At 40.3% G+C, this 72,089-nt stretch overlaps 1 protein-coding gene across 1 annotated transcript; it reads right to left on the reverse strand.

The window, feature by feature from the left end:
* Nucleotides 1–16,023: 16,023 nt before the first annotated feature.
* Nucleotides 16,024–18,639, reverse strand: LOC110627678 (transcription factor HHO5). The gene is made up of 5 exons (XM_021774021.2): nt 17,995–18,639; nt 17,662–17,879; nt 17,205–17,565; nt 16,730–16,806; nt 16,024–16,633 (listed from the first exon to the last, which is right to left on the reverse strand). The coding sequence occupies exons 1-5, from the start codon at nt 18,191–18,193 to the stop codon at nt 16,409–16,411; spliced, it is 1,080 nt and encodes a 359-aa protein (XP_021629713.1). The 5' UTR covers nt 18,194–18,639; the 3' UTR covers nt 16,024–16,408.
* Between the last annotated feature and the right edge of the window lie 53,450 nt (nt 18,640–72,089).

The following is a 72,089-nucleotide window of genomic DNA, read 5'->3' on the forward strand; positions in this document are numbered from 1 at the left end:
GCTGATACCCTAAGGACTCGGACACAAGCGATCCAGGCGCAGTCCAAAGGGAAGATTGAGTTTGAAGAAGAAGAGTCGGTAGACGATACTCCAAAGGACGTCAACTATAAGCTAGTACGGGCTATCCAAAGTTGCCAAAAGGAGCAAGAGGAGGACTATGACTTGGACGATGCCTCGTCCCTATTAGAAAAAATTCTAGCAGAAACTTTTTCGACTAAATTCAAGCTTTCTAGCTTTGATAAATATGATGGGACAATAGATCCTAAGAGTCACTTAGCGATCTTTAGGACGACCATGCAACTTCAAAATGTCAACAATTTTGTACTATGTCGAGTGTTTTCATCAACACTCACAGGTTTGACTCAGAAATGATACCAACATCTGAACCTAGGTTTGTTTCAAACATTTTATGCAATTTGCTATGCTATTTAAATTCAGGTTTACCACTTGTATACCTCCTAAGAAGCTCTCCTCTATCCTGCGAAGATCCGCCAAGGAGAGAGTGAGTCTTTAAGGAGCTTTATCTCACGATTTATTGTAGAAACAATACAAGTTGAGGAATTAAATCAGGAGATAGCTTGTAAAGCACTAAAGAAAGGGACATGCAATGTTAAATTCATGGATTCCCTAATCAAGAATTCAGCCGCTACATACCAACATTTAATGGACAAAGCCCAAAAATACATCAGGTTGGATGAGCATTGAGAGAGGACAAAAAAGCAAAACGAAAAGCCAGAAAGGTGGGGATATGAAAGAGATCACATAACTTATTCAGTCTCCCAAAAGAGTGATGACTAAAGTAAATATATGAATTATACTCTATTGAATGACTCACGAACACGTATTTCAATATAGATCAAAAGAAATAATAAGTTAGGTGGTCTTCAAAACTCAATCTCGAGAAAGCCGATAAATGAGACAGGACCAAGTACTGCCGCTTTCATGAAAACCACGAACATATAATGGAGGAATGCCGACAATGCAAGACAAAATCGAAAGGTTAATAAGGGATGACACTCTTTGGAAGATTGCCATAAGGAGTAGAGAATAAAGGAGGCCCGAACCCGAGGTAATAACTCCCAAAACTCTCCCCGACAATGAGCCCATAGGGTTATATATGTAATTGCAGCAGGACCCAATGATGGCAAGGGTAAAAACAAGCGCATCGCATAAGACATCTTGTCATTTGAACAAGAACCTTGGGCTAAACAGGAGGTGAGGTTCGGACCTACAGAAAAGTCGACATGATTTTTTTCAAAATGACCCGCTAATCGTTAACATTCATCTAAACAGGTATGAAGCGAGGCGAGTCTCGATGGACATATTAGTTCCATTAATATCCTCACCTTAAATATTTTTAATAAGCCCCCTATCCGTTAGTGGGATTAGGGGATAAGATCATGGCAATGCTAGGCACCATCAACCTCCCTCTTGTGTTGGGTGATGAAAAGCACAAGTGGGAGCTGTATGCAGAGTTTGCGGTGGTAGATATCCTACTTGCATACAACGTGATACTTGGTCGCACAGTTTTAAACTATCACAATATAGTTATTAACATGGATGCTATGTGCCTTAAGTTGCTAGCTCTATGAGGAATCAGCTGTAGTCTAAGACCATCAAAAGTCGACATAAGAATGTTACAGGCATTCCACCAAAACCCTTAGGAAAGCAACAATGCCTACCGAATCGTTAGAAAAGCTAGATTTTCACATAAAGCCAGAACCAGCAGACTCGGTAGAAGAGGTCTAGTTAGGTAAGGATCAGAAGGTATGGCTCGGTACTGTGTTAATCTGTGAAATCAAGAATCATTTAATAGAGTTACTAAAATGCAGAGTAACCACTTTCGTTTGGTCTCTAAAAGATGTAACAGGGATGGATCCATCTCTTATCACCCATAAGTTGTCTATCGATAAAACAATAAAGCCAGTACAACAAAAGAAAAGAATGTTTGCACCGAAAAGACAACAGGTGATCAAAAAGGAGGTTCATAAGTTGTTAAGTGTAGGATTAATAAGGGAGGTCTAGTACCCTACATGGCTCGCCAACATAGTACTAGTGAAGAAGGCCAACGGGAAATGGAGGATGTGCATGGATTTTACTAACCTAAATAAAGCATGTCCAAAGGACCATTACCCACTGCCATCTATTTACAGGTTAGTGGATTTGACGTCGGGTCATGCAGTGGTTTCTATTCTTTATGTTATTTCAGGTTACCACTAGATTATGATGGACACCGAAGATACAGAAAAAATAGCATTCATTACGGATGAAGGAGTGTTCACTACAAAGTGATGCCATTCGGACTAAAAAATACAAGGGCGACTTACCAAAGGCTAATGTTAGGCATCTTTGAAGACATGGTGGGTTCAACAGTCGAAGTGTACGTGGATAATATGATGGTAAAAAGTCAATCCTTGGAAGATCATCCAAAGGACATCCGAAAAGTTGTTGACATACTAGACAAGGCAGGTATGAAACTAAACCTTGAAAAGTGTACCTTCAGAATAAAAGCTGGAAAGTTTTTGGGTATAAAGTTTTAGAAAGAGACATAGAAGCAAATCTATAAAAAATAAGTGCTATCTAAAATATGGAGGCATCTAAAACCATTGATGAGGTATAGAGGTTCAATGGGCGAGTCAGCTCTTGGCCGGTTCATATCATGCTCGGCCAAAAAGTGTCTCTCGTTCTTTAAAGCCTTAAAAAGCAAAAATAAATTTGTTTAGGGGGAAGAGTGTAGAAGCATTTGAAAGTTTGAAAATCTTTTTGTCATCTCCTCTTTTGCTAAGCTCGCCCTTCGAAAGTGAGATTTTATTTTTGAACTTGTCTGTGGCGTAAAAAACGGTAAGCTCGATGCTCGTTCGAGAAGACAAGGGGAAGCAAAGCGCAGTCTATTATGCCAGCCAAGTCTTGAAGGGGGCAGAACTGAACTATCCTTCTCTTGAAAAGTTGGCGTTAGCAGTCCTAATGTCGGCCATAAAGTTGTGACCATACCTCTAATCACATACCATAGAGATGAGGATGGACTATCCTTTACAAAAAGTTTTACATAGACCAGAGCTTCCTAAACGATTGTCCATTTGGGCAGTCACATTATCAGCCTTTGGTATTAGGTATATCCCAAGGAAGGCTATGAATGCCCAAGCAGTAGCCGATTTTATTGCAAAAATGACTCTGCCACTATAACCTTCAGAATTTCCTAAATCAACTATTGAAGAATGGAAGGTTTGGGCAGATGGAGCTTGCGGAGTGAGGGGATCTGGAATAGAAATCCTTTTGTAGAGTCAAACTGGGATAAAGCTTCGCTATGCAACAAAACTTGCCTTCAATGCTACTAACAATATAGCCGATTACGAGGCTGTAATAATGGCCTTAAAAATCATCAATGAAATAGGTATACATAAATCTATTATTTTTAGTGACTCACAATTGGTTGTTAATCAGTACCACAGATAGTTCAAGGTCCAAGAATCGAACCTTGTCAAGTACAAGGAAAAAGTTCGCTCTTTAATAGAGAGGATCAAAGACAGGTAAGGCAGCTGCGAGCTCCACCAGGTGGCTAGAAGGAATAACGAAGAGGCTGATTTTCTGGCCAAAATGGCGGTGGCAGGAGAATAAAATTTAACTCAACCATTCCAATTTGAAGAGCTACACACTCTTGCAACTAGGAAGAGTTTTTCCCCATAGAGGAAGGAGAATCTTGGATGACGCCCATGTATAAGGTTTTGACACAGAATGATCTGTTGGACGATGAATTACCAGCTAAATAGGTAATAAGAAAATTCTCTAAATATGCACTAATTGATAGATGGTTGCATAGGAGGTCCTCAACTCGACCAGAGAGAGCTGCAAGTAGCAATTAGAAGCCCTTGGCCTTTCTTTCAATGGGGACAGACATCCTTGGCCTATTCCTAAAGGCAGTTGGGTCAAGAAAGTTTGTGATTGTGGCAGTGGATCATTTCAATAAGTGGGTCGAGGCTGAGACAGCTCAATCTATTATCACCCAACAAGCGATCTCTTTCGTCAATAAGAACATCTTCACTCAGTTCAGAATCCCGAAGGTAGTGATCATGGACAACAAAACTCAGTTTGTAAGTTCTCAGTTGAAAGATTTCTACAGGAAATGGGATATTGACTTAAGGTTTAGTTTGGCCTATCACCCACAGACCAATAGAATGACCGAGGTTATGAATAGAACGATCCTACAAGGGCTAAAGAAAAGACTCGACAAAGCTAAGGGTAACTGGCCTGAGGAATTGCTCCACATACACTAGGCATACAGAACAACCTCGAGAACTACCATAAGGTAAACACATTTTTATCTTGTATATGGGGCTGAGGTAGTGATACTCGTGGAGATCCAAGTAAGTAGTTTCAGGATATAGCACCCTGAGATTTCAGAAAACCTTAAAGAACTGCAATTCAATTTAGATCAAGCCAAATTTTTACGAGAAAAGGTTGCGATCAGAATAGCGGTCTACAAAAATAGAATGACCTGAATGTTCAACAGAAGAGTCAAGCCATGTGCTTTTGATGTTGGGGACTTAGTTCTCAAAGAACGAACTTAACAAGTGAAAATGACGAGTCTAGTAAGTTGGGCAAAAACTGGACAAGACCATTTAGGGTCTCAAAGGTCATTCGCCCAAGGTCTTATAAACTAGCCAAGCTAGATGGCCGAGTTATTCCCCATTCCTAGAATATTTATAATTTGAGAAAATTTTATCAATAAAAAGTTAACAAAGTATTTCTTCATGTATTCTTCAGTAACAAGAAATGTTGAGAGGCCATAAGGTGGGAATCTATTGGGTCATAATTCGTGTGTTAGTCCCGCTAATCAACGCATTCTATGCCAAGCTACAAGGTGGAAATCCATTAAGTCATAATCCGGGTGTTAGTCCCGCTAATCAAAGCATTCTATGCCAAGCCACAAGGTAGGAATCCATCAGGTCACAATTCGGATGTTAGTCTCGCTAATCAAGGCATTATATGCTAGGCCACAAGGTGGAAATCCATTAGATCATAATCCGGGTTTTAGTCCTGCTAATCAAGGTATTCTATGTTAGGCCAGAAGGCGGGTTCTGCCACGCTAGAAGATCGAGTGTTAGTCCCACTAAAAAAGGCATTCGTGCTGTGCCACAAGACAAATTCCGCTAGGCCAAAAGACTAGATGTTAGTCCCATTAAAAAAGGGCATTCATGCCAGGCTACAAGGCTGGTTTTGCTAGGCTCAACTACTAGGTGTTAATCCCGTATAAAAATTTCTGAGGCATTTGAAGCCTAAGCCACAAGACGAGTGTTTGCGATTAGGTGTTTGCCTCAAGTTTATAAAAAATCTTAAAAGGCATGACGGGTATCCACAAGCCATGTAACGACCCGAAAATCGGACCGCTACCGGCGCTAGGATCCAGGTCGGCTTAAGGCCGCCGGGACCCGTAGCAAGCCTGACATAAAACCTGTAAACCTGTTCAATCCCATACATGATCAAGAATATACATAAAAATTTAAAACTTTTCTTTCATACATTCTATCATACACCAAACTCAACATGTGCATGCATTAAACATCATCATAGTCATAACCATGACCCCTCTGTGGGATCTCATCAATGTCCCAATGGGCAATACATCATAAGTTGAGTTGGTTTACATGAACATCATAAAACACCTAAGATCATGTATTAGAAGGGATGCCTTATACATAAAGTCAAGCACAATCTCTAAACCTCAATATCATTACATGACTAAAACTGTACTTTTACATAACATTAATACATTTATCATGTCCACACTATCTATTTCATACACATGACTTCATTACTCTTGCGGACCTCCTGGTCTACCCTGTACCTGCAAACCTGGGGAATTTGGGAGAGGGGTGAGCTACTAGAGCCCAGTGAGCAGAATAATAAAACATTCAAAACATATGATAACATGGAATGCATCACATCACAACTAATCACATCAAGGATGAACTTGTCACCAGTAGCCCTCTACATAGTCCAACTGTGCCAGAACGTAGAATGAGTCCTGGTCTTTCCCTTACATAGCATAACATAACAGTGTCCAACTGTGCCAGAACGTAGAATGGGTCATGGTCTTTCCCTTACATAGTGCCAGCGAACGTAGAATGGGTCCCACTGGTCTTACATTCCGTACCGTACATATCACATCGTCATATCATAGATCGAGGGCTATGGATCATCCAACATTCATCCACATCCACATCAAAATGTGCAATGCAACATATTCGTGAATTCTAATGCAAGCAACCTAATTCATCACATGGCATTCATGATGCATGAACATGCTCAAAACTTTGCAATTGATTTACTTTAAAACGTAAAGGTTTATTCTACTCACCTCAGGGTAGCTCTGACCAGCAACAGACTCACTGCTGGGGTCCTCGGTTCCTCGGGTCCGAACCTACACAGGTGGACTTAAATGAGGGACCAAACATACATGAACATAACTCTAAACTACTCCCCAAAAACCCCCTAAGACATCATGAAATAATCATAGAAAAACATGCAAAGAAAGGCTGGACAGGGCACTTTTGGCGGCAGGTTCGGCGGCCGAAAGTCCTTCCAGAGCCGAAAGTCAGGCAGGTTCGGCGGCACCTTCGGCGGTCGAAACTCCCAAACAGAGACAAAAGTCTCCTTTCGGGGGCAGGCTTCGGCAGCCGAAAGGCTTGCCTCCCCAGCCATGTTCAGCGGCCGAAAGTCCTTCGGCTGCCGAACCTGGTTTCTGCCAAAGGGCAGAAACTTGGCTCCTCTACGCACATTTGCCTCCAAAACTTCCAATCATGCATAAACCTATTCTACAACACACATACACAAGCATACAAGCTCCTAGGGGCTTCAAACCATCTTAAACCCCATCTACAACACACCAAACAACACAAAACCAACATACATTGCCCATAAACCAACATGAAACCCATAAACCTAACCATGAACTAAACATGCATTTCTACTTCAAGAGTCAGCTTAAAACTTGTTAAAAACACGTAGTGAGCTCAAGATCGGCCCTTACCTCTTGTAGATCGAGAGGAAAACGACCCTAGCTCGGAGATGGGAGAGATTTGAGTTCTTGAACCTCAAATCTCTAAAACTTGCTTTAAACTCGAAAATCTTCAAAACAAGGTGAAAACTCATAAGAAAAACATGAAAACTCGAAGGGAGAAGCTCAAAACAGAGGAGGGGCGGTGGAGAACTCACCTTGGCTGAAAACGGGAAGAAAAGCTTGTCCGTTTCGGCCATGGGGTCCTTTTATAGGGCTGTCCTTACCACCTTTCGGCGGCCTAACGTGCCCCCACAGCGCATGCAAGTTCGGCGGCCGAACATGAGGTTCGGCGGCCGAACCTTGGCTGATTCAAACAAGGCTTTCGGAGGCCTAAAGCACTCCCAAAACCTCCTCACGTTCGGCGGCCGAACATGACTTTCGGCGGCCGAACCTGGCAAAGTCTCCAAAGCCCTCTACATTAAAAACTTGGATTTATTTTCATTAAAAACCATAATATACATCAAAACATTTTATGAAAACATGGTTTCACCCTTCTAGAGGTCTCCGACATCCAAGATTCCACCGGACGGTAGAAATTCCGATACCGGAGTCTAGCCGGGTATTACAAGCCATATGTCTAGGTGTTAACCCCACTATTCAAAATTTTTCAAATTATTTATTTTATTTTATCATCACTATGCTGGGCGGGTGTTAGTCCCTTATCAATCTTTTAAAGAAATCATTTAAGCCTTGATTGATGATGATTAGATAAGATTTATGGCTAAATACTGATCATACAAAACTGTCAAAATAAAATATTGTTTCATTCAAATAAAAAAGAGTACTATAAGGCAGGAGGGACATCATCAGTCGCCTTCTCCCAAGCTTCTGTTACAGATTCATCATTATCTATTGCAATAGAAGTCGAGCTAGGAGGGCTGTCTTCAATTATCCCTTCCTCATCCTGCCCATCCTCATCCTCCTCGTCAGGGAAGATGTCATCGATCCAGAAGAATCCCTCTACAGGAAAAATTCCTGAGAAGCTCTTTCTTGAAGGAGTCTTGGCCTTGTATGAACATCTCTCTACCCCAAGCCACCATCTCTTGAAGTTCTGCTTCAAGCTCAACGATCCTAGTAGAAGCGACCCTGGCCTCCTCAGCTTAAGATTATAGTTCTAGAACTTGGTAATGCAGTAGAGCCACTTGATCCTCGGCACTCTTTCCCTGATACTCAAGGGCTAGCTTGGAAGCATTAGCCTCATATAGCTAAGCCTGGAGCTTATCCACTAACTCTAGAGTCTCCTTTATAGTGCCTTCCACCTCATCAAACCGAGTCTTCAGCCTCAAGAATTCCTCTACCAATAGTCTTTTGTCCGTCTCTTAATCCCTGAACTCCCACCTTATGACCTTATTATGCTCTTTGGCCATATACACATAGAAGGCACTCTTTAGGGCAGAATGCATGACGTTGTCAAAAAGCTCGTCCATCTCGACCTCGTTCAAGCGATGACGGTCCCCGAGCCTCAAAGCATTATTAGTTATTAGGATAACTAGGTTGGGCTCATCAAGAAGGGAGGCCGTCCTAGTTAACGCCAGTGCCAACTATTGGATGCTAAGAGGCCACGAGGAATCGACCCCCACATTTGCAGAAATGGACTCAACAAGGACGTGGACTGTTGTAGAAGACTCACAAATAGGGACTGCGGTAGGGGCACCCTTGTAGAAGACTCGGGCTGAGACGGGGCCGACTTTTCTATTGCAAGGGGTGGAGGAGATGGAAGCATGATTGTTGCTTTTGCTCAGCAAACATACTTGGGTGGGGGATCGGTCGCCCTAGCAACAGCTTTGCCCTTACGGGCAGCACGAGCTGCCTCAACAAACTTGTTCTTCTTTTCAGCCATATCTGTATAGAGCAAAAAGTGAGTAAGTAAAATAGTTTGAAGTGTAGAAGAAGATAGAAAGAGAAGTACCTTGCTCATTAGGTAGAAAGGTGCTTTCCTTAGGCTGGGAAAGACTGGGCAAGTGAGGATCCCGAGCTTGGATTGCCTAAAGAAGGCTCCGCCAAGATAAGTCGGTGTTCCTCACTACCTTGGTGATATCCATTTTTTGGGACACAACCATTATCAAAAGGAAGCTTAAAGCCTCTTCCTCATCCCTCAGCGGTTGGACCCCATCCTTTCTCAGCTCCACCTACAAGTTCCAGACCGTGCGGAGGCATCCAAAACCCCCAACGTCCGATGGAAAAGAATAAAAAAACTTATTCTTCCATCATTTCTGTGAAGAAAGAATCCGATCAAACATTTTCTGGCGTTTCCTCCCACTGAAAAACCAAAATTCTTTGTTTCTCTGAGCACCCAACTGATACAGCTGAGAGAAAATAGCCACACTCAGCTCAATGTTGTTATTAAAACAAATGAACTGAAAGGCCACCAAGATTCTCCAGCCATTGGGATGTAGCTGGGCAATTGAAAGTTTATGGAATTGAAGGACCTCAACAAAAAATGGGTCCATGGGGAACTAAAGACTCGCCTTCAGCTGCTCTTCATAGACAATGATGGTATCCTCCGATAGGAACAGGTCATTTGTGCGAATGCTCGAGGATAGGACAAAGATGATAAACAATTCTCAAGGAATTTGGTATTTTTTCATGAAAATGATCTACATCTTGCTTTGTTAATATGGAGGGGTTGTCACTGATCAGGCTGCCTTCAATTTTGGGAGCCGCCCTCAGTGGAACAATGGGAGCTAGGGCGCGGATGGGGCCATTAGAGGAGGAGATTGAGGCAGAACTTTTATTGAGAGAAGAGAAAGTATTTCTATTCATCTTAAAATGAAAAAGCAAATGGGAATTACCATAAAAACCAGGAAGTACGAATGAAAAAGAGGAGCGATTGAGTCTTTTCTAAAAACAGAGATGACAATTGTGAGCAAAAGTGATATTTGGAAAGGAGAAGTGTCCTTATATGATAATTTTGATGGCAGGCTTTAAAGACAGCTAAATAAATAGAGGAGTCATCATTAATGAGTAGGAGCATGTGAAGTGACGAAAACAGGAAAAAACCCATCTAAGTTAGCCATGTGCCCCAGATTGTAAAGACAACTGTCACCATCAAATATGAAGAATCGAAGACCAGTGAGGGCCTCTAATGTAACACAATAATCACCCAAAGTAGACCTTGAGCTGTCACCATAAAGCAGAGCCATATGACAATGGTCTAATAAACCGATACGCGATCCGAGAAAAGGAAGACTTGAACACTTTAACACCTGGCTCTTTATCAAGACTCGCCCTCTTCTGAATAGGGTAATTCTTCACATAAAGTTATCATTATCAGAAAATACCAACAGATCTCCATTATGCCTGTAATTGCGGGATCACCAACCGATTAACTGGTGATATCCCTTATTAAATAGACAGCCATATCAATATTAAATTTTCAGAAAATGCTATAGTTAACTCCAACTTCTTACAGTATAAAAGCCAATAATCACATAGACAAAGGTATAAAATTCTCTTACACAAATACTATTGAGTTCTAGGCATTACTCTCGCCATTCTCTTCAACTTACTGACTTGAGCGTCGAAGTGGCTACTATAGGTACCAATCACCTCACGTTCTCTTTCTTGCAGATTTAACCAATCACAATATAACTCTATTTTTTTTGTTACATCAAACATATATTTATTTGGATATTTAGCTGACTTTGCTGTATTTGAACTTGTTAGCAAGACTTTAGTTACTTTGTACAGTAAACATTAGCTGAATTACACGTGTAACAGGGTATATTAACCCATATACTCACTGTATAGATTCATTCTTTTCTCTATTAGTTTTCACATGGTATTAGAGTGTGTTAGTTTTTAGTTATGGTTATCAAATTTCTTCTTGGAATCTTTGTGAGTGAGGAAAATTGAAAGACATAGCAGAAGGAGAAAACTATAGTAGAGATCAAGGAGTTGGAAACATATTGTCATCATCTGCCAGTTGAATTCAAGCTATGAATAAGGTGAATAGAGATCCTTTAAGGTAGCAAACTTCATATCATCAAGTGTGGTCTTATAGTCAAAACAACTTTAGATTTTGGAATAGAGCTATGAAAATACTATGAGAGCCAAGTAGAAGTTAGAGTTTGTTGAAAGAATAAATTCGACACCTAATAAGAACTCTAAGCTCTATGAGTAATGGAGGAGGTGTAACTATATGGTCATATCATGGATATTAAACTCAATATCCATAGATTTCATAGATGCATTCATCTACTAGGGACCTTTGGTTTGAGATTACTAAACTATTTAGGGAAGGTAATAGTTTGATTATCTATCATTTACATAAGAGAATTTCTTTGATTGGACAAGATAATGCCTTTGTTTTAGTCCATTTCTTTAAATTGAAGATACTATGGGATGGATTAAGGTCAATTGAAACCTTATCTCCCTGCATATATGGATTTTATAAGGCTATTACAAAATCAATAATAAAAATCAACTCATACAAAGCTTATGGATTTGAATGGCACTTTTGAGTCGATATACAATCAACTCTCGGTAATGGAGCCATTACCTTCTATAGATAAAGTCTATTTAATAGTGATTAAATTTGAGACTCAAAAGAAGGTATTGAGTAGTATCAATGAGCCAACTAAGAGTCTAGCCTTTTTCAACAAGGCACAAGGATAGGGTCAAGGTGGCAAATAAGAAATGTGACCCTAAAGAAAGGCATTCTACCTATTGTGATATATATGAATATGTTAAGGAGAGTTGCTTCAAATTAATAGACTAGATTAATTTAAGTCCAAGAATAAAACCGATGGTCAGTCTGCTAAGTAACGCAAAAGTGCAAGTACTATAGCTATAATGGATAATTGTATTGATGAGGATAGTCTAATTGATCCTCCTAATGCTAATTTTAAGATTGATGAGCTTAGTACACTACTAAGTTCTCTTCAACAGAAGGTTAGTAAATTGATAAATGGAAGTCTACGGCTTGCTAAAAAGGTCACTTTATGGTATAAAACAAGCATCGAAACATTGAGATTTTCAATTTCCCAAAGTTATTGGCTTCTCTCAATCCTCATATTTTTACCTGTTTGTTAAACATACCTCATATTGTTCTTTTGGTTTTATTATTTTGTATGGATGATGTTATAGACTTAAACATTTATTTTTTAAGTGAATGTAGTTAAACAAGTTTTTCATTTTAAATTTAATATAAAGGACTTACATCATATCAAATATTTATTGAATTTGGAAGTGGCTAAGTCTGATATTAGTGCCATTGTAAGCCAGACCAAATTCATTTCTACTATTTTAAAAGATATTGGTATGCTTGCACGTAAACCAACTCTTTTTTCCCTTTTTACCTGATATTGGTGAGATTCTAACTGAACTTAATTCTTTAAGGAGATTGGCTGGAAGGTTATTATATGTGAATTTCACTAGGCCATATATCAATCATATTGTTCAACATTTAAGCCAATTTATGATTGTTTCTTGAAAGTCTCATTGAGAGGTAGCTATGCATGTCTTAAGATATCTTAAGGGTATTACTATACATGTTTTTTTTCTTATTAATAGTAGCGTGCAACTTTTTATATTTTTTTTATTATTATTATGATTGGGCTTCATTTTCATTCTCAAGAAAATCATTGACTAGTTTTTACATATTTTTTTAGCTCTTCTCTTATTTTTCAAAGATAAAAAAGCAAACCATTATTTCAAAGTTCTTAACTGACGTGGAATGTGGAACTATAGATAGTACAATTTATGGATTGTTTTGAGTTATTTATATGTTTACGAATTTGCAAGTTACAATTCAATTACCTATTTAATTTCACTGTGACAATAAAACATCTTTACATGTAGTTAAATCTATTTTTCTTTATCCGAAGAGCAACTCACATATATCTTCACAATTTTTTTTTGTTGACTAGTGTTTTTTTTTTTTTTTTCCAGTAAAGTTCAACATGATGCCTTTGCTATTGAACTTGGATCAAGGGATTAGAGAGTAAATGTGTGTTGGTCACGTGTGAATATGTATTATTTGAATATATAACTCAGTTAGTTGCATTTGAACTTAGTAATTAGATTTTAAATATTTTGTATGGTCAATCGTAGTCAAGTTACTCGTGTAACATGGTATATAAACCCTACTATTCAAATTCATTCTTTTCTAAAAATTTCAGTAAAGTTTCATTTTCTTTATATTAGTTTTCAGAGTATGAAAAATAAAAAACTAAGCATTTCATGAGCATAGAAAAAGGTTCCTACAAAAGCAGCTAACTATTACTTAGTCATCAGTGTTAGAAACCCAAATCTCGGGGTGGGCTCACCATATCCTCTCAATTGCATTCATTCAATTTTATTATTTTTGTATCGTTTGTTTGTGAAAATTTAATTTAATTGATTTATTTTAAAATATTTTTATTTAAAATATTTTTTATTTAAAATAAAAAATTTAATTTTTTTAATTTAAAATTTTTCATTAAAAAAACTTAAATTTCTTCAATACATTTTAAATTTTATTTTATTTAAATATTAAAATATCTATTTTTTATATTACATTCAAACAATAATATTATTATATATTATATTCTCCATTCAATTAAGAGATAAATTTAAATATTTTATCGTATATTAAACTCCTCTAAATTAAATTTTTAAGTCCATCGCTGCATCTTATAAATCAAATTTTAAAAATAAAAAATAAATTTTTTAAATTGAAAAAAATAGAGAATACAAGAAACAAAATAAAATAACAACTAAAATTAAATGAACTAAATAGTATCAATATTAAAGATCCATAAGAATTTATTTAATAAAAAAATAAAATTTTAATTTTATAAATTACTAATTAAATAATTTTAAAATAAAAATTACCTAATAAATTTTTTTTAAATATACAGAAATTTTTTGCTATATATAAAACTAGCTAAATCCTCCCAACATAATTTTGAAATTTTTGAAGGACCTGGCTGCGCGTCTTTAGAGATAATTTAATCTCTCCTGCATGATTACAAGCTCCGCCTGCATACTCTAGTTGTTTTATAAAATAAATGGCTTCATTTTGGATATTTTAATTCACTTTTATATTTTATAAAAAAAATTACTACTTCTGACGGCAAATAACTTATAAATGGTATATATTTTTTATGAAAAATATTATCTAGATAAAATATTTTAGAAAAAATAATTTATTTTCCATTCGTTGATTATAATTTTAAAAATAAAAAAATTATAATAATAGAATTAATAAAATTATCAAAATTTTAAAAAAAATCCTAAACCATTTTTTTAGAACTTAATTTTTCTTTTAATTAATTTATTAATTTTTTAGTACTTTTCTATTAAAAAATATTTTTTGTCGAAATTTAATCGCTTGATTTGATAAAATTTATCTTTTTATTTTGAGAGATTCATAATTTAGTACTTGAATATTGTCATTGTTAATAAGTCAGTTCTTACATTTTCAAAAATCTATTAAAACGTCCTTTTTTTTTTGCCAATAAAATAGTCATTTTATCTATTTCTATCGTTAAAAATATAGCAAAAGACCAAATTACCCCTTTTTTTCCTTCTCCTCCTTCGTTAATTCTTCTTCCTCCTTCTTTGATTCTTTCTCCTCCTCTTCTTCTTCTTTAGTTCTTTTTCTTCTTCTTCTGTTCGATTTTTCTTTTTATTATTCTTCTTTAAGAAGAAGGAAGAGATTTTTCTTCTACTTCTTTTTCTTCTTCATCATCTTCTTCTCTTTCTTCTTTTTCTTCTTCTTTTTTCTTTTTTTTCATTTTTTTCTCCTTCATCATCATCATCTTCTTCTTCTTTTTTCTTCTTTTTTGAGGAGGAGGAGGAGCAGGAGGAGGAGGGACTATTTTATTGATAGAAAGAAACGATAAGAACGTTTTAATAAATTTTTGAAAAAAGATAAGGATATTTTAATAGATTTTTGAAAATATAGGGATTTACTTGTTAATAATAGTAATATCTAAGGACTAAATAAGAGATTTTATTTGAGAGCAAAATTAAATTTTAAAAATTTTTTCTCTCATTCTTTATCTATTTTTAATAGAAAAAATGACATAATGACTATTTCATTGATGGAGAAAAAAGTTAAGAACGTTTTAATAAATTTATAAAAATGCAGAGACTGACTTGTTAATAATAGTAATACCCAAAGACTAGAATGTAAAACTCCCTTTTATTTTTAAAAAACACATTAACAGATACTACCATTAACTATTTAGTATCCTTCTTATTTAAGTCATTAGTAAAATAAGTAACATGCTATTATTTCTAATTAATCCATGTCATATATGAAAACATACTATTCAGTCCTTGCAATCTTAAATCATAACTATTATGTCCATGCAAAGAAACACAGGAGACTAAAAAACAAAAATAAACATATATAGCATATCTTATAGTAAATAAAGATATGTGAGAATAACTAAATAGTAGTAGTAGTAACTCCATAACCTCTGCCTCTTGCATCTAATGGAAAAAATTCTGTTGGCATGAGTCCTTTTAAAAAATAAATAAATAAATAAATCATTTCTTATAAAATCATCTAAGGTTTTAACTCTTGTAAAATATAAAATTTTAAGTTACAAAAAATTGAATTTCAAACAATAAAATGATTAGATGAGAAATCAAATTGGTGAAATTTTTAATTTCAAATGGATAAGTGAGACTTATCATAATTTTAAAGTATATGATATTTTTTAATTGCTGGGTACATATAGCCGAGTGTGGATAAGTCTTACCTATAAGTAGAAGCAGCAGCTAATAAGCTATGGCTTTTACAGCAAGGAAAAGGTTACCGAAAGCTCTAGAGCATGAAAATTTTTCAAGAAAGTAGAACAAAAACCCAGAAATGTTGGCAATCTTGTCTGGTGATTTTCTAGCCAACAAGCCTACTTCAGAAAGTTCACTGGCAAAATGAAGCAACTTCAACAAATTTATGAATTGCAAAGGCAAATAGAAAAAGCTCAACTCAATGATGATGTAATTGTAACTAAATAAACCAGCAACCAGAAGAAACATCAACCAGATAGATGTAATCAGAATTTGTGATGGAACATCCCAGAATCTGTCAATATGCATTACATAATAAACTGGTGAACAACAAAGATCTGATAGGAAGACACAGAGCTCAAGTTTGGAGAAAAACTAAACCCCGACTGTAATATCCGCAAAATCTGTCAAATATCCTCTTTGATGTGTATATCATCTCTTAGTTAAAGAAGAAAAAAAATTTTCAACTCCAATCTTGAATCCTATATCTGTCAACTTCACTATTCTTACTTTTACAACAATGTGATTCCCCATGTATATTTATATCTGCAAAATTCACGGGTATCAGCATCAGTTTAGTTACCACTATACATCAACTTCTCGAGCCGTTTGCAGCCTACCAGTTCAGCTATGGCTCTCCGATACGTCATCATCTTCCGCTTCTATGCTATCCCCTCCAGTGCTAGAGACATCTTTGAGAGATCCACATCCATGGAAGGGTCCTTGAGGAGAATTAGACTGTGAAATAGTTGGTTTTGATGGATCTTTGCATTGATCTTGAACCATCCATAAGCCATTTGCTTGGGCAGCAGAAGAAGCAGGAAGTTTACGGATATGAAGCCTGTATTTCTGCTCAAGGACAAAACATAATTAGTATTATAGCATCAGCTGTTGCTTCATAACAGGAAAAGTGCATAAAAGAGGTTTTCAAATGGAAAGCCATACTTGTAAGTGACTCTTAACTTCATCATTGGTGAGGCCATCCACTTGCATGAGTTCTCTTATCTGTTTGGGAGTGGCCACTGCAAAACAGAATAATCCCATCAGAGTTGGACAATGATAATAAAAAGATGAACTAGATTTAACTGCACAAAAAATTATAAAGTATTTTGACCTGTTAGCGAAATTAGCTGATTTAATAGTTGTTAACTGTTTTAGTAGTTGATCACCTTATTACTGAACAGAGCAGGTGAATAGATTTAACTGAGAAACCTGTTACTTCCCCTTCTTATGTCAGCAGCTCTTTGTGATTGTAATTTACACAAAAAATGCAGCTTTCAGGCAATTTCATCCTTTTCTCCTACAATTCTCAGATTCCCAGGAACTATACAAATGCCAATTTTTTGAGGACTAGTGTAAACCAAGCAAAAAATCCCTTTATTATAGTGTGCAAAGAAACAAAATTTTGATAGGTTCTAACCTTTAGATCCACCAAGTTGTTGAAGGGCATCAACAAAACGTCGATGAAGCTCCGGCGACCAGCACCGCCTTTGTTTCTTGTAAGAAGGCTGCTGCTGCTGCTGCTGTAGGGGTTTATTCTGTATCTTCATTTGAATATTGCCGTTGCTTTTTGACATCAAATTGCCGGAACCAAATTCAGATACTGGAGTCATAAGAGAAAGTCCGGTAACTTGCGAAACAACTTCCTTCTCCTCCTTCCTTCCGGTCCCATCAAACACTGGAAGTGCCTTAAACGCCATAAATGCCCCGCCTTTGCTTCTGTAATTACACAACTGAACTGGGTTCTCGCAAGTGGACCGATCATCTTCTTCTTCACTTCTCTACCGTCCAAAAAATGAAAAACCATCTCTCAAAATCATGAGAAAATCGCAAATCCTACCTTTTTGGCAAAAATAAAAACAATAACTTCGATTTACCTGTTTGGTTTCTGATTTGGAGTCATGTTGCTTGGAATCAGAGTTAACATCGCCAGTATTCCAAAGTTGAACAGAACTCATCCAGTTCTTCTTATCCCTCATATCATTTCCTCCATCTGCTCCAGAATAATCTTCTTTCACTGATACATCAACCTCTATCTCAGCTCTATCCTCTAATTTCTTGCACTGCATTGCCTCCTCCTTTAGCCTCACAATAGCTACAAACCCACAAAACAAACACCAAAAAAAAATTTCAGAAGAAAACCCAACTCCGAGAACTCAAAATTAAAACTATAACAAACCAAAAAAAAACTTAAAAAAAAAGCCAGATACCATCGTTCAAGAGAAGCATGCAAAGAGGGAGTTCACGTTTGAAAGCATCGATCTTTCTCATCTCATCCTCTAATTTTTTGACATAATCATCAAGCTTTGATAATTTCTGGCTGCTATCTTTAACCTTGGAGACCTCTCTAAGATACTCAGTAATAGTTTTAGGGACATAGACCGAGCCCAAATCCAAGCTCAGCTCCATTTTCCCTCCCTTTTCTCGCTTCTTATTTTCCCGGAGATTGTATGCGTATTCTACTTTCTAACATCGCCTAGATAAACAAGCAAATGAACGGAGAAAGAGAAACGACCGGTCTCTATATATATAGAGAGAGATGAAGAAAGAAGATAAATTCAGATTCAGATTCGGTTACTCATATTTCGGGTCGTCGCATATTTGAGTCAACTCGGAAAAATCGGTGAATAATAAACGAGTAAAAAACTCTAAAATTCGAGTGTGAATCGGCGAGTTACCGGGTTAAGGTAGGGAATCTTTGGATACCGTACACACGCGGCGAATTGTGGCTACTCTTATTTTTGGATTTCTGATAAGAATTTAGATAACAAAAAATTAAGAAAAAAAAAGGTGTGCTTTCCAAGATTCCTTTTCGTAGGTGAGGTTGAGCTATGAGGTTTCGCAGTGAAAAAGGAAGCACAACTCCTTTGACTTACGGCCACTTTGGTTAGAAAGTTAAGTGCCTATCCTTTTGGTTTCTTGCGAATTACTAACTCCACTTTTCCGATTTTACCCTTCATTTAATTTTTATTTAAAAATAAATTACACTTTAAAATCTAAATTTTAACATAATTATTAAACTATCATTATATTTTTAAAATTAAATATTTAAATTTTTTTATAATAAATTCATACAAATTAAAGTATTTATTTTTTTCGTTAAAAATATAAAAATAATTTTATTATCCTTTTTAAATAAATAAAATATACTTAATTTCTTAAATTTTCGCATAATTAATGAATTATCTTTTATATTTTAAAAATTATATACTTAAATTCCTCTATAATCAGTTCATTTTCATTTATTATAATTTAAACATTTTAATTCATCATTTTTTATTTAAAAGAACACTTAAGTCCCATTAACTTTTTATCCATAATATCTCATTTAACTAATTTTTAATACTTTTTGTTCTTTAAATTATATTCATTAAAATACTTTAATACTTATAACTTTAAAACTTTCAAAAAATACTTAAAATTTCAACTATTTTTAAGTGATATATAACCTTTAAATAGTTTATAAACTTTTATAAAAAATATTTTAGAAAGAAATTATACTTTTAGAAGAAGTTTGACTATTCACTAACTCTGAACTAATATCTATAATAAATGAAAGAACTTTAATTTTAGGCGGATTAAATATAGAAAGATTTAATGATTTAATTTTAAAAATATAAGAACTGATCTGTTAATTATGCTAAAATTTAAGAATTAAAATATAGTTTATACAATATAAAATTATTACCTATATTGAAAATGATTTAAGTGTTCATAGAGTATTTTAGGTATTTGAAATGTTTATTCTAACGAATAGAATTATGAATGGAATGACCTTCAATTTGGATGAATTGATTATATAGGAATTTAAATATTCAATTTTAGAAATACAGGTATTGATCCATTATGTAATATCCAGCTAAATTTCAATGTCAAAATTTCAATTTTTCGATGGAATTTCCGCTGAAATCCAAAATCTTAAAATCAGAAATTTTAAAATGGTAAAATGAGTTTTTATAAAATAAATTTTTAAGTATTTTAAAATGTGTTTAAAAAAATTTTTTAAAACATTAAGGTTCGGCCGCTAAACACAAGCTGGTATACTTAACTATAAAAAGCCTTCAACCCGATTATAAGAGGAGTTTAAAACTCTTACTTTCTCTTTGGTTTTGAATTCTAAAGAGACTTGAAAGCTATTTTAAAATAATTTTATTACATGCAAAGTTTTGGGGATTAAATTTTTAAAATTGTAGATAATGGATGAATTCCTGATGAATGAATGTAGTTCCTTCCCATGTTTTTAAGTCATTTTGAGACTTTAGTTGGGTTTTTGAGTAGTTTTATAGGCTTATATGTTGGTTTGATTGCGTTTAAAGGCTGGATTGCAGAAGCATATTCAAGTTTGGCATGAAGCCAAAATCTAGGTTCGATCGCTAAAGGTCTCTCTGACTGTCGAACCTGCACTTGAGGTAGCCATCTTTAGCCGCTAAAAGTGCCTCCAAAAGTTTGAATTTAGATGTGTAAGGAGATTTTAAGCTGCCGAACCTGTCGCCAAAAATCATCTGTCCAACTGTTTTTAGCATGTTTTCTACATGCTTTCTTTCTTATATACTTTTAGGAGTTTATTAGGGTAATTTTAAGAATTTTAAAAGTTATGTTTGATCACTCATTTAAATGAATTTATGTAGAATCGGACTTGAAAGACCATAAAGACCAGCACTAAAATAACTACTTCAGAGTTAGGCTTGTGTTAGTCAGAGGTGAGTAGAACTAAACTAAATTATTATTTTAAAGAAATCAAATGTTTTAAGCATACTTATGTATCACAAATGCCATATATATAATTAGATTTTTTTTGCATTAGAATTCACAAAAAATGTTGTATTGCATAATTAATTTTTATTGTGAATGGATGTCGGATGACCCACTAACTCTCGAGCATGTTATGTTATGTATGACGGATAGGAAGTCCAAGTCGAGACTCATTCTACGCCACTAACATAATATAAGAGAAAGTCTTGGGTGTTCATTTTACGTCTCTAGCACTATGAATATGTTATATTATATTTAAGAGTAAGTCTTGAGGAGCACCCATTATAGGCCGTGCATTATTGGATTATGGAGGGTTACTGGAGATAAGTCTATCTAGGTGTGAATTATTTGTGTTATGACGCATTCATACGATCATATGTTTTTATTAAACCATTTTATGATTATGTTTTTGCTCACTAGACTTTAATACCTTATCTCTTTCCCCTAACCCTAGATTTACAGGACCAGAGTTAGATCGGGAGCTCAGCAGTATCCTATGCTATAGTTTTTATGTAATAGTTATAGTTGTGGACATATATTATTTTATAGTTTAAAATTATGTTTTTCCCGGATTCTTTCTTTTACAATCCTTTTGTTAATTATTTTATAATATAAAAGTTTTTAAGTTTAACTATAATTAAACCAAACTGAGACATTAATGATGACCATACGAAAACATTTGATGATGGCTCTAATATGAGTTTACGTATTCAGTTATGTTTATATGCCCATGTCGAGTTTGGTTCATGAGATGAAAAATATTTTTATTTGTTTTAAAATCATGTTTGGAATTATATTAGGTATAATAGGATGTGTAATAGGGTTGTTATGGATTCTAATAATCTTAAGTCGAGAATTTTTTTTAATAAAAAATAATTTTAAGAAAATATTTTTTATTTTTAAATTAATATAAATATATTAAATCTAAATATCAGTAACCCAAATTACATTAATTATTTAGATATTCTAAAACTCTATTAGTAGAATTCTAATTACAATAACAACTCATCATTATCCTATCTTATTTAAGATTTTATGATCATATAAAAAGCTCACCGTGCCCATAATTAGATATGCTATTATCTCTAATAATTAATTTCATAATTTCAAAATTTATTTATCAAATATACTGAGTATAAAAGAGGTGTTTATAAAAAAAAAAAAAAGTATAAGAGAGGTGAACAACATCATTAATGTTGAGAGTCTCGAAAAAATTATTAATAGAAAATATTTTTTTAATAAAAAAATTAAATTATTTTTTTTAAAAAATTGACTTTTTTAATAAATTTATTTTTTAAAGAAAATATTCTATTTCTAAATTTTGATAATTTCATTAATATTACTATATATATAATTAATTAATTTCTTTTACTTTTTAAAATATAATTAAAAATAAAAAATAAATTATTTTCTTATAAAATATTTTCTGAAATTATGCAATAATAAACAGTCTTAATTTACTTTCGTTGTACACAAATCTCTTTTTCTATTTTTCATTAGTATTTTAAAATAAATTATTATTCAATCCCTTTATATTCTAATTATTTAAAATTTTCTCCCATTTTATAATTACTATATATGTAGTTCTACAATTAAAATCTAATAATTTAGTTTCTATATTTTAATTCCATTAAATTATAAGTATTTTAAATTTCTATTCATTATTGTACTTCTAACATAGTTTTAATTGTATATTAGATTGGAGGTCGAAGAATTGGAGGTCGGAGAAATTGAGCCTTGCGAAGTCACCTGGAGCTTGTAAACTGCATTGTCCTAAGTCAAGGCCGCTTCATCGGCTTGTAAACTGCATTGTCCTAAGCCAAGACCGCTTCATCAGCTGTGTCGAAAGTGCCAACCCAGAGTGGAGAAAGAGAAAGAAAAATGTCAAACAGCAAAAGGATGAAGGATGAAAGATGAAGATGTGGAGAGAGAGTTAATGTGAAGGGAAGTAAAGGAAAAAAGAGTGAGAGGATCAGGTTTTCGTAAATGGTTAAAATATTTTTCTCTTATTTTTAACAAATTTTAAAATAGAAAGACTTTTAGTTTGGACGGAATAAAAATATAAGAATTTAAGTATTCGGTTTTAAAAATAAAGAGACTGATTCATTAATTATACTAAAATTTAAGGACTAAAATATAATTTATTTTAAAATTTATTTAAAATTATAATACATTAAATATCTATTAATTAAAGTAGCGTATAAAAATTTTTATTTTTATTAATTTTTCTGCGTGCATCTCAATTAAAACATTTTTATGTGTATTTAATGGTAAACACACTAATTTAATGTATACATTCAATAAAGTAGCGTTAATATAAACTTTATTCTATGTACTACTAAATTAATTTTTTTTCATAAATTATTTATATTTAAATTCCATTTATTTTATAAAAATAAATTATAAATTAAAATATTTTTAAAACAAATTATTTTTTAAATACTATTTTTTATTATAATTTAAAGGAATTATTATTATTATTATTATTAAAATCTGACGAACTAAACTTATAATCGCAACATTTCTCTCCAGAAAACTCAAATATGATGACAGTGAGAGAGTTGGTTATTCCAACCATGTTTATCATTCTCATCCAGCATGTTCCAACCGGAGAAGCTCTTTAAGCAAGCTAATCGCCAACCCTTGTTAAAGTATGTAATTGAAATAAAAAAAGGAAATTGAGTCTAATCGCCAACCATTGTTAAAGTATGTAATTCTCATCCAGCACGTATTTGTACTTTAATTTAATTTTTTTATTTTTAATTTAATTTATTTAATTTTTATATTTTAATTCAATTTTATTCGATTTATAAATTTTTAAAATTAATAGTTGGTGTAGTAATTTAATAATTTAATTGAGATATATTATTATTATTATTATTATTATTATTATTATTAATGAAAAAGTTTAATGTTTATATTATTTTATATTTTAATTTAAATATTTAAATTTTATATAAATTAGTTTAATATTTATATTTAAATATAATTTTAGTTAATTTTTAAAAATTAAAAAATAAGAGTTTAAATAGGATATCAAATGTAATATTTTATTATATTTTAAATATTTATTAATTTTATATATAAAAATAATATTAATTTAATTGATATATTTAATTTTAAAGATAATAATGCGTTAAATATATAATTGACAGTTTCAATTTTATTTTGTATCAATGATTTTAAAGATTTTATAATAGATATATTATTTTTAGTTATTTTATATATATTATTATTTTAAATTAAATAATATATATGCTATAAAATATTCATAATTATTAATATAAAATTTTTTATCACTATTAAAAATGTAAATTATATAATTGACAATTAAATTATATATTTATAATTCTGATTTTGAAAATGAGCTAAAATTATACTCAAATAAAAACGTTGATTTATCTAAAATTTAAACGTTTAAATTAAAATATAAAATAATATAAATATTAATTTTTTTCAGTTAATTGATTAATTAAATAATAATAATAATAATAATAATAATAATAATAATAATAATAATAATAATAATAATAATAATAATAATACACATATCACATACATCAAATTTACAGATTGATTAAAATTGTATTAAAATTTAAAAGTTAGATAATTAAATTAAAATTTAAAAATTAGATTAAAATAAAAATATGTATAAATATTAAGTCTTTTTGGATCAATTAACTTATATTATTTTATTATTTATTTATTTTATTGTAAATATTAATATTAAATAATATTTTAATTAGATAAAAATTTTTGAATTATTTAAAGAATATAGCTTAAGATAATTAATAATAATAATAATATCTAATAAAGTACAATTAAAATTAAAATTAAAATAAATAATATTTCTAGTATATTTAAAAATTTGGGGATTATAACAAAATATAGTTAATATTGAATATTTATTTTTTAATATTTAATATCATTAGAAAATAGATGGATAAAAAGAGTAAAATATTTTTAATGTTTCAGGTTCTTTCTGCATTTTTTTATAAATTTTTTTAATTTTCTAAAATTTTCTAGTTTGTATTGACTTGAAGGTTTTTCCCATGGTGATAATTTTTCTTTTTCAACTATTAATGAATGCAATAGTGGTGAAGGATTATTATCTCTTCTAGGTGGTGGTTTGTGGAGGCAGCGAACGGTGGATGATAGCTTAGGTTGTGGTTTGGATTGGTGGGTTTGGATCTTATTTTCATGGGTAAGTTTAAGTTTATGCTTTTTCAGTTAATGAATTTTGGATTTCTTTTGTACGGTTTGATTTACTGATTTTTTATATATAATTTTTTTAAATTATTGAAGATGTATATTTATGCGGCTATTAGCTCGCCTGACAAGAACACAAAGATGGAGATTCTCGTGAAGAAAAGCATGAGTCAGCTTATCGATGATGCTTATCTCCACTAGGCACGTGTCAAATTATTAAACAACAAATATAATATAAAAATATTCATAAGCTGTCTGCCACAATGGATTTTTCATATTTTAAGCAAACTACTATTATGCAATCGTACTTTCCAACAAAAATAGATAAGATTTTGTGTGAAGAATTCGATCGCCATTGGCCGGCCTATCCTAAGGAAAATCAGTGGATAAAAATTTTTCTTTTTTACATGCTCTGATTTTTAATCCTTAAAATAATTTATTGAAAGGAAATATTTATTTAATCAAAGATAAATTTAAGTAATTTTAAATGAATAAAAACAATTTTAAAAATGATGAATTAAAAATGAATTAGCGTTTGAATTTAAGAATTTATTGTGATTTTAATAAATTAAATTAACATTTATGTTTAATTAATTTACAAAATAATTAGGCCAATCTGATTTGGCTCAGATTAACGGTAGATCAATCATGTTGTAATACCCGGCTTGTTCAGGCGTCGGAAGTCTCACCGTCCGGTGGAATTTCGGATGTCGGAGTTGCCAGTAAGGGTTTAGCAAAGGTTTTCAAAACGTTTTTCCATGTTTTAGGTGTTTTTATGGTTTTTAAGTCATAAGGTTTTGAGTTTTGAAGAAAAAGGCTAAGGAGACAAAAGCACAGGTTCGGCCGCCGAAGGTGACATTCGGCCGCCGAAGGTGACATTCGGCCGCCGAAAGTGCTTGAGGTTCGGCTTCCGAAAGAAAAGTTCGGCTTCCGAACATTGCATGGTTCGCCTGCATGTTTGGCCGCCGAACGTGGTTGACCAGCTCCTCTATAAAAGCCCCTTAGGGCGGTGAAAGAGGAGAGTTTTCTCCCTCTTCCCATCCAAGGTGAGCTCATGTCCTCCTTGGCATGATTTCTTAGTTTTTCCAAGATCTTTCAAAGTTGTAGTAAGCTTTTCACTTGATTTTGAAGGTTTTGAGTAAAAAGAACTAGTTGAGGAGTTTGAAGCTTTTGGAAGTGTTTTCTCCACGTTTTGACGTTGAGGTCACACCAACTCAAGAGGTAAGGGTTGATCTCTATGTTTTATGATGTTTTAAGCATGTTTTATGGATAGTTTTAGGAGTTTTATGGGAAGAAAGGGTTAGATGAGCATGGGTGTGCATGGGAGGGTTTTAGGGACCCTTTGTGCACTATGTGTTTATATGTTATTGTTGTTAGAGTTTAAGAGTGTTTTAGGCCTCTTTGGGTATGTTGAGAGGTCTATGCATGTCTTGAGGAGGTTTTATGCATGTTTTTATGAGGTTACATGCATGTTGAGTGAGGTAGGAAGGTTTGAGGAGATGTGTTTGTGCATGAACTGGGTTCTGGAAGAACTCAGGTTCGGCCGCCGAAGTGAGTTTCGGCCGCCGAATGCCTTATGGAGGTGGCTTCGGCTGCCGAAGGCTGCGTCCAAAAGTTGGACTTTCGGATCTGTCATGCACATTCGGCCGCCGAAGGTGCCGCCGAACCTACCCGAGTTTCGTCTCTGGAGGAGACTTTCGGCCGCCGAAAGTGCCGCCGAAGGTGCTCTGTTTTGCCTTCCTTTGCATGAATTTTCATGCATGTTTATGAGGCTTTAGAGGGGTTTTGGGAAGGTGTTTTAGAATTATGCTAGATATGTTTGGCACCTCATGAGAGTCCTTTGATGTAGGATTTGATCAGAGAAGAGGTGTTTAGCCCAGTACAGAGTTGGCCCAAGTTAGTAGAGCAAAGGCTTCAGGTGAGTGGGACTAACTATGCATGTTTTCAATGGTGTTTAAAGAGAATAAAGGTATGAGCATGAGACATGCATCATGAATATAAGGAGATATTAGGATGTTGCATTAGGATAATAATGGTATGAGTAAAAGACATGCATCATGAATGCCATGAGTTATTAGGGTGTTGCATTAGAATTCATAAAGGTGTTGCATTGCACAATTTGATGAGTATGCAGATGAAGGTTGGATGATCCTTTAGCCCTCAGTTTGGTATGCTATGACATGAGATGAATTAAGTAAAGAGTCAAGCATGATAAGTGTGAGCAGGGAGGCCTAACCGCCCCTGTTAGTAAGGTTAGATAGCCAGGAGGCCTCATCGCCCTGGTAAAACGTTTTCAGGAATGAGTCAGGAGGCCTAATCGCCCTGACAAAATGTTTTCAGGAATGAGTCAGGAGGCCTAATCGCCCTGACAAAATGTTTTCAGGAATGAGTCAGGAGGCCTAATCGCCCTGACAAAATGTTTTCAGGAATGAGTCAGGAGGCCTAATCGCCCTGACAAAATGTTTTCAGGAGAGAAGTTAAGTGGTACATGAGTCAGAGAGGTGGAGGGCTATAGGTGACAACTTCTTCCTTGATGTGTATTGTTGTGATGTGATGCATAGCATGAGAGCATATGTTTTTATGAACTGTTTTTATGGATTCCCCTCACTGGGCTTTAGAAGCTCATCCCTCTCCCCTTAACCCAGTATGCAGGGCCAGAGTTGAGCAAAGGAAGCTATGAGAAGTTAAAGATGATAATGGTAAAAGTAAAGATGAAGAAGTTATGTAATAGCATAGTGTAGCTTTGATATATGAACATGTATAGGTATGGATGAAGGTTAATGTATACGGTTATGATGATAGTATGTATATGTTAAGCAGAGTAATGTATAGTTAAAGTGATGATATGTTATGTGATGTTTGCGTGTATAGTATAGTTGTGGACATGAGAATGTTTGGACATGATATGTATGAATGTAAAGAGTAATGATGTGAATGAAAAGAGGATGTTGAAAAGAGATAAAGTAGAGCGAAGAAGAGTATAAGAGTTATGTTTTAGACATGTGCTTTGCCTAATGGATAGAGTTATGTTTTGTCTATGGTTGGCTAATCCTAGAAGTAGTACATGATCAATGAGTAAAGAGAGATGTTTTTATGATGTATGACATGTTTTACAGATGTTTTGATGACCAAGCTTAATAGGTAAGAGCATGCATGAGTTAAGCTTGGAAAAATGAAAGAAAAGTTTTTAGTCACAGTCCCTCGGGGTAAGCCTGGGGTATTTAAATGTATAAAGTTTTAAGAAAGATTGATCATGTATGGGATTAGACCAGATGTATAGAAGGAATGTCAGGCTTACTACGGGTCCCGGCGGCCTTAAGCCGATCTGGATCCTAGTGCCGAACAGTTTGGAGCCGTTACAGAAGGGTACCGGTTTCCGGGCTGTTACACATGTAACGACCCGAAAATCGAACCGCTACCGGCGCTAGGATCTAGGTCGGCTTAAGGCCGCCGGGACCCGTAGCAAGCTTAAAATGCAACCTGGAAACCTGTTTAATCCCATACATGATCAACAACATACATAAAAATTAAAACTTTTCTTTCATTCATACACCAAACTCAACATGTGCATGCACTGAACATAAACATAATCATAATCATGACCCCTCTGTGGGATCTCATCAATACCCCAATGGGCGATACCTCATAAGTTGAGTTGGTTTACATACACATCATAAAACATCTAAGATCATGTATTAAAAGGGATACCTTATACATAAAGTCAAGCACAATTTCTAATCCTCAATATCATTACATGACTAAGACTGTACTTTTTCATAACATTAATACATTTATCATGTCCACACTATCTATTACATATACATGACTTCATTACTCTTGCGGACCTCCTGGTCTACCCTGTACTTGCAAACTTGGGGAATTTGGGAGAGGGGTGAGCTACTAGAGCCCAGTGAGCAGAATAATAAGACATTTAAAACATATGATAACATGGAATGCATCACATCACAGCTAATCACATCAAGGATGAACTTGTCACCAATAGCCCTCTACATAGTCCAACTGTGCCAGAACGTAGAATGGGTCCTGGTCTTTCTCTTACATAACATAGCATAACATAACAGTCCAACTGTGCTAGAACGTAGAATGGGTCCTGGTCTTTCTCTTACATGGTGCCAGCGAACGTAGAATGGGTCCCACTGGTCTTACATTCCGTACCGTACATATCACATCGTCACATCATAGATCGAGGGCTATGGATCATCCAACATTCATCCACATCAACATTAAAATATGCAATGCAACATATTCGTGAATTCTAATGCAAACAACCTAAATCATCACATGGCATTCATGATGCGTGAATCATGCTAAAATGTCCATTATTTGCTTTAAAACGTAATGAGTTATTCCACTCACCTCTGGATAGCTCTGACCAGACACTGGAGCAGCTGACTCACTGTTGGGGTCCTCGGTTCCTCGGGTCTAAACCTACACAGGTGGACTCAAATGAGGGACCAAACAAACATGAACATAACTCTAAACTACTCCCCAAAAACCCCTTAAAACATCATGAAACAATCATAGAAAAACATGCAAGGGAAGGCTGGACAAGGCACTTTCGGCGGCAGGTTCGGTGGCCGAAAGTCCCTCCAGAGCCGAAAGTCAGGCAGGTTCGGCGGCACCATCGGCGGCCGAAACTCCCAGACAGAGGCGAAACTCATGCATGTTCGGCGGCACTTTCGGCGGCCGAAATTCCTAGACAGAGACGAAAGTCCTCTTTTGGGGGCAAGCTTCGGCAGCCAAAGGCTGCCTCCACAAGCATGTTCGGCGGCCGAAAGTTCCTTCGGCTGCCGAACCTGGTTTCTCCCATAGTGGCAGAAACTCAGCTCTTCTATGCACATTTACCTCCAAAACTTTCTAATCATGCATAAACCTATTCTACAACACACATACACAAGCATACAAGCTTCTAAGGGCTTCAAACCATCAAAAACCCCAACTACAACACATCAAACAACTCACATTGCTCATAACACACATAAAACCCATAAACCTAACCATAAGCTAAACATGCATTCTACCCCATAGATCTACTTGAAACTTACTTAAAACATGTAATGAGCTTAAGATCGGCTCTTACCTCGTGGAGATCGAGAGAGAGACGACCTAAACTCGGAGATGGGAGGGGTTGAGTTTCCTTGAACCTCAAAGCTCCAAAACTTGCTCAAAACTTGAAAATCTTCAAAACAAAGCAAAAACTCATGAAAATCTTGAAAGATCTGAAGGAAGGACTCAAAGATTGGTGAGGGATGGCGGAGAGCTCACCTTGGCCGACAATGGGGAGAAAAGCTCGTCCGTTTTCGACTAAGGGACCCTTTTATAGTGGCTGGCCAGGCCACGTTCGGGGGCCGAACGTGCCTCCGCATGCATGCCATGTTCGGCGGCCGAACTTGAGGTTCGGCGGCCGAACCTGGACTTCCCTCACTTATGCCTTCGGGGGCCTAAGGCACACCCGAAATGCATACAGGTTCGGCGGCCGAACCTGGGTTTTCCTCCAAGGTTGTTTTCATGCAAAAACTCATTTCCTTTTTACTTAAAACCATGAAATACCTTAAAACATTTTATGAAAACATGTTTCTAACCTACTAGAGGCTTCCGACATCCGAGATTTCACCGGACGACTCTGGAATAGGTAGCGGGTTAAGCATTCCAGCCGGCTTCTGATGTTCCAGCTTCACCCTCTGACACACTTCGCAGGCTGACACAAACTGTGCCACTTCTTTCTTCATAGCTGGCCACCAATAAACCTTCTTCAGATCTTGATACATCTTGGTGGCTCCGGGGTGAACGCTGTATCTTGCATTATGAGCCTCTCTCATAATGTCTCCTTTTAGCCCTATGTCATCTGGTACACATAATCTGCTCCCATAGCGGAGGATCCCTTTGAAATCTTGCAAAAGATTGGGAATGTGTTGTACAAGCTGGATTTACCTGCTTCAATGGAAAGAATCCATCCGGTTTTCCATGTTTCAATGTTGAGGAAGTTTGTGTGAGATCCGAGCAAGGTTCTTAGTGAGCCTGATGTGGAGGTCCAAGAGGATCTCACCTATGTTGAACAGCCAGTACGGATCATAGACACCCAGATCAGAAAGCTAAGAAACAAGGAAATCCCGATGGTGAAAGTCCTGTGGAACCACCACAATTTGGAAGAATGCACTTGGGAGACACGGGAGTCCATGCTCCAGCAATACCCTTATCTTTTCTAAGGTTAGTTCCTTGTGAGTTCATGTGTTTTATATGTATGTTATGTTGTATGCTTTGCATGTGCTAGTTGAGGAACATTCGGGGATGAATGTTCTTAAGGGGGGGAGAATGTAATACCCGGCTAGACTCCGGTATCGGAATTCCTACCGTCCGGTGGAATCTCGGTACCGGAGTCTAGCCGGGTATTATAAATTACTTGTATTTTTTAGATAAAAAAATTATTTGTACTTCTAACCACAATTCTTTACTTTTGAAAGTGAAAGAAAAAGAACAGAAAAGAAACAACTCCAATTCCTTACTTTAAAAAGGAAATACGCTTATCTCAATTTCTAGCAAAGCTCTTACTATTGTACCATGTTAAAATATCATGTGACACGATAAATTAATAAAAAATAGATAAATAAATAAATATAAAGTAAAAATATGAGTAAATTTTAAAAAATAATAATTAGTTAGATTTTTTATAAAAAGTAATTATATTTATAATGTTGCTGAGATTAAATTGATGATATGGCCGAAATAGAACTGTGCTGTGATTAGTCCAAAAAGTTGTGCTGTGATTGGTCCACCTGCAAGACACAGAATGTGAGGTAGTTGGTGTGTATGATAGCCTCTTCGACGCTCAAGTCAATAAGTTGAAGAAAAGGACGAGTATAATGTTTAGAATTTAAGAGTGGTTGTATGAGAGAATAACATATATTTGCCTGTATGATCGTTGATTTTTATATTGTAAGGACGAGTATAATGTTTAGAATTTAAGAGTGGTTGTATGAGAGAATAACATATATTTGCCTGTATGATCGTTGATTTTTATATTGTAAGGAGGTGGGTTTATTATAGTATTTTTTAGTAATCCAACAATGATGTGGCCGGCTCGTTGATAAGGGATTTCGTCGGCTAATTGGTCGGAGATCCCACAATTACAGGCGTAACGAGAGCCTGCTGGAGTGTGTCTGCTAATGGTAACTTTTTGTGAAGACTCGCATTTATGTAAAGACTTGCCCTACTCAGAAAAGGGCGAATTCTTGATGAAGAGCTGGATGTTACAATGTCTGGATTTTTCTTTCTACGTGTGGGACTGTGTATTGGCTGACTAGACTTTTACCACGTAGCCATGTCTCATGATGACAACTCATGGCCCACTTTAGGCGATTGTTGTGTAACATCAGAGGTCCCCTCGCTGGTCTTTAATTATTTAGATTCGAATGTGACAATTATTTTCGTGATCTAGAGCACATGGCTTGTTTAGGTTGGCCTTCCATACTCACATTGCTTTGCTTGCTCCTGCCCATAAATGACTATTGTCTTATGGCTATAAATAATAAACTGAGCTCAATACCCGGTCATGACTTGGGAATATTATTAATCCAGACTGATACCAAGTCGTTATTCTGGCGTGTACCCACTTGGTGGCCTGATCGTGAAATGTATCATGGTCTTGAAGTGTAAATCATACTGGCTGTCCTAAATGGAACCATGCGTCCTTAGTTTAGTCCTTTGAACTAAGTTAGCCTCTATCTGGACTGGGTGCATGCTATCCTTGCTTTCCTCTTACTCGCCCTGCCGACCAATCCGGTCCAAGATCTTGTCTAATGCTTTGACCAAAGTTGGTCCAAGTGATATAGTAATGCCTTGGTGAGTTTTTGAGCTTTTTCTAGTCCTATCAAGCTTCCGGACATTTTTCAGCCTTACTGGGCTTCCAGGCATTCTCTAGCCCTAATGAGTTTTTGGGTATTCCCTGACCCTATCGAGCTTTCTGGCATTCTCTAGCCCTGACTATCTTCTGAGCATTTTATCACCTTGTCGAGCTTCCAAGCATTCTCTGGCACTGACTAGCTTATGGGCATTTTGTAGCCCTTGCGGGCTACGTTCATTCGCTTAGCAGTCCGTCTTCATCAATCATCAAAAGTCTCGCCCGCCTATAGTGGGCCTTCTCCCTTCACAAAAAGTTTTAGATTTTTAGGAGTGCTCATAAGAGCAGTGATAAATGCCTCAGAGACTTTCTGTGAAATGGACTAACGTTCGGTTGGTCGGCCTAGCTCTTACCCGCCTTGTGGCCTGAGTATGAAATACCTTAAAAACTTTTTTGTAAAACGGGACTAACACCCAATTAATCGGCCTAGCATATTCCACCTTGTGGCCTAAGCATGAAATGCCTTAAAAACTTTTTTGTAAAATGAGACTAACACCCGGTTGATCAGTCTGGCATTGTAACGACCCGAAAATTCGGACCGCTACTGGCGCTAGGATCCAGATCGGCTTAAGGCCGCCGGGACCCGTAGCAAGCCTCACATACATCCTATGAACCTGTTTAATCCCATACATGATCAACAATATACATAAAATTTAACTTTTCTTTTTCTTTCATGAACCAAACTCAACCTGTGCATGCATTAACATAGACATTAACATTAACCCCACCTTGGAGTCCTCATCAATGCTCCAATGGGGTGACATAATCATGCATTAAGTTTGGTTAAACATAATCATCCATAAACATTTAAGATCATATATCAAAAAAGGGATTTACAACATACTATGGTCAAACACACTTCTAAGCCTCAATATCATCATTACATTACATAACTCAACATTACATTACAATATCCATCATGTCCAGTACGAGCTATTACATGACTTAAGACTTTACTCTATCCGACCTCCTGCTCTATCCTGTACCTGGAAACCTGGGGGTTAAGGGAGAGGGGTGAGCTAACAAGCCCAGTGAGTAGAACCATAAAAACATGTTAACAAACATGCTCATATGAAATGCATCATAACTCAGACAATTCTCATCAAGGGTTGGGTGAACTTGTCACCAAATAGTCCCAGCATCATTTTGTGCCAGGCCGTAGCATGGGGTCCTGGTCTTCCTGTCATATCATACATTACTTACCATTGCTCCAGGGCCTCCTCTGGGCACCTGGTCTTCGAGTCCCATATCCGTGCCAGGCCGTAGAATGGGGTCCTGGTCTTTCATTTTCGTGCCAGGCCGTAGAATGGGGTCTTGGTCTTTCATTTCCGTGCCAGGCCGTAGAATGGGGTCCTGGTCTTTCCTCAGGGACTAATTGGGTCATCCAACATTCACCCACATCAACAACAAAGAATGCGATGCAACATATTCGTGAAATCTAATGCAATCATCCTATTGCGTAATCATGATGCATGAAACATGATAAAAACATTTAATTTCTCAATTTAAAAGATTAAGTTTAGTTCCACTCACCTCCGGCTGACTTTGACAAACACCGAAGCAGCTGAACTCACTGCTGGGGTCCTCGGTTCCTCGGGTCCGAACCTACACAGGTGGACTTAAATGAGGGACCTAACATACATAAACATAACTCTAAAAACATCCCCCAAAGACCCCCTAAAACACCTTAAAACAATCAAGGAATTCATGCAAAGGAGGGCTGAACAGGGCAATTTCGGCGGCAGGTTCGGCGGCCGAAAGGCCCTCCAGAGCCGAAAGTCATGCACCTTCGGCGGCACTTTCGGCGGCACCTTCGACGGCCGAAAGTCCCTTCCAGAGCCGAAAGTCATCTTTCGGGGGCAGGGTTCGGCAGCCGATCCATGCTACCACAGGCAGGTTCGGCGGCCGAAAGAACCTTCGGCTGCCGAACCTGGTTTCTCCCAAAAGGGCAGAAACTCAGCTCAACATGCATAAACGCCTCCTAATTCATTCAATCATCCATTTCCTATTCTACAACATGCATACTCAAGCATACAAGCTCCTAGGGGCCTCAACTATCTTAAACCCCATCTACAACACATCAAACATGCATAACCAACATACATTGCTCATAAACACACATTTAGCCAAAAACTCAACATAAACCTACACATGCATTTCTACCCCATGAAACAGCTTAAAACTTGTTTAAAACATACTATAAGCTCAAGATCGGCTCTTACCTCTTGAAGATCGAGAGAGAGACGACCTAAACTTGGAGAACCAAGGAAAAGGGCTCCTGAGTCTTCCAAGCCTCAAAGCTTGCTTTAATGGTCAAAATCTTCAAAACAAAGTAAAAACTCATGAAAATCATGAAAGATTTGAAGAAAAGGACTCAAAATCGGCGAGGGACGGCGGAGGACTCACCTTGGCCGAAAATAGGGAGAAAAGCTCGCCCATTCGGACAAGGAGACCCTTTTATAGGTGGCTGGCTAGGCCACTTTCGGGGGCCTAACGTGCCTCCGCATGCATGCCATGTTCGGCGGCCGAACTTGAGGTTCGGCGGCCGAACCTGGACTTCTCTCACTTATGCCTTCGGGGTCTAAAGCACTCCCGAAGTGCAAGCATGTTCGGCGGCCGAACTTGAGGTTCGGCGGCCGAACCTGAGTCTTCTTCTCAAGACCATTTTCATTCAAAACTTAATTTCTTTCTTGCTTAAAACCATAAAATACATTAAAACATTTTATGAAACCATGGTTTTACCCTTCTAGGGGTTTTCGACATCCGAGATTCCACCGGACGGTAGGAATTCCGATACCGGAGTCTAGCCGGGTATTACATTCTTCCCCTTTTATGAACATTCGTCCCCGAATGTTCACCAAACGAACATGGCATAGCATAAGACATGAACATACAAAGCATAAAACATAACCATACATACAAAACACATAACACTTACCTTAGAAGAGATGAGGATATTGCCGGAGCATGGACTCCCGTGTCTCCCAAGTACACTCTTCGATGTTGTGGTGATTCCAAAGGACTTTCACCATCGGGATTTCCTTGTTCCTTAGCTTTCTGATTTGGGTGTCAAGGATCCACACCGGCTGCTCAACATAGGTGAGATCCTCTTGGATCTCCATATCAGGCTCACTAAGAACCTTGTCCGGATCTGACACGAACTTCCTCAACATAGAAACATGGAAAACCGGATGGATTCTTTCCATTGAAGCAGGCAAGTTCAGCTTGTACGATACATTCCCAATCTTTTGCAAGACTTCGAAGGGTCCGATGTACCGTGGAGCTAGCTTACCTTTCTTCCCGAACCGAATCACACATTTCATTGGGGACACCTTGAGCAATACCTAATCCCCCTCCTGAAACTCTACTTGCCTTCTGCGGATGTCTGCATAACTCTTCTGCCTGCTTGCAGCAGTTTTGATCCTTTCTCTGATTATGGGCACTACTCTGCTGGTGATCTCTACTAGCTCAGGCCCTGCCAAGGCCTTTTCTCCTACTTCTTCCCAACAGACAGGTGACCTGCACTTCCTTCCATACAAAGCTTCATATGGGGCCATCCCTATGCTGGCATGATGGCTGTTATTGTAGGCAAACTCCACCAAGGGTAGATGTTGCCTCCAAGAACCGCCAAAATCCAGCACACACATTCTGGGCATATCTTCTATTGTCTGGATGGTCATCTCTGATTGTCCGTCCGTCTGTGGATGGAAAGCAGTGCTAAAATCCAACCTGGTACCCATAGCGTTTTGCAGACTCCACCAAAACCTGGAGGTGAACTGGGGCCCTCTATCAAACACTATTGAAACAGGGCCCTATGCAGCTTGACAATCTCATCTACATACACCTGCGCCAATTTGTCCACAGAATAGCCACTCCTGACAGGGATGAAGTGAGCAGATTTGGTGAGTCTGTCCACAATCACCCATATGGAGTCCAATCTGTTGGACGTCGCCGGTAACCCCACTACAAAGTCCATAGCTACAGTCTCCCATTTTCACTCTGGAATAGGTAGCGGGTTAAGCATTCCAGCCGGCTTCTAATGTTCCAGCTTCACCCTCTGACACACTTCGCAGGCTGACACGAACTGTGCCACTTCTCTCTTCATAGCTGGCCACCAATAAACCTTCTTCAGATCTTGATATATCTTGGTGGCTCCAGGGTGAACACTGTATCTGGCATTATGAGCCTCTCTCATAATGTCTCCTTTCAGTCCTACTGTAATACCCGGCTCGAGTCCGGCATCGGCTTTCTGTAGTCCGGTGGAATCTCGGGTGTCGGAACCCTCGAGAAGGGTAATACATATGTTTTTAAGGGAATTTTCCTTGTTTTCATGTTTTGAAGGAGTAAAAGAATTGAGTTTTGAAAGAAAAGCAACAAGGGAGAAATGCAAAGGTTCGGCCGCCGAAGGTCACTTTCGGCCGCCGAACATTGCATGGTTTTGGCTTCATGTTCGGCTGCCGAAGGTGGTCTGGCCAGCCACCTATAAAAGGGCCAAGGGTCGGTGGAAGGAGGTTATTTCTCCTCCACTTGCAGCCAAAGGTGAGTTTCAGCCTCTCCTACGTTGACTTTCATGTTTTTCATGATTTTCATCAAATCTTTCAAGAGTTTTAAGAGTTTTGGTGACTTTTGAAGGTTTTGAGCAAAAGAACCAAGTTTTGAAGCTTGGAGCTTTGGAAGAGCTTTTCTTCATATCTCCACGTTAGGATCCTTCATCCTCAAGTTGTTTAAGAGGTAAGTGAAGATCCTGAGCTTCTTTGATGATTTTGAAAGGTTTTATGAAGTTTGTATGGGTAGTATGCATGTTTAGGTTTAGGTGAGGTTTTTGGTGATTTGTGGTGTTCAGGCATGTTTAAGTGTTATGTGCTATGTTTGTTTGGGGTTTTAGGGTAGTTTTAGACCCCTTTGTGCATATATATGTGTATATGCTAGTTGCTATGCATGATTGTAGGTTTTTGGGCAAAGTTTGCATGAAACAGAGCAGGGTTCTGCCCTTCGGGCAAAACCAGGTTCGGCCGCCGAAGGAAGGTTCGGCCGCCGAACCCCTTGTGGAGGCAGTTTCGGCTGCCAAAGGTTGCCCCCGAAAGCTAGGCTTTCGGATTAGAAAGGGACTTTCGGCCGCCGAAAGAGAGAGTTCGGCCGCCGAAAGTGTGTGAGTTTCGTCTCTGGACGAGACCTTCGGCCGCCGAAGGTGCCGCCGAACATGCATGAGTTTCGTCTCTGGAGTGGGGTTTCGGCCGCCGAACCTGCCGCCGAAAGTGCCCTGTCCAGCTTTCTTTTGCATGTTTTATGTAATGGTTTAGAGGGGTTTTGGGGAGTTTCTGAGAGATGTTCTTGAGTGAGTTTGGTCCCTCATTTGAGTCCACCTGTGTAGGTACGGACCAGAGGAATCAGGGAAGTCAGCAGTGAGTCCAGTGTCAGAACCTGCAGAGTCAGTTCAGAGATAGCCAGAGGTGAGTGGAACTTAACTTAATGTTTTACTATGAGAACTGCATCTTTTATCATGCTTCATGCATCATGACTATGCTCTAGGGTGAGTGCATTAGTGTACACGACTATGATGCATTGCATTTATCCTTGTACTTGGCATGGCTCCTTGTACATTGTTTATGTGAGACGGCACGGACTTCGTGAGGATTCATTAGCCCTCAGAGGAAAGACCTGGAACAGCCCTACGGGGACCAGGCACACACACAGAAAGACCTGGAACAGCCCTACGGGGACCAGGCACATGGTACTCCGGTACCCTAGATGAGATAGAGGGAGTTTTGATCCGTCCGGCCGAGGTGATGTGATTCTGTGTTGCATTCCATGAGAGCATGTTTTATCACCTGTTATTTTATTCCTGTTCTACTCACTGGGCTATGGTAGCTCATCCCTCTCCCCTAACTCCAGTTGTGCAGGTTCAGAGGTCAGAGAGAGGTCAGCAGGGTACAGGAAGAGTACAGCGTAGTGTAATAGCTAGTGTGGACATGTAAATGTCTAGAGATAGTGTATATATGGACAGTGTATAGAATGGTGCTTGACTTATAAAACTTGTAATCCCTTTGTGGAGTCACATGATCAGTTTATGTATGTTTCTTTATTATTGTATGTTTATGAGCAAAACCAGGCTTAATATTATGAGATTGATCCGCCTAGAGCCATGAGGAGCTCTAGTAGGGATTGGTAGAGCACAGAGAGAGTGCATGCACAGGTTAAGCCTTGAAATAAAGAAAAGTTTTATGTTTTTATAGAACATTTATGATCATGTATGGGATTTCACAGGTATACAAACAGGATAGCAGGCTTACTACGGGTCCCGGCGACCTTAAGTCGATCTGGATCCTAGTGCCGGTGGCAGTTCGGTTTCCGGGCTGTTACAGATTGGTATCAAAGCCCTAGGTTCACATGGTCGGACCTATAGAGAGAGAGTTGGGCTCATAGAGAGGTTACTTAGGCCAAGCCCCATAGGAAAACATGTCCACGAGGATAGGATGTGAGTCCTGTCTAGATGCTGATGTGCAATGCCATGAGTTATGCATGTGCCTGTTTTTGATGTGTTGCTTATGTGTTCTGTGATTTGTTGTTTTTCCAGCAAGTGAAGATGCGAGGAACTCGTCGATCCGCGAGATTGACTGGAGTCCTACCTGTAAGTGAGGGTACAGCTGCTCGTCCACCTGCCTTGCCAAGGGCAAGATCTCACAGGTCAAGCAGGGAAGGAACGTCACGAGACCCTAGAAGGTCTTCTGACGAGAGTAGGAGAGGAGTAAGCAGAGGGGGAAGGTCAGTAGAAGAAAGAGGTGTGATGGAAGAGGATCAGAGGAGAGATGTAAGCATGGGTGTAGGAAGGTCAGAAGAAGGTATGGGGGAGTCCCAGGGAGGCGTTCAGGCCTCGGGGTTTGGTTATTCACCCTTTCCACAGGGCCCAGGGTATCCGATGGGAGGTACGTCGGATTACTCCAGCTTTGCCCCATATCCACCCTACATGCCATATATGCCCTATCCTTCCTTCTATCCACCATATCACATGTATCCACCCCCACCTGTTCATCCAAGTCCAGTACAACCTGAAGTAAGGGAACCAGTTCCTCCACCACCACCTCCTGAACCCGTAGTCCCTGTTGTGGAAGCACAACAACCTAGTTCTTCAGGGGGAAGTAAGGTGAAGATGACCGAGTACTTGAAGTTGGATGCTCCTAAATTCAATACAGGAGATGATCCCTTTGAGTATCTCAGTGCAGTCAGAATGATAACAAGTGAGTTGGGAGCAGATGACGGTAGAGCCATTGAGATGGCAGGGTTCACATTAAAGTGCAAGAAAGCTAGAGAATGGTTCAAGAACTATGTGGACCCGAGACTTGAGAGTATGACATGGGAAGAGTTCGCCAACGAATTTGCTGGATGGGCTTTTCCTGACAGTTCTAGGGAACTCAAGGTTGTGGAGTTTGAACAGTTGCGACAGACGGAGGAGATGAGTGTTGATGCCTATACAGATAAGTTCCTGGAATTGTTGCCATATGTCGGTCAGGCATATGATACAGATCAGAAGAAGGCAAAGAGATATGCCACAAGGCTTCATCCCAGGTATTTCTCTTTGATTCTTCATGCGGAGAAGGAAAGTTTCCACTCTATTGTGGATGCTGCTAGAAAGATGGAGGCCAGTGCCATAAGTCAAGGTGTAGTCAAGGCACAGTCTTCTGGTGTTAAACCAGGTTCCTCCTCACAGAGTACAGTAAGTGCAAGTAAGAAGAGATGGGAGAAATTCAGAGGAAAGAGAGGCAAGTTCTGGAACAGGCTTAAGTCGGGTCTGGGAATGAGTAGTGGCTCCAGTTTTGGCACAGATTTTCCAGTGTGCAAGAGGTGTGGCAAACAGCATAGAGGAGCTTGTCAGTTGGGATCCACAGCCTGCTATAGATGTGGGCAGGAGGGACATTATGCACGAGAATGTCCTCAGGCGACTTTGGTTGCACCATCCCAGCAGATGAGTGCGGGCAGTGTAGTACAGCCCGTAGCTTCAGCCATACCACCAAGCAGTGGCAGAGGAAGAGGAAGAGGGGCAGCCTCTTCATCAGGGATGGGTTCCCGAGGTGCAGGTCCGTCAGCTCCAGCACGGATTTTCGCCCTGACTCAGCAGGAGGCAGACACGTCGAACACGGTGGTGTCAGGTAATCTCATCATTGGGTGTTCAGAGGTGTATGCTTTAATGGACCCCGGTGCTTCTCACTCTTTCATTTCTTCTAGAGCTGCAGAGAGGTTGGGTCTGATGGTGTCTGAGTTAGAGTGTCCTCTATGGGTCAGTGGACCCAAATGTGATCCATCTTTGGCAGAGTCAGTCTGTCGGTTCAGTCCAGTGTGCATAGAGGGTAGATACCTTCCAGCTGACCTGGTGGTTCTAGAGTTGACAGATTTTGATGTCATTCTAGGGATGGACTGGTTATCTACGTATGATGCTACCCTGAACTGTAGAGACAAGGTAGTCAGTGTCAGAGACCAGGATGGGTCAGAGTGTGTCTTCAGAGGAGACAGGAGAGGGACACCTAGGGGTTTGATATCAGCCCTCCAGGCTCGTAGGATGTTACGGAAGGGGTGTCAGGGGTTCCTAGCTTATGTGTGAGAGCTAGATAGTCAGGTTAGGGAACCATCCTCAGTACCAGTTGTTAGAGACTTCCCAGACGTGTTTCCTGAAGAGCTTCCAGGACTACCACCGGATAGGGAAATAGAGTTCGAGATTGAGTTGATGCCCAGTGCCAGACCGATCTCTATTCCTCCCTACCGGATGGCACCAGCAGAGTTGAGAGAGTTAAAAGAGCAGTTACAGGATTTGGTAGTTAAGGGTTTCATCCGCCCGAGTACCTCACCCTGGGGTGCTCCAGTATTATTTGTCAGAAAGAAGGATGGACCTCTTAGACTTTGTGTCGACTATAGACAGTTGAACAAAGTCACTATCAAAAACAAGTATCCTTTACCCAGGATCGATGATCTATTCGACCAGCTGGCAGGAGCAGGTTGTTTTTCGAAAATAGATCTGAGATCCGGATACCACCAGTTGAAGATCAGGGAAGGAGATGTATCCAAGACTGCGTTCAGAACCAGATATGGGCATTATGAGTTCCTTGTGATGCCGTTCGGGTTGACTAACGCCCCTGCAGCATTCATGGATCTCATGAACAGGGTTTTCAGGGAGTACTTGGATCGTTTTGTGATCGTCTTTATTGATGATATCTTGGTGTACTCCAGGAATGCAGAAGACCATGCCCAGCATCTGCGGATAGTGCTGCAAACCTTGAGAGAGCATGGCTTGTATGCCAAGTTCTCCAAGTGCGAGTTCTGGCTAAGGAATATTTCCTTTTTGGGACATGTTGTATCAGAGGAAGGCATAGCAGTAGATCCCAAAAAGGTAGAGGCAGTAGCCAACTGGCCTACACCCACTACAGCGACAGAGATCAAGAGTTTTCTGGGTTTGGCAGGCTACTATCGGCGGTTTATTCAGGATTTCTCGAAGATAGCTGCTCCTATGACCAGACTAACCAGAAAGAATCAAAAGTTTGTGTGGTCAGAAGAATGTGAGGAGAGTTTTGCAGAGTTGAAGAGACGATTAACTTCAGCACCGGTATTAGCTCTGCCGATCAGTGATGAAGATTTCACAGTGTTCTGTGATGCATCCCGAGTGGGATTAGGTTGTGTGTTGATGCAGAATGACAGAGTAATAGCTTATGCTTCTAGACAGCTGAAGAAGCACGAGCTGAATTACCCGACACACGATCTTGAGATGGCAGCTGTTATCTTTGCACTTAAGATGTGGAGGCATTACCTCTATGGGGTAAAGTGTGAGATCTATACGGATCATAAGAGCCTGCAGCACATCTTAAGTCAGAGAGAGTTAAACTTGAGGCAGAGACGGTGGGTAGAATTGCTCAGTGATTACGATTGTAAGATCCAGTATCATCCGGGCAAGGCTAATGTTGTTGCTGATGCCTTAAGCCGAAAGTCACTTGGCAGTTTATCCCACATGGCAGTAGAGAGAAGACCGGTGGTGAAGGAGTTCTACAAGCTCGTGGAAGAAGGGTTACAGTTGCAGTTATCTGGTACAGGTGCTTTGATCGCACAGATGAGAGTGACACCAGTGTTTCTAGAGCAAGTGGCTCTGAAACAGCACGAAGACCCCGAGTTAGTGAAAATTGCCAGGACTGTTCAGTCTGGCAATAGTACAGAGTTCAGATTTGACGGTGAGGGGATTCTTCGGCATGGGAAGAGGTTATGTGTACCAGATGATAGCAGTTTGAAGGCCGACATTATGAGGGAAGCTCATAATGCGAGGTATAGCGTTCACCCGGGAGCCACCAAGATGTATCAAGATCTAAAAAGGGTATATTGGTGGCCAGCCATGAAAAGAGAAGTGGCACAGTTCGTGTCAGCCTGCGAGACATGTCAAAGGGTGAAGCTAGAGCACCAGAAGCCGGCTGGAATGCTTAACCCACTGCCGATTCCAGAATGGAAATGGGAGAACATAGCGATGGATTTTGTAGTGGGGTTACCGGCGACGTCTAACAGACTAGACTCCATATGGGTGATTGTGGATAGACTCACGAAATCTGCTCACTTCATTCCAGTCAGGAGTAACTACTCTGTAGACAAGTTGGCGCAGGTGTATGTAGACGAGATAGTAAGGTTGCATGGAGTTCCAGTGTCGATAGTATCAGATCGAGGACCTCAGTTCACCTCCAGGTTTTGGCGGAGTCTGCAAAATGAAATGGGCACAAGGTTGGATTTCAGCACTGCTTTCCATCCACAGACAGACGGTCAGTCAGAGAGGACCATCCAGACCATCGAAGATATGCTGAGAATGTGTGTGTTAGACTTTGGCGGTTCTTGGAGGCAGCATCTACCTCTGGTGGAGTTTGCCTACAACAACAGCCATCATGCTAGCATAGGGATGGCCCCTTATGAAGCTTTGTATGGGAGGAAGTGCCGAACACCTGTTTGCTGGGAAGAAGTAGGAGAGAAAACTCTTGCAGGGCCAGAGTTAGTTGAGATAACCAGCAAGTTAGTGCCTATCATCAGAGAGAGGATCAGAACAGCTGTAAGCAGACAGAAAAGCTATGCAGACATCCGTAGGAAGCAGATAGAGTTCCAGGAGGGGGATATGGTATTGCTCAAAGTGTCTCCGATGAAGGGAGTGGTTCGGTTTGGAAAGAAGGGTAAACTGGCCCCACGGTACATTGGTCCCTTTGAGATCTTGCAGAAGATCGGGCCTGTGTCGTATAAGCTAGATTTACCGGCTTCTATGGAACAAATTCACCCGGTATTCCATGTTTCTATGTTGAGGAAGTTTGTGTCAGATCCAGAGAAGGTTCTTAGTGAACCTGAGGTGGAAATCTTCAGAGATCTCACCTATGTAGAGCAGCCAGTGCGGATTCTTGACACCCAGATCAGAAAGCTGAGAAACAAGGAGATACCAATGGTGAAAGTGTTATGGAACCACCACAACCTAGAAGAGTGCACTTGGGAGACTCGGGAGTCCATGCTCCAGCAATACCCATATCTGTTTTAAGGTTAGATTTTCCCCTTTTCCATGTGTTTATGTTGTGTTAGGGACATTCGGGGACGAATGTTCTTAAGGGGGGGAGAATGTAATACCCGGCTCGAGTCCGGCATCGGCTTTCCTGTAGTCCGGTGGAATCTCGGGTGTCGAAACCCTCGAGAAGGGTAATACATATGTTTTTAAGGGAATTTTCCTTGTTTTCATGTTTTGAAGGAGTAAAAGAATTGAGTTTTGAAAGAAAAGCAACAAGGGAGAAATGCAAAGGTTCGGCCGCCGAAGGTCACTTTCGGCCGCCGAACATTGCATGGTTTTGGCTTCACGTTCGGCTGCTGAAGGTGGTCTGGCCAGCCACCTATAAAAGGGCCAAGGGTCGGTGGAAGGAGGTTATTTCTCCTCCACTTGCAGCCAAAGGTGAGTTTCAGCCTCTCCTACGTTGACTTTCATGTTTTTCATGATTTTCATCAAATCTTTCAAGAGTTTTAAGAGTTTTGGTGACTTTTGAAGGTTTTGAGCAAAAGAACCAAGTTTTGAAGCTTGGAGCTTTGGAAGAGCTTTTCTTCATATCTCCACGTTAGGATCCTTCATCCTCAAGTTGTTTAAGAGGTAAGTGAAGATCCTGAGCTTCTTTGATGATTTTGAAAGGTTTTATGAAGTTTGTATGGGTAGTATGCATGTTTAGGTTTAGGTGAGGTTTTTGGTGATTTGTGGTGTTCAGGCATGTTTAAGTGTTATGTGCTATGTTTGTTTGGGGTTTTAGGGTAGTTTTAGACCCCTTTGTGCATATATATGTGTATATGCTAGTTGCTATGCATGATTGTAGGTTTTTGGGCAAAGTTTGCATGAAACAGAGCAGGGTTCTGCCCTTCGGGCAAAACCAGGTTCGGCCGCCGAAGGAAGGTTCGGCCGCCGAACCCCTTGTGGAGGCAGTTTCGGCTGCCAAAGGTTGCCCCCGAAAGCTAGGCTTTCGGATTAGAAAGGGACTTTCGGCCGCCGAAAGAGAGAGTTCGGCCGCCGAAAGTGTGTGAGTTTCGTCTCTGGACGAGACCTTCGGCCGCCGAAGGTGCCGCCGAACATGCATGAGTTTCGTCTCTGGAGTGGGGTTTCGGCCGCCGAACCTGCCGCCGAAAGTGCCCTGTCCAGCTTTCTTTTGCATGTTTTATGTAATGGTTTAGAGGGGTTTTGGGGAGTTTCTGAGAGATGTTCTTGAGTGAGTTTGGTCCCTCATTTGAGTCCACCTGTGTAGGTACGGACCAGAGGAATCAGGGAAGTCAGCAGTGAGTCCAGTGTCAGAACCTGCAGAGTCAGTTCAGAGATAGCCAGAGGTGAGTGGAACTTAACTTAATGTTTTACTATGAGAACTGCATCTTTTATCATGCTTCATGCATCATGACTATGCTCTAGGGTGAGTGCATTAGTGTACACGACTATGATGCATTGCATTTATCCTTGTACTTGGCATGGCTCCTTGTACATTGTTTATGTGAGACGGCACGGACTTCGTGAGGATTCATTAGCCCTCAGAGGAAAGACCTGGAACAGCCCTACGGGGACCAGGCACACACACAGAAAGACCTGGAACAGCCCTACGGGGACCAGGCACATGGTACTCCGGTACCCTAGATGAGATAGAGGGAGTTTTGATCCGTCCGGCCGAGGTGATGTGATTCTGTGTTGCATTCCATGAGAGCATGTTTTATCACCTGTTATTTTATTCCTGTTCTACTCACTGGGCTATGGTAGCTCATCCCTCTCCCCTAACTCCAGTTGTGCAGGTTCAGAGGTCAGAGAGAGGTCAGCAGGGTACAGGAAGAGTACAGCGTAGTGTAATAGCTAGTGTGGACATGTAAATGTCTAGAGATAGTGTATATATGGACAGTGTATAGAATGGTGCTTGACTTATAAAACTTGTAATCCCTTTGTGGAGTCACATGATCAGTTTATGTATGTTTCTTTATTATTGTATGTTTATGAGCAAAACCAGGCTTAATATTATGAGATTGATCCGCCTAGAGCCATGAGGAGCTCTAGTAGGGATTGGTAGAGCACAGAGAGAGTGCATGCACAGGTTAAGCCTTGAAATAAAGAAAAGTTTTATGTTTTTATAGAACATTTATGATCATGTATGGGATTTCACAGGTATACAAACAGGATAGCAGGCTTACTACGGGTCCCGGCGACCTTAAGTCGATCTGGATCCTAGTGCCGGTGGCAGTTCGGTTTCCGGGCTGTTACACCTACGTCATCTGGTACACACAATCTATTTCCATAGCGGAGGATCCCCTTGCTGTCGAATCTGAACTCACTATCTTTGCCTGATTGAACAGTCCTGGCAATCTTTACTAACTCTGGGTCCTCATGCTGTTTCTGAGCCACTTGCTCCAGAAACACGGGTGCCACTCTCATATGGGCAACTAAAGCACCTATACCAGACAACTCCAACTGTAGACCTTCATTCATGAGCTCGAAGAACTCCCTCACTACTGGTCTCCTCTCTGCTGATATATGAGACAAACTGCCAAGTGATTTCCGGCTTAAGGTGTCTGCCACAACATTCGCCTTACCCGGATGGTACTGGATCTTGCAATCATAGTCACTGAGTAGTTCTACCCATCTTCTCTGCCTCAAATTCAAATTTCTCTGACTCAGGATGTACTGCAGGCTTTTATGATCTGTGAAGATCTCACATTTAACCCCATAAAGGTAGTGTCTCCACATCTTGAGTGCAAAGATTACCGCTGCCATCTCTAGGTCATGTGTAGGGTAATTCAACTTGTGCTTCTTCAGCTGCCTAGAAGCATAAGCAATCACCCTTTCATTCTGCATCAGTACACAACCTAGTCCCACACGGGACGCATCACAATAGACTGAGAAGTCTTCATTACTAGATGGCAGGGCTAACACTGGTGCTGAGGTCAACCTCTTCTTTAGCTCCTCAAAGCTTTCCTCACACTGGTCGGTCCACGCAAACCTCTGGTTCTTCTTAGTCAGTCTGGTCATGGGGGCTGCAATTTTAGAGAAGTCCTGAACGAACCTCCTGTAGTAACCTGCTAAACCCAAGAAATTCTTGATCTCTGTCACCGTAGTGGGTCTAGGCCAGTTTGCTACAGTTTCCACTTTCTTGGGGTCTACCTCGATTCCATTTTCTGACACCACATGCCCCAAGAAGGAGATGCTCCTTAGCCAGAACTCACACTTGGAGAACTTGGCATACAAGCCATGTTCCCTTAAGGTCTGCAAAACCAACCTCAAATGATGGGCATGCTCCTCTGCATTCCTGGAATACACTAAGATATCATCTATGAAGACAATAACAAAGTGATCCAGGTACTGACTAAACACTCTGTTCATGAGATCCATGAATGCTGCAGGGGCATTAGTTAACCCGAACGGCATCACAAGGAACTCATAATGCCCATATCTGGTCCTGAAGGCTGTCTTCGGCACATCCTCTTCTCTTATCCTCAGCTGATGATACCCCGATCTCAGATCTATTTTGGAGAAACAACCTGCTCCTGCTAGCTGGTCGAATAGATCGTCGATCCTTGGCAACGGGTACTTATTCTTGGTAGTGACCTTGTTCAACTGCCTGTAGTCGATACAAAGTCTAAGGGATCCATCTTTCTTTTTCACAAATAGCACTGGAGCACCCCAAGGTGAGGTACTCGGTCAGATGAATCCTCTGTCTACCAACTCTTGCAACTGCTCCTTAAGCTCCTTCAATTCTGCTGGTGCCATCCTGTAGGGAGGAATAGAGATCGGTCTGGTTCCAGACATCAACTCAATTTCGAACTCTATCTCCCTAACAGGTGGTAAACCTGGCAGCTCGTCTGGGAAAACATCTAAGAACTCACTGACCACGGGCACTGAGGCGGGCTCTCTGACATGACTATCCAGCTCTCTCACATGAGCTAGAAAACCCTGACAACCCCTCCTGAGTAGCCTACGAGCCTGAAGGGCTGATATCAAACCTCTAGGTGTACTCCCCCTGTCTCCTCTGAAGACAACCTCTGATCCATCCTGACATCTGAACCTGACTACCTTGTCTCTGCAATCCAAGGTAGCACCATGGGTAGATAGCCAATCCATCCCTAGAATGACGTCAAAATCTATCCAGTCTAGAACTACAAGGTCGGCAAAAAGGCATCTTCCCTCAATAAAAACTGGACTATACTGGCAGACTGACTCTGCCACTGACGGGTCACACTTGGGTCCACTGACCCATAGGGGACACTCTAACCCAGAGACCATCAATCCCAACCTCTCGACGGCCCTCAGAGCAATGAAAGAATGAGATGCACCAGGGTCCATTAATGCATACACATCAGAACAACCAATGATGAGATTACCTGACACCACGGTGTTGGATGTGTTTGCCTCCTGCTGAGTCATGGTGAAGATCCGTGCTGGAGCTGATGGACCTTCACCTTTGAAACCCGCTGAAGAAGAGGCTGCCCCTCTCCCTCGGCCTCTGCCACTAGCCTGAGTCGCGGCTGGAGCCACTGGCTGAGCCACACTGCCTGAAGCTGTCTGCTGAGACTGTACCCCAAAAGCTGGCCTAGGACACTCCCGTGCTATGTGTCCCTCCTGCCCACATCTGAAGCAGGTTGACGTCCCAACCAGACATACCCCCTTGTGCGGCTTCCCACACCTTGCACAAACTACATTATCTGCACCAGAGCTTGAGCCACTCCTATTCCCAGACCTGACTTAATCTTGCTCCAAAACTTGTTCTTCTTAGACTTGGCTTTACTCCATCTCTTACTGCTTGAACTGAGAGAAGAAGGGTCTAACTTTCCCCCACCTGGCGTCTTAGAACCAGAAGGCTATGCCACTGACTGCTTGACTTTCCCCTCGATTATTGCACTAGCCTCCATCCTCTAGGCCATATCCACTATGGCATGGAAACTCTCCCTCTCTGCTGACTAAATCAAGGAGGAGTACCTGGAATGGAGCTTCATGATATACCTCCTTGACTTTTTCTGATCTGTATCCAGATTGTGCCCAGCAAACGGTAATAGCTCCAAGAATCTGTCTGTATACTCATGCACACTCATCTCATCCGTTTGCCTCAACTGCTCGAACTCAATCATTTTCAGCTCCCTGGAACTGTCAGGGAAAGCCCATCCTGCAAACTCATTTGCAAACTCCTCCCACGATAGGCTGTCCAGCCTCGGGTTCACATCATTCTTAAACCACTCTCGGGCCTTCTTGCATTTTAATGTGAACCCAGCCATCTGAATGGCTCTACTGTCATCAGCTACTATCTCATCTGTAATTGTCTTGACCCTCTCGAGGTACGCAAACAGGTCATCACCGATTTCAAACTGGGGAGCACCCAGCTTCATGTAATCGGTCATCTTGACCTTGCTCTCCCCAGATGAGCTAGGCTTAGGCATTTGGGTTTCTGTGACAGTAGGTGCTGCTGGTGGTGGAGGAGGTGCAGCATCCCCTGGGGTAGGGTTTGCTGTACCTGGATAGAAAGATGGGGGTGGGTACATGGGGTACTGTGGGTACGGTGGATAGAAAGGTGGGTACGGCATCTGAGAGTGATAAGAGTTAAAACTGGGGTAATCCGATGTACCTCCCATCGAATACCCGGGATTATGTGAAAAGGGTGGGTAGTAAGGTGGCTGAACAAATCTCGAGGCCTGAGTACCTCCTTGGGACTCTCCCATTCCCTCTTCTGACATACTTATTCTGAGACTGCCATCCCTCCTCTGATCCACATCCATCTGATCCCCCACATCCTCTGACACATCCCCTTGCACTGTTCCCCTCACTGATCTGCTTCTACCTAGATCCAAAGACCTTCTAGGGTCTCTTACTGCTCTTTCTCTGCTGGACCTACTAGACATTGCCCTAGGCAATGCAGGAGGATGGGCATCAGTGCCCTCGTCCTGGGGTGGTACTCTAGTCAATCTTGCAGATCGACGAGTTCCTCTCATCCTGTTTTCTGAAAAACAGCATACATCACATAAACATTAGCATCAAATGGTTCATGTGGAAACACATGAACCCGCATCACATACATAACATATCATTAATGCACATGCATATTATCATGGCATTACGCATCATTATTCAAGACAGGACTCTACATCCTATCCTAGTGGACATGATCTTCCTATTGTGCTTGACCTTCTACAACATCTATGAGCCCGACACTCTAGGTCCGACCATATGAACCTAGGGCTCTGATACCACTCTATAACGATCCGAAAATTCAGACCGCTATCGGCGCTAGGATCCAGATCGGCTTAAGGCCGCCAGGACCCGTAGCAAGCCTCACATACATCCTGTGAACCTGTTTAATCCCATACATGATCAACAATATACATAAAATTTAACTTTTCTTTTTCTTTCATGAACCAAACTCAACCTGTGCATGCATTAACATAGAAATTAACATTAACCCCACCTTGGAGTCCTCATCAATGCTCCAATGGGGTGACATAATCATGCATTAAGTTTGGTTAAACATAATCATCCATAAACATTTAAGATCATGTATCAAAAAAGGGATTTACAATATACTATGGTCAAGCACACTTCTAAGCCTCAATATCATCATTACATTACATAACTCAACATTACATTACAATATCCATCATGTCCACTACGAGCTATTACATGACTTAAGACTTTACTCTATCCGACCTCCTGCTCTATCCTGTACCTGGAAACCTGGGGGTTAAGGGAGAGGGGTGAGCTAACAAGCCCAGTGAGTAGAACCATAAAAACATGTTAACAAACATGCTCATATGAAATGCATCATAACTCAGACAATTCACATCAAGGGTTGGGTGAACTTGTCACCAAATAGTCCCAGCATCATTTCGTGCCAGGCCGTAGCATGGGGTCTTGGTCTTCCTGTCATATCATACATTACTTACCATTGCCCCAGGGCCTCCTCTGTTAACCTGGTCTTCGAGTCCCATATCCGTGACAGGCCGTAGAATGGGGTCTTGGTCTTTCATTTCCGTGCCAGGCCGTAGAATGGGGTCCTGGTCTTTCCTCAGGGACTAATTGGGTCATCCAACATTCACCCACATCAACAACAAAGAATGCGATGCAACATATTCGTGAAATCTAATGCAATCATCCTATTGCATAATCATGATGCATGAAACATAATAAAAACATTTAATTTCTCAATTTAAAAGATTAAGTTTAGTTCCACTCATGAAACATGATAAAAACATTTAATTTCTCAATTTAAAAGATTAAGTTTAGTTCCACTCACCTCCGGCTGACTTTGACAAACACTGAAGCAGCTGAACTCAATGCTGGGGTCCTCGGTTCTTCGGGTCCAAACCTACACAGGTGGACTCAAATGAGGGACCTAACATACATAAACATAACTCTAAAAACATCCCCCAAAGACCCCCTAAAACACCTTAAAACAATCAAGGAATTCATGCAAAGGAGGGCTGAACAGGGCACTTTCAGCTGCAGGTTCGGCGGCCGAAAGGCCCTCCAGAGCCGAAAGTCATGCACCTTCGGCGGCACTTTCGGCGGCCGAAGGTTCCCTCCAGAGACGAAACTCATGCATGTTCGGCGGCACCTTCGGCGGTCGAAAGTCCCTTCCAGAGCCGAAAGTCATCTTTCGGGGGCAGGGTTCGGCAGCTGATCCATGCTACCACAGGCAGGTTCGGCGGCCGAAAGAACCTTCGGCTGCTAAACCTGGTTTCTCCCAAAAGGGCAGAAACTCAGCTCAACATGCATAAACGCCTCCTAATTCATTCAATCATGCATTTTCCTATTCTACAACATGCATACTCAAGCATACAAGCTCCTAGGGGCCTCAACTATCTTAAACCCCATCTACAACACATCAAACATGCATAACCAACATACATTGCTCATAAACACACATTTAACAAAAAACTCAACATAAACCTACACATGCATTTCTACCCCATGAAACAGCTTAAAACTTGTTTAAAACATACTATAAGCTCAAGATCGGCTCTTACCTCTTGAAGATCGAGAGAGAGACGACCTAAACTTAGAGAACCAAGGAAAAGGGCTCCTGAGTCTTCCAAGCCTCAAAGCTTGCTTTAATGCTCAAAATCTTCAAAACAAAGTGAAAACTCATGAAAATCATGAAAGATTTGAAGAAAAGGACTCAAAATCGGCGAGGGACGGCGGAGGACTCACCTTGGCTGAAAATGGGGAGAAAAGCTCGCCCATTCGGACAAGGAGACCCTTTTATAGGTGGCTGGCCAGGCTACTTTCGGGGGCCTAACGTGCCTCCGCATGCATGCCATGTTCGGTGGCCGAACTTGAGGTTCGGCGGCTGAACCTGGACTTCCCTCACTTATGCCTTCGGGGGCCTAAAGCACTCCCGAAGTGCAAGCATGTTCGGCGGCCGAACCTGAGTCTTCTTCTCAAGACCATTTTCATTCAAAACTTAATTTCTTTCTTGCTTAAAACCATAAAATACATTAAAACATTTTATGAAACCATGGTTTTACCCTTTGTAACGCCCCGGAAATCCGGACCGCTACCGGCGCTAGGATCCAGATCGGCGTAAGGCCACCGGGACCCGTAGCAAGCCTGACATATAACCTGTGAACCTGTTCAATCCCATACATGATCAACAATACTCAAGAACCTGTAAACATTCTCATAGATCAACCAAGCTCATCCTGTACATAATCATATACATAAACATAAACCTCCACTGGAGTCCTCAATCAAATACTCCAATGGGGTATCTCATCATACACAAGAACTTGGTTGACTCATAACATCAAAACTTATGAACATAAAGATCATGTGTACAAAGGGGATAACCATACTCAAAGGGGTCAAGCACAAACTCAAATCCTCAATATCATTAATACATTACATGACTTATACATTACTCTTACATTACAACATTTATCATGTCCACATCTAACTATTACAACACAGGCATGAATCTACTCTTCCTGACCTTCTGACCTATCCCGTACTTGCACACCTGGGGGTTAGGGGAAAGGGGTGAGCTACAAGAGCCCAGTGAGCAGAATAATAAAACATTACATTTTAAAATTCATGCCTTCATGAAATGCGTCACATCACAACAAAGCCACATCAAGGGTAAACCTGTCACCAGCTAGTCCCATCGTCATAACTATTGCCAGCGGCGTAGTCAAAGGCTCACTGGACTTCCTGTAAACATAACATAACTTACACTGCCCCAAGGCCTTATTAGGCACTTGGTCTTGGCGTCCCATGGTGCCAGGGGCGTAGTCAAAGGCTCCCTGGTCTTTCTTTCTCATAGTGCCAGGGGCGTAGTCAAAGGCTCCCTGGTCTTCCTGCCAGGAACTAGTGGATCATCCAGCATTTACCCACATCAACAACATAATATGCAATGCAACATATTCGTGAGGTCTAATGCAAGCAACCTAGTATATCACATGGCAATCGTGATGCATGAATATGCTCAAAACTTATATTTCATTAATTTAAAACTTAAGAGTTTATTCTACTCACCTCTGGTTGGCTCTAAAGACTCTGACAAGTTACTGAAGCAGCTAGCACTGCTAGGGTCCTCGGTTCCTCGGGTCCGAACCTACACAGGTGGACTCAAGTGAGGGACCTAACATATGTGAACATAACTCTAAAAATACCCCCAAAAACCCCCTAAAACATCATGAAATAATCACATAAAAACATGCAAGAAATGGCTGAACAGGGCACTTTCGGCGGCAGGTTCGGCGGCCGAAAGTCCCTCCAGAGCCGAAACCCAGGCAGGTTCGGCGGCACCTTCGGCGGCCGAAAGTCCCAGACAGAGACGAAAGTCTCTTTTCGGGGGCAACTTCGGCAGCCGAAAGGCCTGCCTCCCAGGCAGGTTCGGCGGCCGAAAATCCCTTCGGCGGCCGAACCTGGTTTCTGCCAAAGGGCAGAAACTCGGTTCCTCATGCACATTTCGCCTCCCAAACTTCAAATCATGCATATATCTCAACCATCACATGCATACAAGTTCCTAGGGGCCTCAAAACATCAAATACCCCAACTACAACACTTCAAACACACACAATCAACATACATTGTTTAAAACATCAATATAACCCATAAACTCAACATATAACCTAACATGCATTTCTACCCAAAGAACTCATAAAAACTTGCTTAAAACATTCAAGGAGCTTAAGATTGGCTCTTACCTCTTGAAGATCGAGAGAGAGACGACCTAAACTTGGAGATCCAAGAAAATGAGCTCCTGAGTTCCCAAAGCTCCAAAACTCGTTTTAAAACTTCAAAACTTGCAATGTGAGGTTAAAACTCAAGAAAAATGGTGGGGATTTGGAGGAAGATCACAAGATTTGCAAAGGGAAGGTTGGAAGCTTGCTGTGGCCGAAAATGGGAGAAAGCTTGTAACGCCCCGGAAATCCGGACCGTTACCGGCGCTAGGATCCAGATCGGCGTAAGGCCGCCGGGACCCGTAGCAAGCCTAACATACATCCTGTTTATCTGTTTAATCCCATACATGATCAACAAACATACATAAGAATTAAAAACTTTTCTTTTCTTCATTTACCAAACTCAACCTGTGCATGCACTATATTCATCATATACATAAACATTAATCCCTCTGTGGGATTTCATCAAAGCCTCAATGGGCAATATATATATCCTGTGTTGAGTTGGTTCACATATACATCATAAAATAAGATCATGTACATACCAAGGGATTAACATATACTATGGTCAAGCACAACTCTATCCTCAATAACATAATTACATTCTTATCATTTGTCATGTCCACAAACTCTAGCTATTACATACATATGACTTTTCTCTTCTTTTCTTCTCTATCAATCCCGTACCTGCAAACCTGGGGTTAGGGGAGAGGGGTGAGCTAAAAGCCCAGTGAGCAGAAACTGAAAACATTATATTAAAGTTCATGCTTTCATGAAATGCATCATATCACAGACAATCCACATCAAGGGTGAACCTGTCACCAATTAGTCCCAACATAGTCTCGTGCCAGGCCGTAGCATGGGGTCCTGGTCTTCCTGTCATAACATATATAAAGCCTCGTGCCAGGCCGTAGCATGGGGTCCTGGTCTTCCTGTCATACATACATAAAGTCTCGTGCCAGGCCGTAGCATGGGGTCCTGGTCTTCCTGTCATAACATACATAAAGTCTCGTGCCAGGCCGTAGCATGGGGTCCTGGTCTTCCTGTCATAACATACATAAAGTCTCGTGGACTAATTGGATCATACAGCATTCACCCACAACCACAAAATAAAATGCAATGCGACATATTCGTGTACTAATGCAATCAGCCTATTACATATCATCATGATGCGTGAAGCATGCCCAAACCATTCAGTTATTTGATTTAAAACATTAAGCTTGTTTCCACTCACCTCTGGCTAGCTCTGTCCAGACACTGAAGCAGCTCACTCACTGCTGGGGTCCTCGGTTCCTCGGGTCCGAACCTACACAGGTGGACTCCAATGAGGGACCAAACATATATAAACACAACTCTAATACATCCCCCAAAAACCCCCTAAAACATCATGAAAACATCACAGAAAATATGCATGAAACGGCTGAACAGGGCACCTTCGGCGGCACCTTCGGCGGCCGAAAGTCCTGGACAGAGACGAAACTCAGCTAGGTTCGGCGGCACCTTCGGCGGCCGAAAGTGCCAGACAGAGACGAAAGTCTCTTTTCGGGGGCACCTTCGGCAGCCGAAAGCTGCCTTCACAAGAGGGGTTCGGCGGCCGAAACTCCCTTCGGCTGCCGAACCTGGTTTCTGCCAAACGGCAGAAACTTGGTTCAAATGAACCTCCTGCCTCCCAAAACCATAGATCATGCATATTTCTCAACCAAAACACGCATACAAGTTCCTAGGGGTCTCAAACATGCATATACCCCATCTACAACACTTCATTCACACACAAACAAGCTACATTGCTCAAACTTCATCAAAACCCATAAACTCAACATATGTCCTAACATGCATTTCTACCCATAGATCTTACTTAAAACTTGTTTAAAACATAAAAAGGGTTCAAGATCGACCCTTACCTCTTGAAGAAACGAGAGGAAAGCGATCCTAGCTTGGAGATGGAGAGATTAAGCTCTTTGAACCTCCAAGCACTCAAAGCTTGCTCAAAGCTCACAAATCTTCAAAACAAGGTTATAAACTTGTTAAAACCATGAAAGATCTAGAGGAAACACTCAAGATCGAGGGAGGAACGGTGGAGACTCACCTTGGCCGACAATGGGAGAGAAAAAGCTCGCCCGTGCGGACCAAGGGGACCCTTTTATAGTGGCTGGCCAGGCCACGTTCGGGGGCCGAATGTGCCTCCGCATCCATGCAATGTTCGGCGGCCGAACATAAGGTTCGGCGGCCGAACCTGCACTTCCCTCACTTAGACTTTCGGGGGCCTAACGTGCCTCCCAAAGTCCATGCATGTTCGGCGGCCGAAAGTGAGTTTCGGCGGCCGAACCTGAGTTTTTCCTTAAAGAATTTTCATGCAAAAATTTATTTAAAATCATACTTAAAACATTAAAATACATGAAAATATTTTATAAAAACATGCTTTTACCCTTCTAGAGGTTTCCGACACCCAAATTCCACCGGACGGTAGGAATTCCGATACCGGAGTCTAGCCGGGTATTACATTCTCCCCCCCTTAAGAACATTCGTCCCCGAATGTTCCTCAACTAGTACTTGCATAGCGAAACAAACATAACATACACACATATAGCACATGGAACACATCTCAACTAACCTTAGAAGAGGTGGGGGTACTGCTGGAGCATGGACTCCCGGGTCTCCCAAGTGCATTCTTCCAAATTGTGGTGGTTCCAAAGGACTTTCACCATCGGGATTTCCTTGTTCCTCAACTTTCTGATCTGAGTGTCAAGAATCCGCACTGGCTGTTCAACATACGTGAGATCCTCTTGGATCTCCACATCAGGCTCGCTAAGAACCTTGCCCGGATCTGACACGAACTTCCTCAACATGGAAACATGGAAAACCGGATGGATTCTTTCCATAGAAGCAGGCAAGTTCAGCTTGTATGATACATTCCCAATCCTTTGCAGGACTTCAAAGGGTCCAATGTACCGCGGAGCTAGCTTACCCTTTTTACCAAATCGAACCACCCCTTTCATCGGAGACACCTTGAGCAATACTAGATCCCCCTCCTGAAACTCTACCTGTTTCCTGCGGATGTCTGCATAACTTTTCTGCCTGCTGGTGGCAGTCTTTATCCTTTCTCTGATAATGGGCACCACCCTGCTGGTGATCTCAACAAGCTCAGGCCCTGCTAAGGACCTCTCTCCAACCTCCTCCCAGCAAACGGGTGACCTGCACTTCCTCCCATACAAAGCTTCGTATGGAGCCATCCCTATGCTAGCATGATAGCTGTTATTGTAGGCAAACTCCACCAAAGGTAGATGTTGCTTCCAAGAACCGCCAAAATCTAGCACACACATTCTGAGCATATCTTCTATGGTCTGGATGGTCCTCTCTGACTGTCCATCAGTCTGGGGGTGGAAGGCAGTACTGAAATCTAACCTGGTACCCATAGCACTCTGCAGACTCCGCCAAAATCTGGAGGTGAACTGGGGCCCTCTATCTGACACTATAGATACCGGGACCCCATGTAGTCTGACGACTTCATCCACATAAACCTGCGCTAACTTATCCACAGAGTAGTTGCTCCTAACTGGAATGAAGTGAGCAGATTTGGTGAGTCTGTCCACAATCACCCATATGGAGTCTAGTCTGTTGGATGTTGCCGGTAACCCCACTACAAAGTCCATAGCTATGTTCTCCCATTTCCATTCTGGAATAGGTAGCGGGTTAAGCATTCCAGCCGGCTTCTGATGTTCCAGCTTCACCCTCTGACATATTTCGCAGGCTGACACGAATTGTGCCACTTCCCTCTTCATAGCTGGCCACCAATACACCCTCTTCAGATCTTGGTACATCTTGGTGGCTCCAGGGTGAACACTGTATCTTGCATTATGAGCCTCTCTCATAATGTCTCCTTTAAGCCCGATGTCATCTGGTACACATAGTCTGTTCCCATAGCGGAGGATCCCCTTATCATCGAATCTGAACTCACTATCTTTGCCTGACTGAACAGTCCTGGCAATCTTCACTAACTCTGGGTCCTCGTGCTGTTTCTGAGCCACCTGCTCCAGAAACACGGGGGTTACTTTCATCTGTGCAATCAAAGCACCTGTACCAGACAACTCCATCTGTAGACCCTCCTCAATGAGCTTATAAAATTCCTTCACCACCGGTCTCCTCTCTGCCGTGATGTGGGATAGACTGCCAAGTGATTTCCGGCTTAAGGCATCAGCTACTACATTAGCCTTACCCGGATGGTACTGTATCTTACAATCATAGTCACTGAGCAGTTCTACCCATCTCCTCTGCCTCAAGTTCAAATCCCTCTGACTCAAGATGTGCTGCAGGCTCTTATGATCTGTGAAGATCTCACATTTTACCCCATAGAGGTAATGCCTCCACATCTTGAGGGCAAAGATAACTGCTGCCATCTCCAGATCGTGTGTGGGGTAATTCATCTCATGCCTCTTTAGCTGTCTAGAAGCATAAGCGATCACCCTACCATTCTGCATCAACACACAACCCAAGCCTACTCTGGATGCATCACAGAATACTGTGAAGTCCTCATTGCTGGTTGGCAGAGCTAACACCGGTGCTGAAGTCAACCTCTTCTTGAGCTCCTCAAAGCTTTCTTCACATCGATCGGTCCACTCGAACCTCTGATTCTTTCTGGTCAATCTGGTTAAAGGAGCTGCAATTTTGGAGAAGTCCTGTACGAACCTCCTGTAATAACCAGCCAAACCCAAGAAACTTCTGATCTCTGTCACTGAGGTGGGTCTGGGCCAGTTAGTCACAGCCTCTACTTTCTTGGGGTCTACCTCTATTCCATTCTCTGACACTATATGCCCCAAGAATGAGATGCTCCTTAACCAGAACTCACACTTGGAGAACTTGGCATACAAGCCATGTTCCCTCAAGGTCTGCAAAACTATCTTCAGATGATGGGCATGCTCCTCTGCATTCCTGGAATACACTAGGATATCATCTATGAAGACAATAACGAAGTGATCCAGGTATGGTCTGAATATTCTGTTCATGAGGTCCATGAATGCTGCAGGGGCGTTGGTTAACCCAAACGGCATTACAAGGAACTCATAGTGCCCATATCTGGTCCTGAAGGCCGTCTTTGGCACGTCCTCCTCTCTGATTCTCAACTGATGGTACCCGGATCTCAGATCTATTTTGGAGAAACAACCCGCTCCTGCTAGCTGGTCGAATAGATCGTCGATCCTTGGCAATGGGTACTTATTCTTGATGGTGACTTTGTTCAACTGCCTGTAGTCGATACAAAGCCTGAGGGATCCATCCTTTTTCTTCACGAAGAGTACTGGAGCACCCCAAGGTGAGGTACTCGGTCGGATGAAACCCTTGTCCACCAGTTCTTGCAACTGTTCCTTCAACTCTTTCATCTCGGCTGGTGCCATCCTGTAGGGAGGGATAGAGATCGGTCTGGTACTAGGCATTAACTCAATTTCGAACTCTATTTCCCTAGCAGGTGGTAACCCTGGCAGCTCGTCTGGGAAAACATCTAAGAACTCACTCACCACAGGCACTGAGGCGGGCTCTCTAACATGACTATCCAACTCCCTCACATGAGCTAGAAACCCCTGACATCCCCTCCTAAGCAACCTACGAGCCTGAAGAGCTGAAATTAGACCTCTAGGTGTACCCCTCTTGTCTCCTCTGAAGACGACCTCTGACCCATCCTGACATCTGAACTTAACTACTTTGTCCCTGCAGTCCAAGGTAGCACCATGGGTAGATAGCCAATCCATCCCTAGAATGACGTCAAAGTCTGTCAAATCTAGAACCACAAGGTCGGCGGACAAGCATCTTCCCTCTATAAAAACTGGACTACACTGGCAGACTGACTCTGCAACTGACGGGTCACACTTGGGTCCACTGACCCATAGGGGACACTCTAACCCAGAGACCATCAATCCTAACCTCTGAACGGCTCTCGGTGCAATAAAAGAGTGAGATGCACCCGGGTCCATTAATGCATACACATCAGAACACCCAATGATGAGATTACCTGACACCACGGTGTTGGATGTGTTAGCCTCCTGCTGTGTCATGGTGAAGATCCTGGCTGGAGCTGATGGACCTTCACCTCTGAATCCTGCTGAGGAAGAAGCTGACCCTCTCCCTCTGCCTCTGCCACTGGCCTGTGTAGCAGCTAGAGCTACTGGCTGTGCCACACTTCCTGAAGCTGTCTGCTGTGTCTGTGCCGTAGGAACTGCTTTAGGGCATTGCCATGACATATGCCCCTCTTGCCCACATCTGTAGCAGGTCGTTGTCCCATACCGGCATAAACCCCTGTGTGGCCTACCACACTTCGCACAAGCTGCATTATCCGCCCCAGAACTAGAACCACTGCCAAACCCCAGACTAGACTTGACCTTGTTCCAGAACTTATTCTTCTTACCCTTGGGCTTACCCCATCTCTTACTGCCTGAAGCTGCTGCACTCAAGGTAGAGGGATCTAACCTTCCCCCTCCCGGAGTTTTAGAACCAGAAGCTTGTGCCACTGTCTGTTTGACTGTCCCCTGAACGATGGCACTAGCCTCCATTCTCCTAGCCATGTCTACTATGGCGTGAAAACTCTCTCTATCTGCTGACTGTACCAAGGAGGAATACCTAGGATGGAGCTTCATGATATACCTCCTCGACTTCTTCTGGTCTGTGCTAAGGTCTTGCCCAGCAAAAGGCAGCAACTCCATAAACCTGTCAGTATACTCGTCTACACTCATGTCATCGGTTTGCCTCAACTGCTCGAATTCTATCATCTTCAATTCCCTTGAACTATCAGGGAAAGCCCATCCTGCAAATTCATTAGCGAACTCCTCCCACGATAGGCTATCCACCCTCGGCTTCACATAGTTTTTGAACCACTCACGGGCCTTTTTGCATTTCAAGGTGAAACCAGCCATCTGAATGGCTCTACTATCATCAGCTCCGATCTCCTCTGTGATCATCTTGACCTTCTCCAAATACACAAACGGGTCATCACCTGACTCAAACTGGGGAGCACCCAACTTCATGTAATCTGTCATTTTAGCCTTACTTCTCCCAGATGAGCTAGGCTGAGGTATCTGGGTATCTGGGCATGTAGGTGCTGGTGGTGGTGGAGGTACAGCATCCCCTGAGGTAGGGTTTGCTGGATTTGGATAGTATGGTGGAGGTGGGTACACCGGGTACTGTGGATATGGTGGGTAGTATGGTGGGTATGGCATCTGTGTGGGGTAGGGGTTAAAACTAGGGTAATCCGATGTACCTCCCATCGAATACCCGGGATTTTGGGTGTAGGGCGGATAGTGAGGTGGCTGAACAAATCCCGAGGCCTGAGTGCCTCCTTGGGATTCTCCCATACCCTCTTCTGACATACTGACGCCCAAACTGCCATCCCTCCTTTGATCAACATCCATCTGATCCCCCATATCCTCTGACATACCTCCCTGCACTGTTCCTCTCATCCTGTTTTCTGAGAAACAGTAAACATCACATAAACATTAGCATTAAATGGTTCATGTCGGCAAGCATGAACCTCACAGCTACATTACACACATAGCATATCATCATGGCATATCATACAATCATAGCAAGACAGGACTCTACATCCTATCCTAGTGGACATGATTTTTGCCTATTGTGCTTGACCTTCTATAACATCTATGAGCCCGACACTCTAGGTCCGACCATATGAACCTAGGGCTCTGATACCACTCTGTAACGCCCCGGAAATCCGGACCGTTACCGGCGCTAGGATCCAGATCGGCGTAAGGCCGCCGGGACCCGTAGCAAGCCTAACATACATCCTGTTTATCTGTTTAATCCCATACATGATCAACAAACATACATAAGAATTAAAAACTTTTCTTTTCTTCATTTACCAAACTCAACCTGTGCATGCACTATATTCATCATATACATAAACATTAATCCCTCTGTGGGATTTCATCAAAGCCTCAATGGGCAATATATATATCCTGTGTTGAGTTGGTTCACATATACATCATAAAATAAGATCATGTACATACCAAGGGATTAACATATACTATGGTCAAGCACAACTCTATCCTCAATAACATAATTACATTCTTATCATTTGTCATGTCCACAAACTCTAGCTATTACATACATATGACTTTTCTCTTCTTTTCTTCTCTATCAATCCCGTACCTGCAAACCTGGGGTTAGGGGAGAGGGGTGAGCTAAAAGCCCAGTGAGCAGAAACTGAAAACATTATATTAAAGTTCATGCTTTCATGAAATGCATCATATCACAGACAATCCACATCAAGGGTGAACCTGTCACCAATTAGTCCCAACATAGTCTCGTGCCAGGCCGTAGCATGGGGTCCTGGTCTTCCTGTCATAACATATATAAAGCCTCGTGCCAGGCCGTAGCATGGGGTCCTGGTCTTCCTGTCATACATACATAAAGTCTCGTGCCAGGCCGTAGCATGGGGTCCTGGTCTTCCTGTCATAACATACATAAAGTCTCGTGCCAGGCCGTAGCATGGGGTCCTGGTCTTCCTGTCATAACATACATAAAGTCTCGTGGACTAATTGGATCATACAGCATTCACCCACAACCACAAAATAAAATGCAATGCGACATATTCGTGTACTAATGCAATCAGCCTATTACATATCATCATGATGCGTGAAGCATGCCCAAACCATTCAGTTATTTGATTTAAAACATTAAGCTTGTTTCCACTCACCTCTGGCTAGCTCTGTCCAGACACTGAAGCAGCTCACTCACTGCTGGGGTCCTCGGTTCCTCGGGTCCGAACCTACACAGGTGGACTCCAATGAGGGACCAAACATATATAAACACAACTCTAATACATCCCCCAAAAACCCCCTAAAACATCATGAAAACATCACAGAAAATATGCATGAAACGGCTGAACAGGGCACCTTCGGCGGCACCTTCGGCGGCCGAAAGTCCTGGACAGAGACGAAACTCAGCTAGGTTCGGCGGCACCTTCGGCGGCCGAAAGTGCCAGACAGAGACGAAAGTCTCTTTTCGGGGGCACCTTCGGCAGCCGAAAGCTGCCTTCACAAGAGGGGTTCGGCGGCCGAAACTCCCTTCGGCTGCCGAACCTGGTTTCTGCCAAACGGCAGAAACTTGGTTCAAATGAACCTCCTGCCTCCCAAAACCATAGATCATGCATATTTCTCAACCAAAACACGCATACAAGTTCCTAGGGGTCTCAAACATGCATATACCCCATCTACAACACTTCATTCACACACAAACAAGCTACATTGCTCAAACTTCATCAAAACCCATAAACTCAACATATGTCCTAACATGCATTTCTACCCATAGATCTTACTTAAAACTTGTTTAAAACATAAAAAGGGTTCAAGATCGACCCTTACCTCTTGAAGAAACGAGAGGAAAGCGATCCTAGCTTGGAGATGGAGAGATTAAGCTCTTTGAACCTCCAAGCACTCAAAGCTTGCTCAAAGCTCACAAATCTTCAAAACAAGGTTATAAACTTGTTAAAACCATGAAAGATCTAGAGGAAACACTCAAGATCGAGGGAGGAACGGTGGAGACTCACCTTGGCCGACAATGGGAGAGAAAAAGCTCGCCCGTGCGGACCAAGGGGACCCTTTTATAGTGGCTGGCCAGGCCACGTTCGGGGGCCGAATGTGCCTCCGCATCCATGCAATGTTCGGCGGCCGAACATAAGGTTCGGCGGCCGAACCTGCACTTCCCTCACTTAGACTTTCGGGGGCCTAACGTGCCTCCCAAAGTCCATGCATGTTCGGCGGCCGAAAGTGAGTTTCGGCGGCCGAACCTGAGTTTTTCCTTAAAGAATTTTCATGCAAAAATTTATTTAAAATCATACTTAAAACATTAAAATACATGAAAATATTTTATAAAAACATGCTTTTACCCTTCTAGAGGTTTCCGACACCCAAATTCCACCGGACGGTAGGAATTCCGATACCGGAGTCTAGCCGGGTATTACAAAGCTCGCCCATTTCGGCTAAGTGCCCCTTTTATAGGTGGCTGGCCAGGCCACGTTCGGGGGCCGAAAGTGCTTCCGCATGCATGCCATGTTCAGCGGCCGAACTTGAACTTCGGCGGCCGAACCTGGACTTCCCTCACTCATACTTTCGGGGGCCTAACGTGCCTCCAAAACGCATGCATGTTCGGCGGCCGAACCTGGGTTTTCCTCCAAAGACTTTTCATGCAAAAACTCATTTAATTTCATACATAAAACCATTAAAAACATGAAAACATTTTACAAAAACATGATTTTACCCTTCTAGAGGTCTCCGACATCCGAGATCCCACCGGACAGTAGGAATTCCGGTATCGGAGTCTAGCCGGGTATTACACCCTTCTAGGGGTTTCCGACATCCGAGATTCCACCGGACGGTAGGAATTCCGATACCGGAGTCTAGCCGGGTATTACAGGCATATACTTACCTTATGGCCTGGGCATAAAATGCCTTAAAAACTTTTTTGTGAAATGGGACTAACACTGGTTGGTCGGCCTGGCGTATACCCGCCTTGTGGCTTGGGCATGAAATGCCTTATAAACTTTTTGTGAAACAGAATTAACACCCGGTTGGTCGGCCTGGTGTATATCCACCTTATGGTCTAGGCATGAAATCCTTAGAAACTTTTTTTGTGAAACGGGACTAACACCCGGTTGGTCGGCCTGACGTATATCTGCCTTATGGTCTGGGCATGAAATCCTTTAGAAACTTTTTTTGTGAAACTAGATTATCACCGGTTGGTCGGCCTGGTGTATACCCACATTATGACCTGGGCATGAAATTCCTTAGAAACTTTTTTAGTGAAACGGGACTAACACTCAGTTGGTTGCCTGTTGTATACCTACCTTATGGCCTAGGCAAATTTTTTTGTGAAACAGAACTAACACCTTGTTAGTCAGCCTGGCATATACTCGCCTTGTGGCTTGAGTATGAAATGTTGTAGAAACTTTTTGTGAAATAGGACTAACACCTGATTGATTGACCTGGCATATACCCACCTTGTGACCTGACATCCAATACCTTGATTAGTGGGTCTAACGCCTGGTCATTTGGTGGGTTTCCGCCTTGAAACTTCTATTTAGTATATCCAACGCCTGATCTTCTGGCGTGTTCCCGCCTTGAAACTTTCATTTAGTAAGTCTAATGCATGGTCTTCTAGTAGGTTTCCACCTTGAAACTTGTTGTTTACAGGGTCCAACGCCCGATCTTTTCGTGGGTTCTCTTCTTGAAACTTGTTTAGTGGGTCCAATGTTCAGTCTTCTGCCGGGTTTTCGCCTTCAAACTTGTTGTTTAGTGGGTCCAACGCCCGGTCTTCTGGCAGATTTTCGCCTTGAAACTTTTATTTAATGGGTCCCACGCTTGATCTTCTGGCCTGACAGATTTTCGACTTATGACTTTATTTTAGTGGGTCTAATACCCGATCTTTTGGCCTGATGGATTCCCGACTTATAGCTTTGTTTTAGTGTGTCCAATGCCTAGTATGTTGGCCTGACGGATTCTTGACTAATAGCTTTATTTTAGTGGGTGCAACGCCCAGTCTTCTTCATATCCCTTTGACTTTTGATTTTGCTTTTGACTCGTCCTTTTGTCCTCTCTCAATGTTTGGACTTCATCATCCAGCCTAATGTATTTCTTGGTTTTTTTCTATTAACTGTTGGTATGTAGCGGCTAGATTCTTGATTAAGAAATTCATGAAATTGATGTTGCATGTTCCTTTCTTATGCTTCACATACTATCTCGTAATTTAATTCTTCTACCTGTATTCCTTTTACATTGAAACGTGAGATACAGCTCCTTAAAGACTCTCCCTCTCCTTGGTGAATCTTCTGCAAGTCAGAGGAGAGTTTTTTGAGGGGCATACAAGTGATAAATATGGATTTAAATAACATAGCGAATTATGTAAAGTTTTGAATTAAACTTAGACTTAGATGTTGGTACCATTTCTGAGCCAAACCTGTGAGTATTGATGAGAATACTCGGCACAACACGAAGTCATTGACATCCTAAAACTGCATGGTCATCCTAAAGATCACCAAGTGACTCATGGGATTTGTTGTTCTGTCATATTTTTCCAGACTAGGTAGCTTGAACTTAGTTGGGAAGGTTTCTGCTAAGATTTTATTTGAAAGAGGCGAGGTATCATCCATGCCAAAGTCCTCCTCTTATGCCTTTTGGTACCTTTGAACAGCCCATACCAGCTTCTAGATGACACCTTTCGAATCATCATCTGATTTATCCACTTCAAACTTGATCTTCCCTTTAGACCGTTTCTTGATTGCCTCTGTTTGAATCCTTGGGATGTCAACAAAGGTTTCCTCCCTTCAAAGCCGTGAGTGACACCTCTCCCCGAACCTTATACTGCTCGAGGATAGCCTGCAACTTTTGGATGTATTGAAGCATTTGTTCGTTGTTCAGATTATTGAGATCTACTTTATTGACCATTAAGGGCATGTTTTGTCCACTGCTAGGGGTGGAAGAAATGATAGCGCCCTCATTGGTAGCTATCTTGGTAGTAGCTCGTGAGCTACCGATCATTTTAAGAAAGAGCAGAGAGAGATTTCTTTCTCGGAGAAAAGGAATAAGAGATCAGATTTAATCCAAATGAACAGAAATGATTCAATGGATTTCCTAGCAACAGAACCAAATGATGTTGTTGAAATCAAATTGATGATATGGCCGAAATGGAGCTGATAGAGATGTACTGTGATTGATCCACCTACAAAATAGAGAATGTGAGGCGATTAGCGCCTACAGTAGTCACTCTAACGCTTAAGTCAGTAAGTTGAAGAAAATGTGAGTAGTTGTATGAGAGAATAGCTTACATTTATCTCTATGGTTTTTAGCTTTTATACTGTAAGACAGTGGAGTTAATTATAGTATTTTCTAGTAATCCGGCAATGATGTGGCCGGCTCGTTGATAAAGGATTTGCTGACTAATTGGTCAGAGATCTCGTGATTATAGGTGTAATACCCGGCTCAACGCCGGCATCAGAATTCTTACTTTCCGGCGGGTTTCCGTTGGAATCTGGAATGTGAGGATGTCGGAGGTTCTTTGAAGGGTAAGAGAGAGAAAGGTTTTCAAAATGTTTTTAAGTGTTTAATGGTTTTGAATGCAAAAGAGTTGGGTTTTGAAAGAGAAAAGACCAAGGGGACAAATTGCAGGTTCTGCCGCCGAAGGATAAGTTCGGCCGCCGAAGGATAAGTTCGGCCGCTGAACATTGCATGGTTTGGCCCGCCGAAGGTGAAGTTCGGTTGCCGAACGTTGCATGGTTTTGCATGCAGCTTAGGCCGCCGAAGGAGAGGCGGTTGGGCCACCTATAAAAGCCCCGTTGACCGAAAATGGAGTGTGTTTCACTCTCTTTTCGTGCACGGGTAGGTTCATGCTCTCCTTAGGGTGTTTTCATGATGTTTCTTCAAATCTTTCAAGGTTTTCATGAGTTTTCTCCTTGTTTTGAAGAGTTGTGAGCTTTGAGCAAGAGTTTGAAGCTTGGAGACTTGTGGAGCTTGGATCTCCATATCTTCACGTTTGGGGTCACACTAACTCTTGGTCGTCAAGTGGTAAGTGTAGATCCGTCGGTTTTATGTAGTTTTAAGTGAGTTTTATGGAGGTGTATGGGTAAAGATGCATGTTTAGGGTAAAGTGAGTTTTTGGTTGATTTGTGGTCAAAGCATGCTTATGTGTTTCGATGTGTTGTTTGTTGGGGTTGTAAGTTAGTTTTGGACCCCTTTGTGCCTATACTTGAGTATATGCAGGTTGTGGGAGTGTGGTTTGCTTGTTTTGGGTGTTGGAAGGTTTGGGTGGCTTTTTTGTGCATGAAGCTGAGTTCTGGATGAACTCAGGTTCGGCCGCCGAAGCAAGGATTCGGCCGCCGAACCCCTTAGGAAGGTTGTGATGGCCGCCTAACCTTGCCCCCGAAAGTTGCATTTTGGCTTGAAAGCAGACTTTCGGCCGCCGAAGGAAGGTTCGGCCGCTGAAAGTGCCTGAATTTAATCTCTAGAGAGGGACTTTCGGCTGCCGAAGGTGCTGCCGAAAGTACCCGAGTTTCGTCTCTGGAGAGAGGGTTCGGCCGCCGAAGGTGCCGCCGAAGATGCCCTGTCTAGCTTTTCTTTGCTTGTTTTCTATGCATGCTTTTGTGATGTTTTAGGGGGTTTTTGGGGAGTAGTTTATGAGTTGTTTAGAGTGTATTGGGCATCTCATTCGAGTCCACCTGTGTAGGATCAGACCCGAGGGACCGAGGAGGCCATCAATGTTAGCTGTTGCAGAGTCAGTCCAGCGTCTGCCAGAGGTGAGTGGAACTAAACTTAATGTTTTAATTTAATTGAGAAATGAAATGCTTTTAGCATGTTTCATGCACCATGAGTATGCAATAGGTTGATTGCATTAGTAGTCACGAATATGATGCATTGCATTATTTATTGTTGATGGGGATGGACCAAGGCGATCTCAATAGCCCACTATCTGTTCAGTAAGGAAAGACCTGTGTGAGTCCCCTGGGGGGGCCGGGCGCTGACAGAGGGAGTTTTGAGGTCATGTCCAATCCGAGATGTGAAATGTTTGTGCTGTGACGCATTTCATGAAAGCATGTTATTAATAAACTGTTTTTATTGTTTCTACTCACTGGGCTTGTTAGCTCATCCCTTTCCCCTAACCCTAGTTTTGCAGGGCCAGAGTTAGCTATGGGAAGTCAGAGTCAGCAGAGTAATGCATTCAAGTTGGCTATGGTTTTGGCTATGTAATAGAGTAGTGAACATGATGTAAAGGAAAGGATTAGTATGTAATGTAATCTATAGCGATGTAAAAAGGGATAGAGTTGTGCTTTGCCCTAGTGTATGGTTAATCCCTTGTGATGCATGATCTTTATTGCTTGTTTTATGTTTCTTGATGAGAAATGTGTCGAACTAAGGCTGACTTGTGAGATGCTGACCCTAATGAGAGTGGGTTGTATGTGTTCAGACATAGTGCATGCAGGTCAAGCTTGGTAAGTGGTAGGACAGTTGTTTTCAGTTTTTATGTTTATGTTTGATCATGTTTGGGATTTATCTGGTAATCAGAGTTCTTGTTTGGCTTGCTACGGGTTTCGGCGGCTTTAAGCCGACCTGAATCCTAGCGCCGGTAGCGGTCCAATTTTCGGATCGTTACAATAGGTGTAACGGAAGTTTGCTGGAGTGTGTCTACTAACGATAACTTTATATGAAGATTCGCTCTATTCAGGAAAGGGATAGACCTTGATGAACAACCAGACATTATGGTGTTTAAATTTTCCTGCTTATCTATGTGTGGGACTGCGTATTGGCTGACCAGACTCTTACTACATATCTCTGTCTCATGATAACAACTCATAGCCCACTTTAAACGATTTTTGTATAATATCAATTTATATAAATATCTCTACTATATTTATTTATTATACCATATAAACGACTTACGTAATACAACAGATATACTTTCCAATTTTTCGTTTAAAATGTTTGTCTATTGATCTTCTTTGTTTGAGCTTGTTTCTAAGTTTAGAGTTTTATATTCATGTTTTATGGATTCGACTTTATGCTTTTTCGTCTAAAATGAAATGTCTATTTTGATAAATAAATTCCTAATTAAAAACATAATAATTTACAATATAATTATAAAATTTACCAAAATTTATAAGTTTTTTATTTTTTTATAATACTTAATAATTTAGCATTAAATTTTTATTTTATTAATAAAATAGTTTTTTTATGTTATTTATTATTTATCAACCATAAATTGAAAAGGTAAATCTAAATTAAAGAACTAAATAGTTGCAAATATTAATATTATAAAGATAAAATTATTATAGATATTAAATTTAATAGTATTAAATTATTATAAAATTTAAATGATTAAATTATTATAATAAAATAATTATTTTATTAACATAATAAAAATTTAGAGACTATATAAACATTTTCATTTAAAAAAAAAGTAGGAATAAAGTTATACATTTTGTTGAAGGACAATTATAAATTACCTAAAAAATTACAGAACAAATGGAAGAAGAGATCTTAATTTATTAATCCAGCTGAGTATTATTAAACGCATAGAAAATTTGCCCTTTGTTTGGATGTGTGGAAAATAAAGAGAAAGGAAAATAAAAATTGATTGACATTTTTTTTTTGAAAAGGGAGAAAAAATAAAAAGATGGAGGGAAATAAACTTTACTTTTTTCTTTTTATTTTTGAGAGAAAATATCAAACTTAAAAAGAAAAGTGTAATTTATATTTTAAAATTATAAAATTACCCTTTAAAGTCATATTATTTGATCTTTTAATATATAATATTAATATAAAATACTAATTTAATTATAATTTTCTTTCTCCTCTTATTTTCTTATCTTTTCAAATAAGGGAAATATTAATGAAAAATAAATTTTATATCTGCTCTTATTTTCTTTTCAAACATAGCGTTAGGCTATATTTATATAAAAGAAAATAAGAGAGAAAGTAAATTAAAAAAAAAAAAATTTCCACTCTTCTATATTTAGATTGAACAAAAATTGGGTGAGAGAAAATAATAGGTAGAAAACTAGAACAGAAGTTACCATTTATTTTCTATACACTTTAAAGAAAAAATAGTTAAAAATAGATGAAATTGTAATTATATTTCCATAATTACTTATTTTAATTATAAGTAGAGGAAGCAAAATAATTTTTTATATTAATATTCAAATAAAAGAGGAAAGAGAGATTTATTAATTAGCCTTTAAATATTTTTATTATTAACAAGTCAATTTTTATATTTTTAGAAATTTATTAAAATATTTTTATTTTTTTTATCAATGAAACAATTCTTTTATTTTCTTTTCATTAAAAATAAATGAAGAACTAAAGAAAAAATTTTTAAAGTTTAATTTTACCCTTAAATAAAATCTTTTATTTAATTTTTGAGTATTACCATTATTAATCAATAGTTTATGTATTTTTAAAAATTTATTAAAATTTTTTATTTTTTTTAAATTTATTAAAATATTTTTATATTTTTTTTCAATAAAATAATTTAAAAATAAATTGAAAAAATATTTTATTATATGAAAAAAAATAAAAATATTTTAATAAATTTTTAAAAATATAAAAACAATCTTATTAATAAAGATAATATCAAAAATTAAACAATAAATTTCAAAAAAAAAAAACTTTATCTATTTTTTATTTTTTCCTTAATTTTTTCACTTTTATTGTTTTTCGCCTCTAAAATTATTTCCAAACAAAGGTGTTAAATTCCCCATTGTCTAAAAGGGTCATTTCAAGGCTGGCCCACTTAGAGCAGCGGCCGAATAGTAAAAAAAAAACAGCATAGTCATGTGAAAGATTCCTTCCTTTTCCTACCATACTGTTCCATGACTCTGACATGATGATGGTTTCCTTTTGTATTATCTCCTCCAAAAAATTAAAAAACAATAACAACAAGAATCTTCAGAGGAGATAGATGTCACTGCCAATCAAATATCACCACATGGCAAAGTTCAACTTTGTGATAGAGCAGTGAGATTCTTCTGTGTGAAACTCGTCCGTTACACAAGAATAGTTTCTTCCACAAACCAACTACACGACACGACACAGGCCAAAGCATAATAGGTTCTTCCACAAACCAACCACACGACACGACACAGGCCAAAGCATAATAGGCTAGGCTCGTGGGTTTCGATTCCCTGTTTCCAGATTCTCTATCCAGTGAAACTCACACGTGCGGATAAGCAGCATTCTGATTTTTAAATTCAATTAAATTTTTATATTTTTATTTAAAGACGAAATAAATTTA

This window comes from Manihot esculenta, chromosome 12 (genome assembly GCF_001659605.2).
Source record: "Manihot esculenta cultivar AM560-2 chromosome 12, M.esculenta_v8, whole genome shotgun sequence".
NCBI classification, from domain to species: Eukaryota; Viridiplantae; Streptophyta; class Magnoliopsida; order Malpighiales; family Euphorbiaceae; genus Manihot; species Manihot esculenta.

Coding starts and splice junctions, on each gene's coding strand:
- LOC110627678 (XM_021774021.2), bottom strand. CDS start 18,193: ATGGAGCTGAGCTTGGATTTGGGCTCGGTCTATGTCCCTAAAACTATT. Junction 17,880..17,994: donor CATGCTTCTCTTGAACGATG/GTATCTGGCTTT, acceptor GTGGGTTTGTAG/CTATTGTGAGGCTAAAGGAG. Junction 16,634..16,729: donor AAGTTAAGAGTCACTTACAA/GTATGGCTTTCC, acceptor GTCCTTGAGCAG/AAATACAGGCTTCATATCCG.